Source organism: Lissotriton vulgaris, chromosome 1_1 (assembly GCF_964263255.1).
Source record: "Lissotriton vulgaris chromosome 1_1, aLisVul1.2, whole genome shotgun sequence".
Lineage (NCBI taxonomy): Eukaryota > Metazoa > Chordata > Amphibia > Caudata > Salamandridae > Lissotriton > Lissotriton vulgaris.
This window is the reverse complement of record NC_141685.1, coordinates 1,201,268,102-1,201,340,190: the sequence shown is the minus strand read 5'-3', so window position 1 is coordinate 1,201,340,190 and position 72,089 is coordinate 1,201,268,102.

The following is a 72,089-nucleotide window of genomic DNA, read 5'->3' as shown; positions in this document are numbered from 1 at the left end:
TATAACACTACTTTTTCATAAGTGAGATGGTGCATTTCAGTCTCAAAGGCAGCAATTTCCTCGAATAGAACATTGCTTGCACCAGGATCTAAAGAAGGTTTTAGTAGAGTTTGAGCCAGTCAGTCTTTTATTAACTATCATGACCAACATAATGTGATCCATATTACTTCCATCTTGACAGAAATTATATTCAGGCAAAGGCTCCAACTATAAAGTAGTGAGGACATTCCGATGCGATTAACATCTTTTTAATGCCTTAACGAATGATTGGGAGTTTTACTTACCACATAAATTGGTAAAATTATGCAGTATGCAGGAAGACTTCCTTTTTTGTTTTTGCTTCAGTCGCGGCAATTCAGAGAAACTCTGCTGTGAAACACTGCCACTGCTGGTCATTCAGTATAATCTGCAGATGGAAAAGTCCACTGTTAGTACATTTAGTATAAGCAATACAAAAAGTTGTGATTTTTATAAAGGGTAACCAAATAAATACTATGGAGTCTGTTTTATTGTGAAAATCAACTGTTAGTACAATTGGTATAAGCAATACAAAAGGTTTTGATTTTTATAAAGGGTAACCAGATCAATACTATGGAGTCTGTTTTATTGTGAAAATCAACAGCTCAAAAAAAAAAATCTAATCTCAATTTGTGTTTATACCTATCAAACTTCTCTGCATTCCTTGCCTCATTTGCTAACACTCTCTAAATAATTGCAGCACGTACATTGGGATATAGATCTTTTTGCCAGCCAAGTGGCAGCGCACCCTTCTCACTTCCTTTGTTTTAGGATATGGTACACCAGTAGCAATTAAGCCAGCTGGTAAGATGAGAGAGGAAGGGTTATGCTACAGTTAACAGGAATAATAGAAACTATGAATAGCATAATTTCCATCTTCTCTTTAGCAAAGTCCTACCAATTCAGCAACAGTGAATTTGAGACTCTTATGCTCAAACCTCCGTTCATACAAATGTGTATGTCTAAATAAAGTCCTAATTTCTTTCTTCTTACCATCTCATCTTTTGGTTGGGCATCCTGTCTACCCTGCAACTCATATCATTACCAAGATAAATGTATCCTACTCCTTGTTAGGCAACAGAGTGGTTCTCATGTCAGACAACATCTTCCTTTACCTTCATGATGTCAGCTGCTACGCAACAGAGTGGCCCTCTAGAAAGAAAACAGATCAATTCTATGGAGTCTGTATTATTGTGAAAATCAATAGCAAGTTAGAAAATCAAAGCTCAATTTGCGTTTTTAACCTACCATACTACTCTGAATCCCACTTCATTAGTTTTAGGATATGGTACACCAGTAGCAATTAAGCCAGCTGATAAGTTGAGCGAGGAAGGGTTATGCTACAGTTAATGGGAATATTAAAAGCCATGAATAGCATGTTCACCATCATCGTTTTAGGCAATTCCTACCAGTTTAGCAATAGTGAAGTTGAGACATTTATGCTCAAACTTATCTTCATACAAATTAGGAAGTCTCAAAAAATGCCCTAATTTCTTTAATCTTACCATCTTAGATTTCATTTGGGCATCATGTCTACCCTACTACTTATTTTATTACCAAGATGAATGTATCCTGCTGCTTGCTAGGCAACAGAGTGGCCCTCACATCAGACAACATCTTGCTTTAGCTTGATGATGTCGGCTTTCTAGGCAACAGATTGGCCCTCATGTCAGACAAAATCTTGCTTTAGCTTTGTGATGTCAGAGCGCCTCTGGTCCAATTGCCCTTGTGGAAGCGAACCACACAGGAAGATGAGATATCAGAAGTTATGCAGTAGGTTACTATCTGCATTCATGACTGCCAGCCACGTAGGAGGGGGAATGGTATAGGAATCTGAACCAGTCAAAGCACGGTGTCCTTTTTGAGAGTGGGATTGAGGTACAAAGGCAGATTATCCTTAACAACAATCCATCTTGAGGATCAGAGTCCAACATACAGAGTGCAGGAGAAGAGGTTAGATGAGCTTCCTTCCTTGAGTATGTAACACTATTTTTCATAAGTGAGATGGTGCATTTCAGTCTCAAAGGCAGCAATTTCCTCGAATAGAACATTGCTTGCACCAGGATCTAAAGCAGGTTTTAGTAGAGTTTTAGTCAGTCAGTCTTTTATTAACTATCATGACCAACATAATGGTATCCATATTACTTCCATCTTGACAGAAATTATATTCAGGCAAAGGCTCCCACTATAAAGTAGTGAGGACATTCCGATGCTATTAACATCTTTTTAATGCCTTAACCCCTTCGGTGCTGCGGTAATTTTTGCCGTGTGCGGCAATTTTCAAAATACCGCGTTACATGACGAGCTCAGCTCGTCATCAGCACACGACACCCGTGGGTGATGACGAGCTGAGCTCGTCATCAGCATCGAAAGGGTTAAAGAATGATTGGGAGTTTTACTTACCACATAAATTGGTAAAATGATGCAGTATGCAGGAAGACTTCCTTTTTTGTTTTTGCTTCAGTCGCGGCAATTCAGAGAAACTCTGCTGTGAAACACTGCCACTGCTGGTCATTCAGTATAATCTGCAGATGGAAAAGTACACTGTTAGTACATTTAGTATAAGCAATACAAAAAGTTTTGATTTTTATAAAAGGGTAACCAAATCAATACTATGGAGTCTGTTTTATTGTGAAAATCAACTGTTAGTACAATTGGTATAAGCAATACGAAAGGTTTTGATTTTTATAAAGGGTAACCAGATCAATACTATGGAGTCTGTTTTATTGTGAAAATCAACAGCTCAATAAAAAAATAAAATCTCAATTTGTGTTTATAACCTCCCATACTTCTCTGCATTCCCTTGCCTCATTTGCTAACACTCTCTAAACAATTGTAGCATGTACATTGGGATATACATCTTTTTGCCAGCCAAGTGGCAGCGCACCCTTCTCACTTCCTTGGTTTTAGGATATGGTACACCAGTAGCAATAAAGGCAGCTGGTAAGTTGAGAGAGGAAGGGTTATGCTACAGTTAACAGGAATAATAGAAACTATGAATAGCATCATTTGCATCTTCTTTTTAGCCAAATCCAACCAGTTCAGCAACAGTGAATTTGAGACTCCTTTGCTCAAACTTCGGTTCATACAAATGTGTATGTCTAAATAAAGTCCTAACTTCTTTCTTCTTACCATCTCATCTTTTCGTTGGGCATCCTGTCTACCCTGCAACTCATCTCATCACTAGGATAAATGTATCCTACTCCTTGTTAGGCAACAGTGTGGCTCTCATGTCAGACAACATCTTCCTTAACCTTCATGATGCCTGCTGCTATGCAACAGAGTGGGCCTCTAGTCAGAAAACATCTTGCTTTAGCTTTATGATATCTGACTGCTAGGCACCAGAATGGCACCTCATGTCAGATAACTTCTTGCTTCAGCTTTATGATGTCAGACACCCCTGGACCAATTGCCCTTGTGGAAGCTAACCACACAGGAAGATGAGATATCAGAAGTTATGCAGTAGGTTACTATCTGCATTTATGACTGCCAGCCACGTAGGAGGGGGAATGGTAAAGGAATCTGAACCAGTCAAAGCACTGTGTCCTTTTTGAGAGTGGGATTGAGGTACAAAGGCAGATTATCCTTAACAATCCATCTTGAGGATCAGAGTCCAACATACAGAGTGCAGGAGAAGAAGTTAGATGAGCTTCCTTCCTTGAGTATGTAACACTAGTTTTCATAAGTGAGATGGTGCATTTCAGTCTCAAAGGCAGCAATTTCCTTGAATAGAACATTGCTTGCACCAGGATCTAAAGCAGGTTTTAGTAGAGTTTTAGTCAGTCAGTCTTTTATTAACTATCATGACCAACATAATGTGATCCATATTACTTCCATCTTGACAGAAATTATATTCAGGCAAAGGCTCCCACTATAAAGTAGTGAGGACATTCCGATGCTATTAACATCTTTTTAATGCCTTAACCCCTTCGGTGCTGCGGTAATTTTTGCCGTGTGCGGCAATTTTCAAAATACCGCGTTACATGACGAGCTCAGCTCGTCATCAGCACACGACACCCGTGGGTGATGACGAGCTGAGCTCGTCATCAGCATCGAAAGGGTTAAAGAATGATTGGGAGTTTTACTTACCACATAAATTGGTAAAATGATGCAGTATGCAGGAAGACTTCCTTTTTTGTTTTTGCTTCAGTCGTGGCAATTCAGAGAAACTCTGCTGTGAAACACTGCCACTGCTGGTCATTCATTCAGTGTAATCTGCAGATGGAAAAGTCCATTGTTAGTACATTTAGTATAAGCAATACAAAAAGTTTAGATTTTTATAAAGGGTAACCAGATCAATACTATGGAGTCTGTTTTATTGTGAAAATCAACTGTTAGTACAATTGGTATAAGCAATACAAAAGGTTTTGATTTTTATAAAGGGTAACCAGATCAATACTATGGAGCCTGTTTTATTGTGAAAATCAACAGCTCAATAAAAAAATAAAATCTCAATTTGTGTTTATAACCTCCCATACTTCTCTGCATTCCCTTGCCTCATTTGCTAACACTCTCTAAACAATTGTAGCATGTACATTGGGATATACATCTTTTTGCCAGCCAAGTGGCAGCGCACCCTTCTCACTTCCTTGGTTTTAGGATATGGTACACCAGTAGCAATAAAGGCAGCTGGTAAGTTGAGAGAGGAAGGGTTATGCTACAGTTAACAGGAATAATAGAAACTATGAATAGCATCATTTGCATCTTCTCTTTAGCCAAATCCAACCAGTTCAGCAACAGTGAATTTGAGACTCCTTTGCTCAAACTTCGGTTCATACAAATGTGTATGTCTAAATAAAGTCCTAATTTCTTTCTTATTACCATCTCATCTTTTCGTTGGGCATCCTGTCTATCCTGCAACTCATACCATTACCAAGATAAATGTATCCTACTCCTTGTTAGGCAACAGAGTGGCTCTCATGTCAGACAACATCTTCCTTTACCTTCATGATGCCAGCTGCTATGCAACAGAGTGGCCCTCTAGTCAGAAAACATCTTGCTTTAGCTTTATGATGTCGGACTGCTAGGCAACAGAATGGCACCTCATGTCAGACAACTTCTTTCTTCAGCTTTTTGATGTCAGACACCCCTGGACCAATTGCCCTTGTGGAAGCTAACCACACAGGAAGATGAGATATCAGAAGTTATGCAGTAGGTTACTATCTGCATTCATGACTGCCAGCCACGTAGGAGGGGGAATGGTAAAGGAATCTGAACCAGTCAAAGCACTGTGTCCTTTTTGAGAGTGGGATTGAGGTACAAAGGCAGATTATCCTTAACAACAATCCATCTTGAGGATCAGAGTCCAACATACAGAGTGCAGGAGAAGAAGTTAGATGAGCTTCCTTCCTTGAGTATGTAACACTATTTTTCATAAGTGAGATGGTGCATTTCAGTCTCAAAGGCAGCAATTTCCTCGAATAGAACATTGCTTGCACCAGGATCTAAAGCAGGTTTTAGTAGAGTTTTAGTCAGTCAGTCTTTTATTAACTATCATGACCAACATAATGTGATCCATATTACTTCCATCTTGACAGAAATTATATTCAGGCAAAGGCTCCCACTATAAAGTAGTGAGGACATTCCGATGCTATTAACATCTTTTTAATGCCTTAAAGAATGATTGGGAGTTTTACTTACCACATAAATTGGTAAAATGATGCAGTATGCTGGAAGACTTTCTTTTTTGTTTTTGCTTCAGTCGCGGCAATTCAGAGAAACTCTGCTGTGAAAAACTGCCACTGCTGGTCATTCAGTATAATCTGCAGATGGAAAAGTCCACTGTTTGTACATTTAGTATAAGCAATACAAAAAGTTTTGATTTTTATAAAGGGTAACCAGATCAATACTATGGAGTCTGTTTTATTGTGAAAATCAACTGTTAGTACAATTGGTATAAGCAATACAAAAGGTTTTGATTTTTATAAAGGGTAACCAGATCAATACTATGGAGTCTGTTTTATTGTGAAAATCAACAGCTCAATAAAAAAATAAAATCTCAATTTGTGTTTATAACCTCCCATACTTCTCTGCATTCCCTTGCCTCATTTGCTAACACTCTCTAAACAATTGTAGCACGTACATTGGGATATAGATCTTTTTGCCAGCCAAGTGGCAGCCCACCCTTCTCACTTCCTTTGTTTTAGGATATGGTACACCAGTAGCAATTAAGGCAGCTGGTAAGTTGAGAGAGGAAGGGTTATGCTACAGTCAACAGGAATAATAGAAACTATGAATAGCATCATTTGCATCTTCTCTTTAGCCAAATCCTACCAGTTCAGCAACAGTGAATTTGAGACTCCTTTGCTCAAACTTCCGTTCATACAAATGTGTATGTCTAAATAAAGTCCTAATTTCTTTCTTATTACCATCTCATCTTTTCGTTGGGCATCCTGTCTATCCTGCAACTCATACCATTACCAAGATAAATGTATCCTACTCCTTGTTAGGCAACAGAGTGGCTCTCATGTCGGACAACATCTTCCTTTACCTTCATGATGCCAGCTGCTATGCAACAGAGTGGCCCTCTAGTCAGAAAACATCTTGCTTTAGCTTTATGATGTTGGACTGCTAGGCAACAGAATGGCACCTCATGTCAGACAACTTCTTGCTTCAGCTTTATGATGTCAGACACCCCTGGACCAATTGTCCTTGTGGAAGCTAACCACACAGGAAGACGAGATATCAGAAGTTATGCAGTAGGTTACTATCTGTATTCATGACTGCCAGCCACGTAGGAGGGCGAATGGTAAAGGAATCTGAACCAGTCAAAGCACTGTGTCCTTTTTGAGAGTGGGATTGAGGTACAAAGGCAGATTATCCTTAACAATCCATCTTGAGGATCAGAGTCCAACATACAGAGTGCAGGAGAAGAAGTTAGATGAGCTTCCTTCCTTGAGTATGTAACACTATTTTTCATAAGTGAGATGGTGCATTTCAGTCTCAAAGGCAGCAATTTCCTCGAATAGAACATTGCTTGCACCAGGATCTAAAGCAGGTTTTAGTAGAGTTTTAGTCAGTCAGTCTTTTATTAACTATCATGACCAACATAATGTGATCCATATTACTTCCATCTTGACAGAAATTATATTCAGGCAAAGGCTCCCACTATAAAGTAGTGAGGACATTCCGATGCTATTAACATCTTTTTATTGCCTTAAAGAATGATTGGGAGTTTTACTTACCACATAAATTGGTAAAATGATGCAGTATGCAGGAAGACTTCCTTTTTTGTTTTTGCTTCAGTTGCGGCAATTCAGAGTAACTCTGCTGTGAAACACTGCCACTGCTGGTCATTCAGTATAATCTGCAGATGGAAAAGTCCACTGTTAGTACATTTAGTATAAGCAATACAAAAGGTTTTGATTTTTATAAAGGGTAACCAGATCAATACTATGGAGTCTGTTTTGTTGTGAAAATCAACAGCTCAATAAAAAAATCTAATCTCAATTTGTGTTTATAACCTATCAAACTTCTCTGCATTCCTTGCCTCATTTGCTAACACTCTCTAAATAATTGCAGCACGTACATTGGGATATAGATCTTTTTGCCAGCCAAGTGGCAGCGCACCCTTCTCACTTCCTTTGTTTTAGGATATGGTACACCAGTAGCAATTAAGCCAGCTGGTAAGATGAGAGAGGAAGGGTTATGCTACAGTTAACAGGAATAATAGAAACTATGAATAGCATAATTTCCATCTTCTCTTTAGCAAAGTCCTACCAATTCAGCAACAGTGAATTTGAGACTCTTATGCTCAAACCTCCGTTCATACAAATGTGTATGTCTAAATAAAGTCCTAATTTCTTTCTTCTTACCATATCATCTTTTGGTTGGGCATCCTGTCTACCCTGCAACTCATATCATTACCAAGATAAATGTATCCTACTCCTTGTTAGGCAACAGAGTGGTTCTCATGTCAGACAACATCTTCCTTTACCTTCATGATGTCAGCTGCTACGCAACAGAGTGGCCCTCTAGAAAGAAAACAGATCAATTCTATGGAGTCTGTATTATTGTGAAAATCAATAGCACGTTAGAAAATCAAAGCTCAATTTGCGTTTTTAACCTACCATACTACTCTGAATCCCACTTCATTAGTTTTAGGATATGGTACACCAGTAGCAATTAAGCCAGCTGATAAGTTGAGCGAGGAAGGGTTATGCTACAGTTAATGGGAATATTAAAAGCCATTAATAGCATGTTCACCATCATCGTTTTAGGCAATTCCTACCAGTTTAGCAATAGTGAAGTTGAGACATTTATGCTCAAACTTATCTTCATACAAATTAGGAAGTCTCAAAAATTGCCCTAATTTCTTTAATCTTACCATCTTAGATTTCATTTGGGCATCATGTCTACCCTACTACTTATTTTATTACCAAGATGAATGTATCCTGCTGCTTGCTAGGCAACAGAGTGGCCCTCACATCAGACAACATCTTGCTTTAGCTTGATGATGTCGGCTTTCTAGGCAACAGATTGGCCCTCATGTCAGACAAAATCTTGCTTTAGCTTTGTGATGTCAGAGCGCCTCTGGTCCAATTGTCCTTGTGGAAGCGGACCACACAGGAGGATGAGATATCAGAAGTTATGTAGTAGGTTACCATCTGTATTCCTGACTGCAAGGCATGCAGGAGGGGTAATGATAAAGGACTCTGAACCACTCCACGCACTGGGGCCTTTTTGAAAGTGGTAGTGGGATACAAGAACAGAGATTATCCTTACTAACAATCCATCTTAAGTATCAGAGTCCAACATACTGAGTGCAGGGGAAGACGTTAAATGAGCTTCCTTCTTTGAGAATGTAACACTATTGTTCTAAAGTGAGATAGTGCATTTCAGCCACAAAGGCAGCAATTTCCTTGAATGGAACATTGCTAGCATTGGGATCTAAATCAGGCTTTAGTAGCCTTGGAAGCAGTCTGCCTTTTCTTAACTATCATGATCAACACAATGTGATCCATATTACTTCTATCTTGACAGAAATTATATTCAAGCACAGGCCTCCACTGGAAGGTAGTGAGGACATTCAAATGCTGTGAAAGTCTTTTTAATGCCTTAAGGAATGATTGTGAGATTTACCTACCATATAAATTGGTCAAATGATGCTATATGCCGGAAGACTGCCTTTTTTTTTCTTCACTCTCGGCAATGCAGAGAAATTCAGTTGTGAAACATTGCCCCTGATGGTCATTCAGTATAATCTGCAGATGGAAAAGTCCACTGTTAGCATTTTCACTATAAACAGTACAGAAAATCTTGATTTTTATAAAGGGTAAACAGAACAATTCTATGGAGTCTGTATTATTTTGAAAATCAACAACACGTTAGAAAATCAAATCTCAATGTGTGTTTTTAACCTCCCATACTACTCTGAATTCCATGCCTCATTTGCTAACACTCTCTAAACAAATGTAGCATGTACATTAGGACATAGATAGAGATATTTTTCCCAGCCAAGTGGCAGCGTACCCATCTCACTGAATTACTTTTAGGATTTGGTACACCAGTAGCAATTAAGCCAGCTGATAAGTTGAGCGAGGAAGAGTTATGCTACAGTACATGGGAATAATACAAGCTATGAATAGCATGTTCACCATCATCATTTTAGGCAATTCCTACCAGTTCAGCAATAGTAAAGTTGATACTCTTATGCTCAAACTTACCTTCATACAAATTTAGAAGTCTCAAAAAAATGCCCTAATTTATTTAATCTTACCATCTTAGTTTTCATTTGGGCATCCTGTCTACCCTACTACTTTTTTCATTACCAAGATGAGTGTATCCTACTGCTTGCTAGGCAACAGAGTGGCCCTCACATCAGACAACATCTTGCTTTAGCTTTATGATGTCGGCTTGCTAGGCAACAGATTGGCCCTCATGTCAGACAAAATCTTGCTTTAGCTTTATGATGTCAGAGAGCCTCAGGTCCAATTGTCCTTGTGGAAGCTGACCACACAGGAGGATGGAATATAAGAAGTTATGCAGCAGGTTACTATCTGTATTCATGACTGCAAGGCAAGCAGGAGGAGGAATGGTAAAGGACTCTGAACCACTCCAAGCACTGGGGCCTTTTTGAAAGTGGGACAGAAAGATAAAAACAGCGATTATCCTTACCCACAATCCAGCTTAAGTATCCAAGTCCAACATACAGAGTACAGGGGAAGACGTTAAATGAGCTTCCTTCCATGAGAATGTAACACTATCACTCTAAAGTTAGATAATGCATTTCAGCCGCAAAGGCAGCAATTTCCTTGAATGGAACATTGCTAGCACCAGGATCTAAAGCAGGGGTCAGTAGAGTTTGAGTCAGTCAGTCTTTTATTAACTATCATGACCAACACAATATGAGCCATATTACTTCCATCTTGGCAGAAATTATATAGAAGCACAGGCCCCCACTGAAAGTTAGTGAGGAAATTCAGATGCTGTGAAAGTCTTTTTAATACCTAAAGGAATGATTTTGAGATTTACTTACCATATAAATTGCTCAAATGATGCTGTATGCCGTAAGAATGCCTTTTTTATTTCTTCAGGCTCGGCAATGCAGAGACATTCTGTTGTGAAACTCTGCCACTGCTGGGGATGTATGATGCAACACTGCAAACGTTTTCATCGCAAACAATCACATCGCCGTCTTTACATCGCACACACATTCACAACGCACACTGACACAACGCAACCCATTACTTTGCTCCACCATTGCAATGCATATAAAACACAATCACTACGCACACAAACACTGCGCATGCTTTAACATCGTAATTTTTTTTCTCCGAAATAACAAATATGCGACGTGAAAAGCAAGTATGCGGTTTAATACAGCGCTTTTACTATTTTGTAGTGTTTTCACCGGTTAACGTTGTGGGGGTAAAAATGTCGACTCACTAGTACCAGTGTAACACCGACTCAGCTACTGTTAGGCGCCTGTTACTGCAAGGGCAGGGGCAATTGCGGTGCATTAACAAGTGCAGCAGCGGCTTAGCAAGTACTGATCCACTTGAGGGACGACCTGTTCTTTGTAAAATCTGCAAATTATGCACAATGTGATGCAAAAATGTAAAGAGTTGTAAGTTCCTAATTAGCCGAAAAACCCGGCAGAATCAGATAAGTCCCGCAGGAACACTAAAAATGAAAACTAAATTATTCCAGACTGCCACACCAGCCATCTTTCACCCCCTGCTGCTGCTGCTGTCCTGGGCGAGCACTGCGGTGCATTCAGGTTATGGGAAATGTGCACGCGCAGGGCATCAAGCCGATTTCTATTCCATAACCATGGATATTCCACTTTGTAGATGTCCTTCCCCATTCCTGCTCCATTAGTGCAAGTGTTATTTTGTTTATGAATATCAACAAAGTTCCATCTTTTTGCCTCTTACAAACCTTCTAGGAGGCCCCCAGTGCACATCTCATCCCCTGGAGGCCCACACTGCACCTCCCATCCCCTGGAGGTCCCCACTGCATCTCCCCCAGGCCCACACTGCATCCCAGAGGTCCCCACTGCCTCTAATCCCCTAGAGGCCCCCACTGCATCCTCCCCCAAGGCCCCCAGTGCACCTCCCATCCCCTGGAGGCCCCCACTGCACCCCAAATTCCCTTTAGGCTCCCACTGCACCTTCCCTCCCCTGGAGGCCCCTACTGTATCTCCCCCAGGCCCCCACTGCATCCGCCCGAGGCCCCCACTGTACCTCTAATCCCCTGGAGGCCCCCACAGCATCCTACCCCGAGGCCCCCACTGCATTCCCCCCTCAATGCCCCCACTGCACCTCCCATCCCCTGGAGGCCCCCACTGCACCTCCCATCCTCTGGAGGCCCCCAACGCATTGCAACCCTCGAGGCCCCCACTGCATCCCCAAGAGGCCTCCACTGCACCTCCCATCCCCTGGAGGCCCCCACTGCATTCCCCTAGGCCCCCACTGCACCTCCCATCCCCCCTAGGCCCCCACTGCAACTCCCGTCCCCTGGAGGCCCTGACTGCACCTCCCATCCCCTAGAGACCCTCACTGCATCCCCCCCCCCCCCCAAGTCCCCCACTGCACCTCCCCCCAAGGACCCCACTGTACCCCCCAAGGCCCCCAGTGCACCTCCCATCCCCTGGAGCCCTCTACTGCACCTCCAATCCCCTGGAGGCCCCCACTGCATCTCCCCCAGGCCCCCAATGCATCCCCCCCCGAGGCCCCCACTTTACCTCTAATCCCCTGGAGGCCCCACTGCACCTCCCCTGAGGACCCCAATGCACCCCCGAGGCCCCCACTGCACCTTCCATCTCCTAGAGGCTCCCATTGCATCTCCCCCTGAGGCCCCCACTGCATCCCCCCAAGGCCCCCACTGCACCAAGGCCCCCAGTGCATCCCCCCCAGGCACGCACTGCACCTCCCATCCCCTGGAGGTCCCCACTGCTCCTCCCCCCCCAGGCCCACACTGCATCCCAGAGGTCCCCACTGTATCCTCCCCCAAGGCCCCCAGTGCACCTCCCATCCCCTGGAGGCCCCCACTGCACCTCAAATTCCATTTAGGCCCCCACTGCACCTCCCATCCCCTGGAGGCCCCCACTGCATCTCCGCCCAGGCCCCCACTGCATCCCCCCCGAGGCCCCCACTGTACCTCTAATCCCCTAGATGCCCCCACTGCATCCTCCCCCAAGGCCCCCAGTGCACCTCCCATCCCCTGGATGCCCCCACTGCATCCTTCTCGAGGCTCCCACTGCATTCCCCACCCTCAATGCCCCCACTGCACCTCCCATCCCCTGGAGGCCCCCACTGCACCTCCCATCCTCTGGAGGCCCCCAATGCATTGCAACCCTTGAGGCCCCCACTGTATCCCGAGGCCCCCACTGCACCTCCCAACCCCTGGAGGTGGCCCCCACTGTACCTCCCCTAGGCCCCCACTGCACCTCCCATCCCCCTTAGGCCCCCACTGCACCTCCCGTCCCCTGGAGGCCCCGACTGCACCTCCCATCCCCTGGAGACCCTCACTGCACCCCCTCCAAGGCCCCCGCTGCACCTCCACCCAAGCAAGGCCCCCACTGTACCCCCCCCCCCCAAGGCCCCCAGTGCACCTCCCATCCCCTGGAGGCCTCCACTGCACCTCAAATTCCCTGGAGGCACCCACTGCACCTCCCATCCCCTGGAGGCCCCCACTGCATCTCCAGAGGCACCCACTTCACACCCCCAAGGCCCCCACTGTACCCCCCCCAGGCCCCCAGTGCACCTCCCATCCCCTGGAGGCCCCCACTGTACCTCTCATCCCCTGGAAGCCCCCACTGCATCTCCCACCCCCTGCTCCCATCACTTTCAAAAACTAACAACCATGTAGCGCCTGCCTCCGATTTAATAGCTCATTGACCACAATGATATTTATTCTGTTAAAGCGGTTTTGGGACCTGCCCACATTCGCCATCTGCAGTGTACATCTGAAACTGGTGACAAGAACCCATCCTGAGAATCCTGATATTGTGCTCACAAAGAATAGAAGGAGGTGTTTGCACAGCTTATATATATCCAAGGTTGACCCATATGACGATCTGTGGCGTGCTGCCAGGGATAACGCTGTCTGTGCCGGTCAGCGTTGACACTGAAAGACTACTACAAGGCTTCCCTTCATGGGGGTGTGCGGTCACTAACGGGAGCTTAAACATCTCGGGTTGACATCATGGTTAACTTTGCAAGTACACATTCTCGTCTACGCCTGTCACATCTAGGGGTGTTATGGACTTTGCATATCCGGGTTTCTGGTTGCTATTTACGGCTTACTTTTCACTCCCCGCTATAGCGTTTTTTCCTGCTTGCTGACACACATGTTTCCGTTTATTAATTCATCTATTTTCGTTGTCACTGGGCTATCTATTATCTTTTTGGGTACTTTGGTTCTTATGTTCTCATCCACATTGTCCATCTTTCATGATATCACCATTGAGTTTCCAGTATTATTTTCTTGATATTGTGGCATATGTACTATTTTAGCCTTATTTCGTTATTTTCCTTTGGTTTGTAGAGCTGTCCCCTGAGGAAGGGCTTGACATCAGCCCGAAATGCATTGGGATTATTGATGATTGGATTACACTTACGTGGATTATGTTTACCTCATACGTTTTGAAACATTGATGAACCATACATGAAATACAATGAATATGGATTAAATGTGAAAAACGACGTGATTTTGTGGATTTAACTTTGAATGAACTTCACTTAAAACTTTAGACGTCAGAGTCTCCTTTGAGCAGTGCACCGGGGAGTCTTCCTCCTATTGGGGGAAGCCTTGTAGTAATCCTGATATTGTCCCTACACTTTTCTATAAGGATGAATGAGTGAATGTGCCTGGCATTCATTTTCTTGAGACTCAGCCCTGAATCTCTGTACTGTGGCAGAACAGAGCATCCTCCTTTGAAGTGAAGTCTCTTCTAGCGACCCCCGACCTGACCCTTAACCCGAAATTACAAATTCCACAACAATTACAGCACATGAGTTTTAAAAGCACACGTTCAACAATTACAGAACTGCCCCTCCCAGAGGCCCCCACTGCACCTCCCACCCCCTGGAGTTGCCCACTGCATCTTGTCTTCCTGCTCCCATCACGTTCAAAAACTAACAACCATGTAGCGCCTGCCTCAGATTGGATAGCTCACTCACCACAATGATGTTTATTCTGATAAAGCGGTTTTGGGACCTGCCCGCATTATCCTTCTGCAGTGTACAGCTGAAACTGGTGACAAGAACCCATCCTGAGAATCCTGATATTGTCCCTACAATTTTCTATAAGGATGAATGAGTGAATGTGCCTGCCATTAATTTTCTTGAGACGAGGCCCTGAATCTCCGTAGTGTGGCAGAACAGAGCATCCTCCTTTGAAGTGAAGTCTCTTCTAATCACCCCTGACCCAACCCTTAACCCGACATCAGAAGTACCACAACAATTACAGCACATGCATTTTAAAAGCACATGTTCTACAACAATTACAGTGTAGGAGAGTAGGGTCTGCTATCCTATGGTCACCCCAATTTTTGCTATTTGCTTCACTGGTTTTCGACTTAATGTGGCTGTGGGCCTGCTAATCAGACCCACAGCCTGCTGTTCTCTCTCTAAATTGCTATCCATGTACTATAGGTACATCACCAATTTGGTACTGGACACCTTATCAGCCCCTGTACCATGCACTATACGTGCCCAGGGCATAGGTGCATCCAAGGACTGCAGCATATCTTTTGCCACCCCTGGCTGGCCATTCAAATCGACACAACTGGCTGATCACTCAGCTGGGGCAAGGTGGTGTAATCACCCCTTGCTTAGATATAGTATATCTGTGTCTAAACCTTTATCTGGACACATATATACCTATCAGTCACTCCTATGGCAGGACTTAATCCTGGAAGCAGAGTGCTTGGTTTTATGTGTGATGGTGCTCTAGCAGGAGGTGAGCCGGTCTGCAGATGTCAGAACCATTTCCTTACTGCTGTTCCAGGATATTGCCATACCATATACTCTTAAGTGCATTATAATCTGCGCGGTTATTGCTAATTTTGTTTTGGCTTTATCAAAACATGTCGTGTAAGGTGTCATACACTTTGGAATACTACCCCCTCACCAGTTCTGGCGACGGAGGTAGCATTCCACCCTTCTAGAGGGAGAAGACATGTTACTTTACTTAAAACGCGGTTAATCCTAAATGAGCCTCAGCATCACAAAATGGATGCTGCTGCCCCGACACAAGTCTGACCTCCTGCTGCTGACCGAAACTTGGCAGGGGAGGCCTGGACAAAAGGTTTCCTGTCACAGGGAGGTGCCACACCACCCCAGACAGGAGATAGTGGATTGGAGCAGGGAGGGTTGAAAGAAACTAGACACTGCCTGGGGTACACAAGGTGTCCTATGCAAAAACCAGTCAAACCGGTTCTGGGGCACTCCAGCCCCAGCTCTGGTGCGAAACTGGACAAAGTGAAAGGGGTGTAACCACCCCCTTCCTGGGTCCCACCCATAGGAGGGACCTAGCAGGTAATCCAGCCCCTTGATTTAGAATAAAGGTAGGAGCTGTGCCAATTCACATCAGATTATCCTGACTGAAACTTATGAAATGAAACTCTGGACCCTTCGTAATCCCACTCGACGTGGAAGACTGAAGAATCTCCCTTGTGGTCAAGGAGTGACCACCCTGTGCAAACAGGCACCATCCAGCGCATCAAGATTTGCTTTGTTGCAGTTCCCGCCAGAACTCGGGCAACAGAGATCGACAAGACCCAGCGTTCCTGTCTTCCAACAGCCCGATCCACAGTCCCCGCGAATCGGAGACCTGTGGAGGGGACCTGAAGCGTGGGGCTGGCCATATTGAAAAGACCACGAAGTGCTGACCGTGCAGCTCCCGAAGCTCCTTCGAAGCTCTGCATTGGGATTTGAGAAGCCCCAGCCCTGAGCATCCTTTGCACCAAAGCTCTATCCTCCACACTCACCGAGTGCTGCGTGGGGCCCTTTTGCATTTTCCTGATCAACGCATTGGTCCGGTCGCTTGTCCGTTGGCTAGCGGCCCCAATACTGACGAACCTTTGAATTTACACTGCTAGTCTGGTTGGTCCAGACTGGCCCTCGCTCCCCTGAGAAGGAGCAACCTCTCTGACCTTGCAGGTCTGAGTAAGAAGCGATCTTCTAATCCTGCGTGGATTGCCTTTGCCTCAAGCTTGTTAACTCCGATCCAGAAGCCGACACCGCCAACAGCGAGAGCCTTTAGGGGACAGCTCGTTTTCCACAACCTGGACGTCCTCGATGCCCCAGAGTCCACGTGGCAGCAGAGACAAGCTTCTCGACAACCACCTGATTGCGCCAGACATTGCCTGCTTCCTTCCTGGTTCCAACCTGGTCACTGCTGAGTGACCCAGACTCTGTCCCCTCTGCTTTCAGGTACTCTACATCTTCGATCCACCCTTGAATCCAACCGGACTCCTCTCCTGGCCGCCTGCAGCATCTTCATCTCCAGGCACCATAGAACTACACAACGAAATCCGACACACTTTGGCACCTATGCCCCCGCTTCCTGTGGGTGAGGTAACTCATGAACGCCTGCAAATTCGGATACTAATAGGCTATAGAGTGCTCCACAATGATTATCAGGGTATATTTACTAGAAATGTCAAAAAGTGGTGCCTCTAGAGGGAGGGTGTATCCAACACCCTCAACTTCTGTTGATACAGAAACAAAATTATATACCACCCCCTGAGCACACAAATATTAGTGTTATCTTATATCCTCCTCTCTTATCTCGCAAACAAGTCTATGGCAAGCGTCACTGTATATATATCAGAATAAGCAAAGTCTACTCCTTCTGCAGTTAAGGTCTCTTCAAATCTTCAAAATGTATTCCATTCAGGCTTTTCTGTATAGGTGGTACATCAGCCAACACGTGTTTCGTCGTGCATTAATACATCACATTGACTTCCTCAGGGCTGCAACCAAAAAAACATTGCCCAAAATTACAATAAATACTCTATATGGCATATAAGGAAGGGAAAATATAGTACCCTTCACCCCCAATATTGTGCTCATTCCATTAAGTGTGTAGACACATCCCGTGAGAAAAAAGAAAATTAATACCTCTATTAGTATTCCAAAGTTGCACTCCAAATTATGTGAGTACCTTATAGCCCAGTACAGATAAACGTGGAGTTAGTAGGGTATATTCACCTCAAAATTCCTCAATTTATCCAAGATAATAACTTCCACGTATTGCTACCAGGACTTCAATCTAAATAACAAAATGAGTGCAAACAGAGTCACCAAACTCAACTAATACACACTAACTCTCGTAATATCACATTAACCTTCCGGGTTCCTCCCAGGTGTCCTCACCACTAGAAATTCATTCCCCACCTCATAGTTTTATAAATTTCGCTGTTGTGTCTCATATTACATATACTCTTCAATAACTCTTTAATGTACAATTCTATATTCACAATATTATCATGAATACCCTAGCTATTACCAGACCGCAATAGTACGTATACACTCCACCAACGACTGTCATGTATTGGGTTCGATAGCACTCACCCTTTATATCAAATCACATAGGCTCTATGATATTCTTCACTCAAAATCCGGTGCCTCTTAGGTCCTTCCTACAGAGACAGAAAATTGTATATTTCCCTATACCCTGAATTCACTTCACCTGCTTGCTCACCTCATCTCAATGTTCCTTATGGGTTTATTCTCCTTTTATCGCGATTAGTTTCTGGCATCATCATTCTTGCAAATCCCGATCAGTTAACCTATAGAGAACCTGAGAATATAATGATCACCGACAGTTTCAAACAAATGAATAAGTCTCAAATAATGCCTGTGTTTCTTTCAGCTAAACCATCTTTGCCTTCATCTGGGAGTCCTGTCTATCCTGCTACCCATTTCAATACCATGATAAATGTATCCTATTGCTTACCCTCATATCAGATGACATCCTGCTGTAGCATTATGATGTCAGGGCACCTCTTGACCAAACCCCATTGTTGACAATTACACAGAATAATGAGGCATTAGGAATTGCGCACTAGGTAACAATTTGTAATTATGACTGCAAGCAAAGTAGCAGGTGTAATGGAAAAGGACTCTGCAACATTGAAAGCATTGGGCTCCCCTTTTGAAAGGGGACTGGGGGTACAAGAACAGAGATTATCCTAAAGAGCAATCCTTCTTGAGAATAAGAGTTCCACATTCAGTGTGAAGGGAGGAAGGTTAAATTAGCTTCCCTCCATGAGAGAGTATGTCAATTGCTCTAATATAAGACAACTCATTCCAGCCTCAAAGACACTAATAACCTTTGATGACATATTGCTAGCACAAGTATTTTAAGTAGGATTGTCAGCCTTGTAGACAGTTAACGTCTTTGAAAAGCTATCATGATGCCCATAGCTCCATCCATATGGCTTCAGTCTTGACAAATATTATTCATGCTGAAGACCACACTAAAAAGAGCTGAGAGCCTGCAGATGCTATGAACTTCTTTTAAGGAGGTGCAAAATGATACATTGAGAATTTGACTCACCATGTAAATTGGTAAATCAAGCCGAATGCTGCTTAACTTTATTTTGGGGGGGTGGGAATCTCAGCAACTCCGAGAAATGTTCTTCTGCAATACTGGCTCTGCTGGTCATTCAACAAATCCTGCAAATGGAAAAGTCCACTGTTAGTCAATTAAAACGAACTTTAATATTTCCAAACTAATGCAACACAACAAATATATTTTGATAAAGGGTTATTATCAGTACTGTGACGTCTATAATATTGTGAAAATCCACAGCTCAAATAGAATTCAAATCTCAATTTTATTTTCAACCTAGCATATCTGTCAATCCTAAGCTGGTAGCGCATGTACCATATGCAATACAACAAAACCTGATTTTTATAAAGCAGGAGCAGATCAGTACTATGGGGCCTGTAATACTGTGAAAATACACAACTTATTACAAGTTCAAATCTCAATTTGTGTTTTCAACCTAGCATACTTCTCTAAATCCCATGCCTCATTTGCTACCACGCTCTAAACAACTGTAGCACCTATAACAGGACCTAGATAACAAAATCTTATTGCCAAGCAAATGGCAGCGTATCCTTCTCACTGCATTTCTTTTAGGTTTTGGTATACCAGTAGCAATAAAGTTGACTATTAAATTGACTGTGGAAGGACTATGATACAGCTAGTGAGAATAATACAAATTATAAATAAATAAATAAATAACAAATGTTAACATCTTCACTTCAGCCAATTTCTACCACTTAAGCAATAGGAATGGCAAGACTATTATGGTCAACCACCACACATTCATACAAATGTATACATTTAAAACCATGCCCAAATGTCTGTCGGCTTTTCATCCTAGTTTTCAGGTGGGCATCCTGTCTACTATGCTACTCATTTCAATCCCTGGCTAAATCTATTATATTTCTTGCTGGGCAATTGACTGGCCCTCATGTCAGCTGACATCCTGCTGTAGCTTAATGATGTCAGGGCACCAATGGACCAGTTGTCCTGGTGAAGATGACACACAGAAGGAGGAGATATCAGAAATTATGCACTTGGTTACTATCTGTAATTATGACTGCAAGGCAAGTAGGAAGTGGAAAAGTAAAGCACTCTGAACTATTTAAAGCATTGGGGCCTTTTTGAAAGTGGGATGGAGTTACAAAAACACAGTTTATCCTCAACAACAATCAATCTTGAGTATCTGGGTCCCACAAACAGAGTACAGGGGTACAGGTTAAATGCAATTACTTTCCTGAGAATGGAAGACTATCGCTCTAACATAGGATAATACATTCTAACCTCAAAAGGCAGGAAATTATTCAAATGGAATGTTGCTAGTACCGGTATCTAAAGCAGACTTTTGTACCCTTTGAGGCAGTCATGCTCTGTCATTATATCTATCATGACGACCACAATGTAATTCAAAGTAAAAAAAAAGTGCGGCGTATCTCCGGCAGAGCGGGGGCATTTGCTGGTGATTCCTGGTGATTTTGGACACATTTCTTACCTGTTTGATGACTCTCCTGGGGGCTCCTGTCATCTGTCTCCCCCACCGCTGCAGCTTCAAACATCACGCGGCCGCCGAGCGGGGAGACTAGATCCCCCAGGACACCTTGCTGGTCATCCCGCCCACTTCCGCCTACCACCGCGCCCTAAGGCGCTCAAGAGTGCGGTGTATCTCCCGGGTCGCGGGACGCGTGCTGGTTAAGTCCAGAAAAAGGGCAGGACCGTCTGTGGCTGTCCGGGGCTGGCCAAGGCTGGGCTTGGCCACCCCCCATTGACCCCACGATTAACGAAGTAAGACAATAAGTACCAACTATAAGGCATCACATTGTTATTTTCTTTACCTATGTGATAAAGATAACCATTGATAAAATATGAATAACATCCAGAACCTAGGAAGAAAATCATCAATGGGAGGCTCTGTGAGAGGGACTCTAGATGCCTTTATTACAAGGGCTGCTTCTGTTTTAGAAAAATAAATAGCGCTAACTGAGAGACGTATTTCCTCAGAATGGCAGATCAAACGCTCATCCTTGGGGGCTATCCAAACAGCAAGAACACCCACACTTAAAAGTATTAGTAAGGAACAGCCAGAAGACATAGGCATTCCCCCACAGCTTCAAGACTTCCCAGCCCGCTTAGCGACCCAGGAGAATTCAATCATTTCTGACACCAGTTCAGATTGTCAATTAGAACTGTCCTTGGAAATATCACTACTCACCGCTTCCCTTAACTCTACTCCTGAGCAGATTACCAACACTAAAGTACCAGGGGCATGTATTTCAGTAAAAAGAAAGAGGGGTGGTGCGATACAAAAGGGTAATCGGGCAAAAGGTCGCAAGGCTGTTACGAGTCCAAAAATTAAATCTAAAGGTCCCCAAGCTAGTGGGGTTAATCATAGTTACTCCACTACATTTCTTGCAAAAACCAATGAAAAACATTGAGCATTTGATTACTTCCTTGTTACTACCTATAGTCGAGAGAGTCAAGCGAATAAATGATCAACTAGAGTCCATTAAAAATATTGGAACTAATAACTCCAATTTACTAAATGAAGCGTTACCTAAGAAGCCTCCTTTAATCAATCCAGAGATAAGGACAGAGCCCATACCAATTAATAACGAATCTAGTAGCAAGTTGACACCAACAACCTATAACAACTTAATAGGTACACAGTCTCAGAATATAGTTATTGACTCTACTACACCAAAAGATCCACTAGAAAATAGGCAACCAAAAGAGAGGGCTCAGGGCAAACAGGCCATTCCACAAAGGACTCCCAATAAAGATAAACAGGTCATGGGCCCCGCAAAACACATTGATCTTCCACCAGAAGCAGAACCCCTTGTTATTGTATTAACAGGGGTGCCTGAGTTGCCATTAGGGAAATTTGAAAATTACCAGACGCTCATGAACAAAGCCATGTACTGGCCGAGAACAAATAGACCTTTACCCACACATCTAGACGGAGTAATTATAAATGTTAGAAGGTTAGATTGGATCGGGAAAAGACCAAAGGATATCCCAGGAGATGTAATTATTATAAATTTTAGAGATCGAAGAGTGACAAATCACATACGAGACTGGTTCCCTGACGGTCATGAGGGAGGTATTACCCCTAGAGATCCAAGTTACTTCTACCCGAAAACCTTAATTGAAAATCCTTGGACACTTGGGAACTTTAGAACTCGCCCGTTTCTACCCCCCATGTTTAACATCCCCATTTCAAATCGCTTTTCTTCTCTTATGGGGCTTGAGGGAGTTGATTGACTGCAATCTAGAAAATATAATCCCAAAAGAGTTCACGAACCCACTCACCACAAGTTCAGAGGGAAGATAGCAAAGAAAAAAGCGATATGGATATATCTAATATAGGTGGGGCAGACAACTTTGAGACGAAACAAACGGTTGGAACCCAGGTCTATCACCCTTCATTAGCCCCGGATATAAAATCAATCCCACATTTAAATGTGGAAATACCGAGAACTGATTCTTCCTGTCCTGGCCAGTACAATAATGGTCAAGACTTAAATATTATTTCCTGGAATATCGCAGGATTAAAAAGAAATCTTCCGGATCCCACTTGGCACGCATTTATTGGTTTCTACGATATTATATTTTTCCAAGAAACCTGGATGTTAGAATGTGCCCATAGAGTAGGCTATAAATCGTACTGGGTGGGGGCGTCTCCATCTGTCAAAGGAAGACCATCGGGGGGACTGATTATATGGGTCCGTGTTTCCCTACAAGTTACGATCACTCCACTAGATATTCCTTCTCTAGATATATTGGGCTTAAAATTAAAAGCAAAAGATGACAAAGTTACATTTATTTTAATGTATATAATAGGCCATCTCTTACAAAAGGTCCATCACCAGTCATTGATTTGCTGGATAGTCCCCTTAAAACATTAGCCCATAGCACAGGTGTACTCATAGCTGGTGATTTTAACTGTAACTACGAGCCAGTATTAGGCTTTGGTGATTTGATGGAGTCCCAAGACCAAGCATACAACATACCATCATTGGTTAGTGAAAAATAAGTAAAGTGTACGACTGCTGTGACTCAGCTATTAAGTCTAACCTTGACATACAGTATGAGATCATGCAATGGGCGTCTTCCATCCGATAGACCTAAAGCCCATACGTTTCGAAGAAACACCTCACAAAGCCATATAGATTATATAATGGCGTCAATAAGTTGCTGGAGTTTTCTGAGCGACTTTAAAATAATCTCCAGAACAGAGAGTGACCACTTACCTCTGTGTTTGAGGGCTTCAAAAGAATTTCTTACAACACCAGAATTTACAAAAAAGTGAATTATGACCCTTTAGACAAACAGATCATATTGAAAAGAAATGATCGAGCAGTGAAATGGCCACAAATTCTGGAGGATAAAAAGGCAATGACTAATATCTATTTAACTTTTACAGATATTTCATCCTTGTATAATGAAAGTATTGTCCCGCCATTTACATTCACCGAGATCCATGGTAGACTGGTAGAAGCTCTAGGTCCTATACTAAGTAAAACAATACAAAGAAAGATGGGAGAATCAACAGAAAGGGTTAACCATGGTTTAATAAGGATTGTCTAACTGCAAAATCGGAATTAATAAAAGCAATAAAGAGTAAAGTTATAGATAAAACTAGGGAAAAAAGGCGCGCCTATAGTTTAATAATAGTTGATGCTAAGAGAGCCTGGGATGAGGAGATATGGGCAGGTCTAATAAATGCCGCCAAGATAAAGGATCAAGCAGGATTCTGGAATCTATACTCAAAAGGTAATAGGACAGGTACCAAACAGAGATCTTTATTTGGATGAAGACACCTGGGTTAATCATTTCTCTGGGCTCTTTTCTGAATCCAATACTGAACCTAACACCAATGGTCCTGTATTGACGTGCGAAATGATTAAGCTAGCAAAGACAGCCAATCTACGTTTTTCCATAAAAGAAACTAACTACGTACTACAAACAATAAGACCAAATAAAGCCCCAGGCTAGGATAGAATTCCTGGTGACTTACTAAAACATGATCTGTCAGTTTGGGCTCCTTAAATGAATGTTTTATGCAATGCTATAGCAAACCTTGAACCAATTCCAAGTACATGGAAGGGGGCCGAAATTACCACGATTTTTAAAAAGGGGGACAGACTTGATCCGGCAAATTATCGCCCGATCAGTCCGATAGACATTCCACAGAAAATATTTGCTAGACACATATTGATATATTAACAAAATTCCAAGCAGGGTTCAGAAAAAAGATTAGCACTACTGATCAAGTCTTTAGATTTCAATGTTTATGTTGGAAGTATATCACAATCAGACAGGGAACATTGTACGTAGCATTTATGGATCTTAGAGCCGCTTTTGACTTGGTCCCCAGAACTAGCCTTTGGACCCATATGAATAAAACTTGGGGTACCCAATGAATTACTAGTTCAAATCATCAGGATGCACAAAACAACTATGCAAAAGTAAGATGGGGACCAAGGGGAGAACTTCCGAGAGAAATTCCAGTGAAGCGTGGTCTTCGACAGGGTTGTCTGTTGGCACCAACCTTGTTTTCTCTATACGTAAATGACATCCCCTCCTTCCTTGAGGGAAGTAAGAGTGACTCAAGGCGGTTAGGAGGGGATGTGATTCCCGCATTACTCTTCGCTGACGACACCATTTTAATTTCTCAGACTCCGGCGGGCTGCAAAAACTTAATCAATACCTTCCATCTATACTGTATTAAAAAAGGACTTGAAATTAACCCTAGCAAAACAAAATATATGTATATTAACCCAAGTAAAACCTTCAGGAAAAATTTGGAATTACAAGGGGAAAGATTAGAATATGTGAACCATTTTAATTATTTAGGTATCACGCTGGATTCCAAAATGTTATGGAAACCCCAATTGATAAAAACAAAATTAGTGATGCTCCAAAATTCTATGCCTATTTTAAAGAAACATAGAGATAGTACTTCTAAGGCCGTAACACCTGCTATTGAGGTCTTTAAATTCAAGGCCCAATCAGCAGCCCTTTATAGAGCAGAACTTTGGGGTCCACATTTTAAGTGTAATTTTGAAGTAGACGAAAACAACTTTGTACGAAGATTATTATCCTTACCTAATAGAACTCCGATGACACCGGTTCTTTTGGATATTAATCTAAAACGTACAGATAATCTTGCTGCGTTACGCCCACTTATGTATTGGATAAGAATTTGGACAACAGAAGAGCTTATTCACTACAGAACGGGACTACAAGAGATAATGCCCTTTGGCATCCAGAAAAACATCTTATGGTTTAAACACATTGCCTCTTGGTTTAAAAAAGAGTAGGACTGTTAAACTACTGGGGAAAACCTCAAGAGTTAAAAAAAAACCTGTAAAAAAAATAGTAAAACGTTCATTTTGGAATAATTTAAGTAACATATTGCTACAAGATTCCAAATTAGGTTCGTGGACTATAAGGTTTCTTCAATTTAAAGACACCCCCAAATTTGAGATACTCTTGGATGAGATTAACCCCTCGGTAGCAAAATCTATATATATCTTAAATTCAGATACGGGGTCCTGCAGACTAACGATAAGAAATCTAAATGGGGCAGTAATTTACATGATAAAGATTCGGACAAATGTGATTTCTGTAAAAATGTCACATCTGTCATAGAAAACGATATGCACATTTTATTTTTCTGCCCGGCTTATCGGTATTCAAGAGAAATATGGATTAAACCTTTATGTAACATTCTTAATTTGAGACACTGTAGACAGGCAGAATGGATTTTACGCTCCGATACAACTCGTCTGATAGTATTCTGTGTGTCTAGGTTTCTTATGAGCGTAATGTTTCTCAGAGCCAAAAGAGGTTTAAAGTTGTAATAGCAGCAGTACTTTATCTAAACTGTTACAAGAAAGAAAATTAATTTCTATTTTATAATGTTTTTCGTCATTCTCGGTTTTTTTACACTGAAGAATTTCAATAGTGAATAATTGCTCGTATATTAATATTCTAATGGAATGTAAGTTTTTAACCTTAATACCCCTGTTTCTTTTTTAATTTATTTAAATAATGTATTGTATTTTTTTTAAATATAACCGATTTTATATCTAATTTATTGATGAAATATGGAATTAACCCCCCCCATCCCTGTTACATGGTATACTCACTAGGATTGCTAATCTTTTGTAAATTTGCTTTAATGACTTTTTTTTTAAATCAATGTACTGTATTCCTACTTTTTCTGCACTTTTATGGTCCAAAGCAGACCGAAATAAAGTATTGAATTGAATTGAATAGAAGATAACTGTCAAGTTTAACACCTTCAGCCAGTTCAAGTTTTTTTAAGGACTCTCATGCTCCAGGATCCTATGGGATTTTCGCTAAAAAGACAAAATCGGTTGAGGCGGTCACTCAAGATTAGTGAACACTAGGCAATTATGTATCTTACAGGGGCAGGATGGGGGAGAATGTCCAACAAACAATACAGTACAACCTGACAAAGCGAGTCCGACATGTATCACCACAGTAAACACAACGACATCTAAAGTGCTATAGAAATGAGAAGTTTGACATCTGCATCCAGCGAATTTAATCTAGTGCTTTGATTTTTCTTTTGCACTGGTAGGACATGCAAACAGACAGAAGAGATAACATGCACTACGCAAACACTATACTCACAAATCTGGCATGAAACACTTGCAAGGCTGGCCACCAAGTCTTGGACTACAGAGAAGCAAGGAAAACAAAAAATAACCAGAATATTCCTACCTGTATTTAGTTACCTTCTATCCAATCTGTGTATCGTTAAGTTTACCATGTGAAATCATCCCAAAAGTGGCACATAGTTTAGATATTTGAACTTGTACAAAAAAATAAGAATAAGCTGACCTCAAATTGCTTGAACAGTATGGACTTCTCAGGGCCGATACAACACACTAGTGGGCAAGCAGTCATGTCGAGCGCACTCAGCCTCAAGGTAGAGGGGTCCTGTGGGATAGTGACTGAGTGCAGGTCCACAATGCTGTGCAAGACCTGATCTCCTCTGGCAGCTGAACCCAGCTCTGGGACGGCCCAGGTAGTTACCTAGGTGAGAGATGCCTGTAGGCCGGATACCAAAGAATATGAGGGGCTTGGGAGAGGTCCAGCACTTCTAAACAGCAACTAATACACAGGAATAGTAAGTATCTGTGTTTCAGAATTTCTATTTAAAGCATTTACCCACTTTGCCTGCAGGTGCACTTTATTTTAGGAAATGTGCTCCAAGAAGACGTATGGTGGCAATGAACAGAGGCAGTATGTTGTGTAGTCATCCTTCGCTCACAGCTCCAGATATTATTTTGCTAGTATTTTAACACTTCAATCTCCAGTGCGTGAGTGCTGCCCTCAATCACCGTTCATGTCAGGCAAGCCCTCAAGCAGGAGCAGTCAGTTTTGAGAGGAAAGGGGACTTTCTTCTTCATGCTTGGTAACTTACTTGTTACCATGCTTTAATCTCCATTCTTTGAAAATATCTGACAAGCCGTGCCCGCGGATGACACGCTGATCTAAGTGCAAGTGACGATTTGAAATGGCCGGGAGAGGGGGGCGCAAGGGGGGGCTTATAATCAATTTCCACGTCTTCACACTGTCATTGATTGCCCTACTTGATTGATAGACCTTATGCTGAGGCAGGACCCATGCACATGCAGTTTCTGGCGCAGTGTGCCCAAGATATGGTGGGAGGTTTATTCCTTTTAAATTGAACTTTACATGCTGCTATGATCGTTCATGTATAGTAACAATATTTTTTGCACCTAACTTTCGGGATACTAAATACTTTCCGCACATCACCACCACCCATGAACAGTGCACTTCTTTTTTACCCCCCATTCAGTATCAGAACTTCTCCATGGCCACGGAGAGCACCGCTACTAGCAGCAGCATATCGGGATTTGGAACGAAATGGTGATCATTTGAGCATACACAGCATTTTTACTCAGCTGCGCAAGCTCACATGATTACCATATCACACTGTCAGTGGCAGAGCACATAGCTGCCACGGTTTAAGATTGCCATGCATAACATTTTCTTAATTTCAGTGTAATTATGAGTGACATTTCAACGACTATGAGTGACACTTTCTTGCAAGCAATGACATATAAAAATCAGAAATTACACCTATTTGAGCAACAAGAAACTCTAAGAAGTCATTGAATTAAAGTGCGCTAATAGGGCATGCAAACTGCACCAGCGAGCTACTCTGCTAACCAATTCGGCCCATGCTGAGTGATGGCCTGAGTAAAACAACCATGATTACTAAATAAACAAAACATAAGCAAACGCTCGATTTGAGATATGTGTAGAGATAAGATCCAGTGTGGAAACCATCATATTTACCACAAATCGGTGGTTTAGTCGCCCATTACCCCACCCCTAAAACAAGCAAAGTTATCATCCAAGCAAACTGATAGTCAGCAAACTGGTCTTAAAGAACACAGGTGGAACTAATCCTTTTAAACATATGGCAGAGTTACTCTACAAACATAGGACTGCAAGCTGAGCCAAAAAATTAAAGAAGACATACGTGATGACCCTCTGCAGTGAATCACACTGCGCTTATTCACGGTGCTTACTACGTGAAAATTATGCCAAGCACTCCTCGGATAATGTAAATGAAAAGAGATAATCACAACAATTGTAAAGAGCACAAAAATGCAGTTGTTGCTGCCTAAATTATCATTAAACACGGACCTAAACACGATGATGCCGATCTCTCACAGTCTCAATTCAAACTATAAATGATGAATAGTGCCTTGGAGACAAATGTTTACTTACACCCTTTCATTGAAAACAAAAACAAAAAAGAATTAAACAATGCTCCATGAATAATTATTCGCAATGTGCTTTTGTATAAAGACGACTTCTGCTTAAGCACAGAATACAACTCGCTTTTTCCAGGAGGCCTCTCCGACGTGGTTTAATTTGTAACTGCTATTTCAAACTCTCCGGGTTCAATGTGATCAGGCGGGACAGAATAAGAACAAAGAATTGCTTCTGAATTATGTTCGAATGCACTCAATTTCCTTCAACCCTTTTTTAGATGCTGGAAAGTAAGAGTTCCAGGGGCGGGACCCCAGAGTAACCTCTCGCGTGACTAGACAAATGTGCCGGTCCCCCTAACCCGAGATTTTAACAAATGAGCAGATGATTGACGTTCATGAATGAGCGGGGGCTGGACAAATGTGCCCCTCTGCCACAACATGTGAAGGTCTGGGCAGGTGAATGTTGCAAGTGTGGGTGGGCCTTACACGCTTCTGAAATTCGAACTAAAACCTGCCTCTTACCTGACAGCTTTGTACAAAACAAGTCTGAGTGCAACTCTAGCTCTCATGTTGAGAAAAGGCGGTGCTCTGTCAGAGACGCACACGCTAGGAAAACAAGCATTGGCATGGGCAATAGGTCTCGCCTTTGGGACCAATATAGTTTTTAGCCATGCAACACTTTATCCTGGGTAATACAACATCTACTGTTACTTCATGTGCCACTGGTGAACGGCCACGCACACCTAAGTTTGGGCTTTATTGCTAGTTGATGAACACTGTTAATGTAATTCATGACGAAAAAGGGCAAGCCTGCAACCTAAAAGAAATTAAATGATGAATAAAAATAATGTTTTGGAAATAATGTCTTTACTGGCTGCACCAGTCAGTGATGCAATGAAAAAACCTAGATTGATTAATGGCAAGAATGACATGATGTATGTTACTTGATTATTTTTGCAGCTTCTTTCGGGAATGTGAAAGGCAATGAGGGATGAATTTGTCTTATTTTTATAGTTTTACCATTCTTACTGTAATTTCGCATTGTAGTTAATAGTCGTCAGTGACCAGGGTTCACAATGTGGAGAAAATTAGCTCTATTGAAGTGACTAATACCTATTTTTAACTCCATTGTTATAGGCTTGAATATAGGCATGAGCAGCACAACTTTCACCCTTCTGAAGCAAATACAGTCAGTAGCACTGAATATGGTAATGATAATGATTAATCTGCAGGACAAATCCTTACATTTTCAACGGTTAGAGGACTCGCAGACCTATGAGGCATGTGCTCAAACCACTAAGCTATCTCACAAGATCTATTTTCAGGAAAATGTTGGTTTACATTTCCTGTAGAAGCTGGTGTTCATAACTCCAATAAACTAGATTTGTTTTTATAAGAGAGTGAAATTGGCAGCTTGTTTCCTAATGAGGTGGAAGTAAAATGCAAACATCATTACCTTTTTTATGTACAAGTTCCCTGACATCCCCACAACACATGATTGGCATAGCCAACAGGTTATTCCTCTGGGACCTATTGGCTGTGGCAATTGATTTTGGTGGGAACGGGCAGTATTGGGACACACACTGGGCAGCATCTTTACTCAGATGAAAAGCGTCTAAAGTTCATTTGTTTCGGAGAGAACCTAAATAATTTATTACTGACGATCTCACTTAATGCAAATGTTTTTTTAAATAAATAATACAAGCATTTAGAAACATTCAGTCAGTTACAGGTGATAAAGTAATGAACAAGTGAGCGTACGTGCAGAGGCAAACCTACATTTACTGCATACGGTGCAATGGCCCCGGGTACCAGGAGTCTGAACTCCAGTTATGGTTTTACTTTGATAGCTCACTAGCAGAGCGGGTGCTTGCTCCAGGGTTCCTTGCACCCTCAGTGCCCTACCAACAACTACCTGCAATGAAATACAACGTTTTGAATGCTGCTGAAATGGACAGCAAGAAAAGTGTCTGCTTTTAAAATGGCATACTGAAAATGATTTACTAAGTTGTACGAGAAATGATACCTCTTCATTAAGGTGCTTTAATGTAAAATACGCTGGTGCTCATGTAAAGCGCTCTAATGCCCTTGGGACAAGATTGCAATGTATAAAACTGCAAAAATAAATGTATCATGATGATATGGATCATCAAAAGTCACCTGGCATGGAGAAGCCAGTTTCTCTTTTTACTGGATGCTAGGTTCTGTGCAGCAAGACGGGAGGGCGGCACATAGTACAGATTGATAGGAACAAAGGTGACGGGTTCAATTTGCACCCTGAGCCATTATAGGCAGACTACAAGGTCAAGTACTCTTATCTAACCAATGACTCTGGGGCCACCAACAGGCTTCCCTGCAGCTAAGCCCTTACGTTTGCCAGAAATGGACACTATGGATCAACATTATATTAGATGCATTCGTAGCCAGACAATAATTTTTTATGCAAAGGCATGATAAGATGTACCAGGCAAGCCCACAATTGTAACAGTGTTTATGTGACGCTGTCCAGAGGGCTATATGCTGTGTGTTGGACAAAGGTCCAGTCCCTGTCATAATACTTGTCAGCCCTTTCATCAGCCTTTGTTGCTCCTGTAAAAGCAACTGTGAATGCGTGTTAAAGCAGCAGTTTGAGTCTGAAATCCCAGCGCCAGAGGAAGAAATACAATTTCACATGGAGTCCTGGGTGCAAGATTGTAGGAGGTGAGCTGAATTGCTTCCCTCTATTTACAGTTGCCTTTACAGAAGCTCAAGGAGACAGTATTGTGCCCGCAGAAACCAGAGGCGACCGCGGGTGCCAGCAGGACCTTGGAGTGGAAGAAAAGCTTTTTTAGGCTGCTCACATTTTTAGTTTATGGAAGCAAAAGGAAATACAAAAATATGCGCCAAAGACCGCACAGTGTCTGCAGCGCTTTCAAGCAACATATTGTAGGATGCGGAGAAGCGGTAAGCCGCTAAAAGGGCGGCAAGCAACATCATGTACTTTTATGGAGTGCTGCAAAATGCAAATATTATAAAAGAATTTCCAAAAGTGTGTAGCCAGTTACAATTTGGGGGACCTCTATCAGACATGAACACATCGGGTGTCCTCCGACACCAGGATCTGAGACTCAAACTGCAGCTTTTCTAAACATTCACAGTTACTTCTACTGGAGCGCACTAGTACACATGGTGTCTGGGGCAAAAATGTAGGAGTAAAGCTGAATAGTTTCAATATAATTTCAGTTGCCTTTACCGAAACTAAAGGAGCGACACAAACGTGCCCAAGACAACAAGGGAAGACAGTGAGTGACCTTGGAGTGAAAGTACATTTTTTGAAGCTGCTTGCATTATAATTAAAGAAAGCGCAAGGAAATATTGAAATGTACGCCCACGACCACACGGTGTGTCTGCATCGCTTTCAAACAACACAACGTGGGAGGGACGGGAAGCAATTACAGGTTACGCATCTTTATCTTGAAGGTAGCCTTACACTTAAAAAGCCTCACGGTTCACATACACTCTGTCATACGTTTGCATTCATATTTTCTTCAGTTAAAAAGTTGCCCTTTCATCTGAAATGCTTCAAACGACTCTTCATGTTGTTGATGAAAACAGAGAAGCCAGAGGTTAGATACATCCAGCCATGGGCAAAAGATCCAACGGTTCATACAAAACCCCACGGAGCTCGCATGAGCATGACAAATGTAACCCTGAGTGGTTCCGAAACACATGCAGACATCACGCACTTACTCTGCACAATGTGTAACGTGAGAAAAATAACTTTGATTATGCAATAACATCAAGTTGTCATTTAGCGGAATGTATTTAAAATGAAATAAAAATAAATTTACAAACGCGCACACACGGTACTTTGTTGAAAACATACAGGTAACTGACGGAAAAAAAGTTACAGCACTTGTGAACATGTGTGGTTTGTTTGCTTTCAATTAAAATGTCACAGGCCAAGAGAATCTTCAATGAAATAAATGGTTTGTGGGGGCTTGGATCCGCATGCTGCAGTTGGGGGAGCCTGCTTATAGAGAGAGTAGGTGGGGAGAGGTTCCTCAGATGTAACAGTGGTTGCAGCAGCGCCCTTCGCCCATGCCTACACAGGGCTTGGATCGCCTCCAGCAGCGCTAGCACCAGAAAAGACAAGCGTGTGTAGGGTTACCAACTGGCATGGGTGCAAATTCAGTACGGACAGTGTAAAAATTCAGGACAAAGGGTCAAAATTCAGGACAAAAATTCAGGACAGAAGGTCAAAATTCAGGAATATAACATACGTTTTACAGACATATCAGAGGAGGTGGCACAATGACATATAAGTAAATGAACAACCAAAATAAATACAAGTCTAAATAAGTTTATATAAAGTTGAGCCAATCGTGCACTTCACAGTTTTTCAGTCTGCGCGCAGCTTTGCAAAGCGACATCGGGCCCTTTCTGCAATCAAGATTTGTGCTAGTAACAATAAACATTAATAAATAGTACTTTTTATTTGTTTGTTGAAATCAGTCTTTTAAATGTACAGTTATTTTATTTTCTCCAACATGGCGCCAAGACAAAATCAGAATGCTTTGAACTAGTTCCATGCAGGAGAAGGCACACCACATGCTGTCACTACAATTGGGCCCATTGTCATTCTAAAGTGCTAATCAACTGCAGTCTCAGAATGACAATGGGCCAGTCCACAGTCTGCATAAGGTAAGGGAGGGACGGCTACAGGCAGCCTCTACAGATTAAAAGATACAAGCGAGATGCCTGAGTGAAATCTGTTAAACTCACGGGGCCTCTCGCATGGGAAACAGCATTCCTTACTGAAATTTCCTATTTCAATTTTAGTATGATGTCTGTAGGCGTCCGTAATTTGAGATCCCCCAATTACGGACGCCTTACAGACATCATACTAAAATGACGGACAGTCCGTGAAATTTACGGACGGTTGGTCACCCTAAGCGCGTGCCTTGCGCTGATGAGAAGAGGAGGAGGCAGCAGAGGATGGGGAGAGGAGGGGGCCAGCGGCTGTTTCCCTTGTGTGAGCCAGCTGTGAAACCATGTTAATTACTAACAGATGGTTTTAAAGCTCATTCTCGCACGGGGATAGCCAAACATGCACGCATTGCCATTAAAAGCAACGCATCACGTGCACGTTTTTTCTTGAAAAAGGCAATCCATGGCTGAGGTCTTTTTCTGCTAGGCCAGACCTAAAAACAGCTGCCGCCCGAGGCGAATGGCCTGGCTCGCAGCATAGGAGGCCAATCCCCCTGCAAGCCGTGATCACAGGGGGACACCTTGCTAGAAAACAACAGTGACCTGCAAAATACATCTCCTACGTGGTATTGATTTGCCAGGCTGCGCAGCTCATAACTGCCAAAGTTAGATTGCTATGCATGACATTTTCATAATTTCAGGGTAATTAGGAGTGGCACTTAAAAGACTACGAGTGACAGTTTCTCACGATCAAAAATTAAGCAATTAAACATATAGGAAAACACAAATATCAGTAAGGATCCCTATTTGAGCACCGAGAAACTCTAAAAAGTCATTGAACTAAAGTGCGCTAACAGCACTGTTCGAGCAGCGCCAGCGAGCTACTCTGCTAATCAATTTAGCCCATGCTGAGTGCTGGCCTGAGCAAAAGCAACCATGAACACTAAAAACAAACCAAACCGGAGCAAAATCTCGATTTATGGTATGTGTAGAGACAAGATGCGGCGTGGAAACCAGCATAATCTCGCCATTGGCGGCTTAGACGCCCATGACGCCTTCCCTAAAACAAAGTTATCCTCCATGCAAACTAATAGTCAGAAAACTCGCCGTAAACAACACAGGTGGAAACACTCGTTTTAAACACGAGGCGGAATTAATCTACAACCATGTAACCGCAAACTGAGACAAGAAATACCTGACCCTGGTCGGTGATTCATTCATTCTGTGCTTTTTCACCATGCTTACTACGTGAAAATGATCCAAGCACTCCTCAGACAATGCAAATAAAAGGTGATAAACACAACAATTGTAAGAAGCACAACATTCAGTGATCGCTGCCTTATTTACAAGAAACTAAAACCAAAACACGCTGATGCAGAACCTTCAATCTCAATTCAAGCTATAAATGATAAACAGACTTTGGTAGTGCGTCAGACACAAATGGGGGGGGGGTGTTTGCCCCTCTACGCCAACGTGTGAAGGTAGGTCTTGGCAGGTGAATGCTGCGAGTGTTATTGGGTCACGCAGGACTCTTAAATTAAAACTAAAACCCACCTACACAGTCTTCTTGTCCGACACAACTCAGATTGCGTCTCCATCTAGCTGGTGGGGGAAAATAGCCGCTATGCGAGAGACGCGCGCGCGCTAGGAAAAACACAGCTGCCTGCAGTCCGCCGCCTGAATGGCCTGGCTCGCAGCCTAGGAGGCCAATCCACCTGCAAGCAGTGATCACGGGAAGGGCGCCTTCATTGAAAACAACAACGACGACGAGTTGCAAAACACATCTCGGATGTGGTGCTGATTGTTGATTCTTCAGTCTGCGCTGGCTTTTCGCTAAAGTAAAAAGACAAAACCAGTTGAGGCTTAGGCTCAAGATAAGCGGCCACTTGGCAATTATGTTTCATGCTGTTCCCCGGCCATACCAACCTTGCAGAGGCAGGTTCGGGGACAAGGTCAACAAACAATATAGTACAACCTGACAAAGCAAGTCAGACATGTATTACCACAGTAAACACACAGACATCGAAAATGCTACAGAAATTATAACGAGTTCGACCTCTACATTTCCAGCTAATTTCATCGGGTGTTTTGATTTCTCTTTTGCACTGGTAGGACACACACACAGACAAAAGAGATAACATGCACTACTCTAAAGTCGTGATCACAAATCCATAGCTGCCAAGATTTTGGATCGCTATGTGTGACATTTTCATAATTTTAGTGTAATTATGAGTGACATTTCAGTGACAATGAGTGACACTTTCTCGCTAGCAAAATGAAGCAATGAAGACGAGGGAAACATATAAATATCAGAAATGATGCCCATTTGAGCAACAAGAAAGTCCAAGATCTTAAAACTGCTCCAAAGTACCAGAAATGGAGGTACTATTCTAGTGCCCTTGTAACCTAAGAGGCGACCACCCAACAACATCATCCATGAACAGTGAGTTACATCATAAATGCTGGTCTGCTTAGTGAGCACCCACTCTGAAACGCAGCTGCCTGATCGCGCCACTCTGCCATTATTGCGTCTGACACACATCCAGGGTGGCCCCTACTTACTTGTTCAACACTTTGCAGCAGGCGCCATGACTGTGTCTGCAACTGCCCTCCTAATATTACCAAATGTTTGTCCCTGATGTAGCTCGATTGGTCAGTGTGTATTATTTAAGTAAGGAACAATGTAAGTCTATCAGCCAGGAATTTCACATATATTTTGATGTCATGGTATAATAATGTTATTTGTCTGTTAGATCATCTTTTCATAGGAGATCTCTATCTGGCTAATGCAGGACTGTAATATCTGGACCATACATGGTTTGAGTCACTATTCCCATATTGGCATGTTTTAAAAAACCTGTGACTGGTAATGTATAAAATGATTCAACATGGTGTCAAAGTCGATGCCTCTCGATATGGCAACACACAGTCCACATAAACCTATGTGAGAAGAAGGAGTTAAAATTTAAAATATTAGTAACATTACTTTGGCTAGGGAAAAGACTGCATTCTTAAAAATGAAATGTAACGTAGTAGATATTGTTATGCATGTTCTGCAGTTCGTGAAACAAAAAAACAATGACCGTAATATGCATTTTTTCCTAGGAAGCACAGCTCTATAAAATATACAGGATCTAAGTTTTTCATACCATAAAACTTGTATTCAATTCAATTCAAAATAGCTTTATTCGATTTTGAGAACAGAATCATAAAAGCACAAAAAAATTACATTTCAATTAAAAACAATGAATAAAAAGCCTTTTTAAAAATTCATTAATACAGTAGTTAAAATATCATATGTGTCCTTTCACCAGTTCGTTTGAGAAGTAGGAACGTAGTTACAAAAATTCAGGGGGCGTTACATCGACTTTCTAAGGGCTAAGATAGTCTTCAGATAGGATGCCACAGCCTTTATCTCGAAGGCAGTCTCTAGTTGCTTGAGTTTGTAATAGGCATCGTGGCATCCTCTGATGCCCCATTTAGTAAATATAGGTTTTAAAAACTGTTTCCTGGGGGCCAGGTAAAAAAGACAGAACACGGTAGAATGGATATTTGTTTGCTTTGAGACTCCGTCGCAGGGACATTCTTCCAACTGTTTGCCCCAGTCATTACATTTAGGAAATGTTATCAAGCGGAAGAATGTGTCGGCTCGAAACCTAGTCAATAGCATTCTTGAATACGGACTGCTCTCCATGATTAGATAAAGTTTCATTCCTACTGGTTGAATAGATGCGCCTATTGAGTTGTTGGTGTATTTTCCTTTCTCACTCGACCACCTTTGGATGGCCAGGTGATCCATTATGGACTTTTAAAAAAAACGCTTAGAGATAGTTTCCAGGCGCAGAGGGTCATTAAAAAATTCTTCATGGGCAATATTTATGTACATGTGTCTCACGTAGTTCAGCCATTTGATGTTTCGTGCCCCCTCTAGGTTTAAGCAGTCCAAAACAATATCCCTGTTTAATGAGGTTTCCGGGGTAGTCCAGATTTTATGCCACCGAAGGAGCGGGCTAGCTTTGATCGTGTCCACTACAAAGGGAAGCCCCAATTCATTGGGGTAACAAGCAGATATCGTAAAAACTTGTTTTCAGTCAATTGTATTTGCTTAGGGTTTGTAAAGCCCCAAATTCCGGCGCCATATGTACCAGTTGAGAGGCATCTGGCCTTATAAATTTGTAAGAGTTCTTTGGCCGGGCGACCACCAAGTTTCCTCGAAAAGTTGATTAGGGCTCCGGTTGCTCTGCTGAAGGCCAAGTTTCATCACCACCCCCTTTTCTGAATCGTTTTTGGCCACTATAGGTGTGGCAGGGTATACTCAGACATGAGCCCCTTTCTCACTGCACCATCAGGATTCAAGCAAGCCGGGCCGAAGACGGCTGAAATGCCAGAAACCGGTCCCCGGTAGCTTGTCTCCTTTCTGGTGAAGAATTGGCTTGGTAGTTTAGTCTGCCCTGTTCCCATGATGCACTGGGCCAGGGACAGACTGATTTGCATATAGCCAGGTTCTGAGCTGGGATGGTGCAGTGAGATAAATAACGGTGATGGATCAAGCCCTGATCTTTGGACTGGGTAAGAGTGGTCTGCTTAATTCAGACACTCTGTTCATCACCACCCCCTTTTCTGAATCGAAGGCCAAGTTTCTGGCATGGACCGCCTTAGTTTAGTTTCCTTTGTAGTCGAAGTTTATTCCTAGATAGCAAAAAGTAGCGGTGTTAAGGATCTTTTTCTGGTTTAAAAAGATTGATTTAGAGATTTTTCTTAAGGGACCAGATCTCATGGAATAAGTCTTTGTTACATTAATAGTTAGCCCACGAGTGTCCATGTAATTTGAAAATTCCACCACCGCCCTCTGCATACCGATTGGAGTCCGTGATAGTATGGCGGAATCGTCCGCATATAAGAGGATTGGTATGGAGGTCCCTCCCACTGAGGGATAGTCAAACTGAAACATTCTGGTGTGCTCCACCACTGTGTTTATGTACAATATGAAGAGGAAGGGTGCGAGAATGCACCCTTGCCGCACACCTCTGTTGATGGGAAACTTATCTGAACATTGACCTTCTCTGCCATATCCCACTCTAGCCCCTGCGTTTCTATATAGTTCCCTTATAAAAACGATGATTCTGTTGTCTATGCCTAAGCATTTCAGCATGTCCCAGAGCTTAGTGTGGTCCATGCAATCGAAGGCAGAGGTCAAATCGACAAATGTTATATATAGGCTTTCATGTTTTGCCTTTGTGTATTTGGCAACGAGCAGGGCCAGATTTAAACTCTGCTCTATAGTGCTGTTCCCTTGGCGGAAGCCATATTGAAGGGGGGTTATGGTGCTGTTCTCTTCTGACCAGATTTGAAGTCTATTTAGAATGATCCTGCCTGCTGCCTTCATCAATGCGTCCAAAGGTGAAATTGGACGGTAGCAGGCAGGATCATTTCTATTGCCCTTTTTGAAAATTGGGACCACGATTGCCTCAGGCCACGTGGGTATAAAACCCACGGTGTTGATGCTGTTCAGAACGTTTGTTAAAAGGGGAGCCCAGAGTTTAATTCTACTTTTATATATATCAATGGGGACCCCATCGGGTCCGGGTGCCTTACCCAATGCACTGTCAGTTGTGGCCTTTGTAACTTCCCTATAATCAAAGATGATTCCCAGCAGAAACTTAGCAGGAAGCTCCTTAGTTGATATTGGGGTTGTACGTCCACTTTGATTAGGATTATTATACAGGTGCGTAAAATATTCAACCCACACCTCCCTCGACACTGCGATTTCTATTGCGTCATTGTCTCTGTTTTTAAAAAAAGGCGCATTTACTGCCTTCCAAAAGGCAATATTGTCATTTTTCTGGCAAGCTAAGTGTAAGTTTTCCCATAAGTCTCTTTTTAATTCCTTCCTCCTGATGTCTAATGTTATGTTATGTTATTGGTTTTTGTAACGCGCACAGCTGCCCCAGCAAAGGGGCGTCCTGGCGCCAGGAGAGGTAAACACAACATCACAGAACGCAGCAAAGTCAGGAAAAATTAGTTAAAAAGAAAAGTTTTGATGGCACGTCTGAATAGCAGTAAATCCTCCATAGCTCGGATTTCACTGGGAAGAGAGTTCCACAATTTGGCCGCCACTACCCGGAAGGAGCGGCCACCCATCCTGCTCAGCAGAAAGCGTGGAACAACAGACAAATTCTGACCCATCGATCTCAGGGATCGAGAAGGAACATATGGGGTCAGTAAATTCATCAAATTAGGTGGAGCCATACCTTTCAAAATTTTAAAAGCTAGGCAGAGCACCTTAAACTCGATCCGGCGAGCGACAGGCAGCCAGTGGAGCGATTGCAATGCTCTAGACGCCGAGCAACGACGGGGCAATCCTAGTACCGCTCTTGCGGCGGCATTCTGCACTCGTTGCAGCCACATGAGTTCTGCCTTGTTCGTACCTGCTAGTAAGACACTGGCATAATCTATCCTGGATAGGATCGAGGCCTGGACTACAAGCTGTCTAGTGGGGGCATCGAAGAATTTAAGCACCGGCCTGTTCTGTAAAGCTTGCGCGCCTCTCCAACGTGGGTCACGGATCTTGGGGTCTCGTGCAAAACTGCTATTAGGTGTGAATGCGCTCTAGAGCATTCCTTATTAAACCAGCCCTTTTTTTTGCTATCGTGTTTTTTGGATGGCTTCACTAAGAGGTTATTTATCTCCTTAATAGTCTTTCTAAAAGAGTCTAAAAAATGTTCTGGTCGTTCAAGATCACTGAAGCAGATTAATACATAATCGAGAACTCTGGACAATAAGGTTATAAGGAATTTTTCGGGGTCCACCTTTTCCCACTTAAGTGAATACCCATTAAGTTTCCCCAGGGTTATGGGTATCGGGTACTCTTTGTTGTAGCTTGCGGTCGGTCCCTTTGCTTGCAGCTCCATGGAGATCGGGTAATGGTCCCCAAAAGCGAGTTTTAGTGTCTCCCAGGAGAGGGCCAACCCTCGGTGACGGTGTGATAGGAGAGAAAAATCGATTATCGAATTAACACCCCTTCCAATAAAGGTTGGCTCAAAGCCCTTCCTTGTTACACAGATTTCATTTATAAAACCCAGGTCTAGCTCATAGATCACCTCATTCATTTTGTTCCCTATACCACAATGAATGAAATGGGACGAGTCACCAAACTCATTTCCCTTCAGTGGACAAATGCCCAGATCACTGTTAGTACAGATAGTACAGTTAAAATCCCCTACCCAAAGGAGTGCCATGTCTCCTGTCCCTACCTTTTCTAGTGCTCCTAAGCATTTCCTTAGCCTGAGAAAGATGTTGTCCCATTCACTACAGGTGGCGTTGTTATAGAAATTAACTATAGCGAGTTTGTTCACTCCTGGCCAGCTGACCAATAGGACTTGGAAAAAGTCATCTGAAATATTTCTGACGACTTTCATACCAGCAGTGTTAGAAATGAAGGTGCATAATCCGCCCCTATTTCATCCCCGGTTGCTTGGCCTCCTGGGGTGTTAAACGTTTGGTATCCCAGTAGGTGGATTTCATTGGTCAGCCATGTTTCCTGTATAAACAATATACTATATTTATTAATAATTTTTAGCCAATCAGGGTTATTCGCTTTGCTCTTTAAGCCAGCCAAGTTCCATGATAGTACAAATTGGCTGGATTTATTATTTGCCTCACTAGGTGGTTCATCTCTTCTAGTTTTACTCTCTCGGGCCTTACTGGTACCCTTTGCTTGCATGTTTGTTGGTCTGGGCTCTACGCTTTTTGAAGCCAGTTCCTATGCTGGAGCAGTGCCCTGTGTCTACCCTATGTCTCCCTCATTGTTCGGTTCTCCGCCCTCCCCGTGTTTTTGTGCCTGAGTTGCCTTAGTGTTCTTTCTGATAACATGTAGTGGTGACATTAAGGCGTTACCCACCACTAAAGGGTCAGTCTCTTTAGGGTGGGGAAGTCAGTCGACCCCCTCCAGACCCATGAATGGGGCAAAGTGGTTTGTAGTTGGTATGTTGAAGACTAAGGGCATACCTGGTCTATGATACCGTTTAGAAATCCCGGAAAGGTCCCCCACCAAGGCTTTCGGGTAAAAATAGCTGACTTCTCTAACCCTTATGCTACCCTCATATCCACCCGTGTACCAGTCTTTGATGAAGCTAACTGTCCTATGATCTCTGAAGTTTATGATGACTATGTCACCAGGGGTTGTTTTGGGTCCCTTCCTCAACCATCCTGCTCGTCGGACATGGAGAATTTCTCCATTTAGATTAGCAGGTAGTGGCCTGTGAGTTCCCAGCCAATGCATAGTCTTATTCTTTAGGATTTGATGGTTTTCAAACCTTCAGTCAGATATTTCAGGGACCCCTGTTAATACTATGACGTAAGGCTCGGCCTCGGGGGGAAGATTAATTTACCTACATCTATCTGTGTTGTGTCTTGTCACTGATGATGGAGGAATGGAGCGGTCATCAGGTGGTTGGGTATTAGGTGCGGCCCTTTTGTCACATTTCCTCTCACAGGGTTTTGACTTTCCGCCGCCCTGGGCCTCTCTCGCTGTTGTTTTAGCGTGTTCCCCTGATGGTTTTGAGAGTTGAGGTCTCGAAGGGTTATGGTTACGCTGGGTAGAGGGTTTTAATGCTTTCTGGGCCGTGGCTGTAGGAGACGGTATGGGCATTATTGCAGGAGTTGATTGGTCTTTGGGTGCAAGTTTGTTCTCTGCTAATGTCTGCTCTATAGTACCCAGTTGTATTGCTATTTTCTTGAGTCTCTCAACTACAGGGAGTAACAGAGATTTGATTAATTGTTCCAGTGTACCCGTTATGTCAGCGTTAATTAGGTCATTAGTTGGAAGAGTGGGGGGAATTACTATATCAGGAGTTGTAGGTATATGAGGGGGCAGGGCTTTTTTTCTTCCCAAAATTGAGATGAGTGTTCCTGGTCTTGTTGGTCTGAATAGGCTGAATACTTGACCCCTTTCTCCTCCGCTTTTTTGGTGGCTGGCCTTGGGTTCGGGGGGCATTTAAAGTTGGTTTTGGCTTTTGGGCAGACTCTACTTGAAGTACTGATATTTCTAGTAGTGCATCTAATAAGGAGTTATGGGTGCTGTCTGCTTGCGGAGGTGAGGTGTCCTGCAGAATCTGTACGTCAGAGTTAGGATTACAGTTACCCGAGGGTGTTAAGGCACTTATAGTTCTATCGTTAATATCGACCCATGTGGAGGTTATGTCCTGAAAGAGCAGTGGGATGCTATGGTTGAGGGGCGCGTCATGTCCCTGATACTCATGGATCGTGGCTGGAGGGGGTGAGGCAGCGTGTTGTATACCTCCGAGGGATGATCGCTTAGTTTTGATTAATTCTATAGAGCGGCGTCTCTCAGAGCGTCGCTCAGAGAGAGGAAGTTCCCGATCAGCTGCTGATGTAGAGCGAATAACATAATTATCAAGCGTACCTCGTTTTTCACCTCCAGACGTAGATGTTTTATCCTTGATGGGTGACATCCTCGATGTCTGTGCGTTGATGAAAGGGGGGCGGCCTAGCCCAGGTTCCTCAGGCCTCTGAGGGCCACAGAGGGCTCTCCCTTTGCCCGGGCTTCGCCCGGCGTCCCGCGAGGCGGGGCTTGCAGGACTTTTATGCGCCTCCTGGCGCAGCTGGGTGATGCAGGGACCGCAAAGGTTACCGGGAGATGTAGTCCCCGGCCCAGCCTCCACTCGGCGGTCGCGCCGGCCAGATGGTAGCACCAGCGGGATGGCAGGAGGCAGGCAGGGGGACCGGGACTCCGCAGAGGAAAAGAATGCCAAAGGTTAGTGGTCGCTCGCCGGGCTGCAGATTCTGGAAATTACCCTGCTTGTCAGGGGCTTGCTGGACTTTTATGCGCCTCCTGGCGCAGCTGGGTGATGCAGGGACCGCAAAGGTTGCCGGGAGATGTAGTCCCCGGCCCAGCCTCCACTCGGCGGTCGTGCCAGCCAGATGGTAGCACCAGCGGGACGGCGGGAGGCAGGCAGGGGGACCGGGACTCCGCAGAGGAAAAGAATGCCAAAGGTTAGTGGTCGCTCGCCGGGCTGCAGATTCTGGAAATTACCCCGCTCGTCCGGGGCTTGCTGGACTTTTATGCACCTCCTGGCGCAGCTGGGTGATGCAGGGACCGCAAAGGTTGACGGGAGATGTACTCCCCTGCCCAGCCTCCACTCCGCGGTCGCGCCGGCCAGATGGTAGCACCGGCGGGACGGCGGGAGGCAGGCAGGGGGACCGGCACTCCGCAGAGGAAAAGAATGCCAAAGGTTTGTGGTCGCTTGCCGGGATGCAGATTCTGGAAATTACCCCGCTCGTCAGGGGCTTGCTGGACTTTTATGCGCCTCCTGGCGCAGCTGGGTGATGCAGGGACCTCAAAGGTTGCCGGGAGATGTAGTCCCCGGCCCAGCCTCCACTCGGCGGTTGCCCCGGCCAGATGGTAGCACCAGCGGGACGGTGAGAGGCAGGCAGGGGGACCGGGACTCCGCAGAGGAAAAGAATGCCAAAGGTTAGTGGTCGCTCGCCGGGCTGCAGATTCTGGAAATTCGATTCCGAATAACTTAACCAGGTACTCCAGTAAAAAATCAGCTCCAGTTCCCCAAATCAGCTTTCCGTTTCTTGCAGCTGGCACACATTTTACTTACAAAGTGTACACTTGTTACTTACCATGTGTAGGAAGGTGGCTACCTGACTACCCCAGATTTTTTTGCTTTTTGTTTAGCTGGTTTTCGATTTAGTTGGCCTGGCTCCCTGCTAATCAGGGCCCCAGGCTATCTGCTCTCTCTTTAAAATGGATTTCATGTACCCTAGGTGCATAACTAAATTTGCTTGGGTCACCTTATCAGCCCGATTGAGAGCATTGAGGAGGCAGAGAAATCTCCCTCCCACCAGACTTTAGGAAAGGATCAGCCTCCTCAGGGAACTGATCTTACCACTGATGAAGGAACTTCCCCAGAGGTGGTTAGGCCTAGCCTGACAGAGCCTCTGATGCCAGTAGACCCTTCTCAAGTGGGACCCAGTCTGGAGCAGGTAACCTGCCCCTCTCTACCTTGCCTTAGCCAGCCCAGGGCTACAGAGGACAAGAAGGACAGTGAGCCCCAAAGTGCCCCCTGTCAAAAAAAGCACCCCCATCAGCAGATTAGGGGCACCAAAGCTAGCAGCCCTAGCCAGGTGAAAACTTTAAAAACTCCTGAGGGACCCCCCTTAAAAGTAGTTAGGGACCTCCCCCAGATGGAGTCTGTTGGGCACAGCCGAACCTGGGACCCAAAGGGCCCAAACCTGAACTGTCCCTCCAGTAAGCCAACAAAAGGGACCCAGCCTCCAGCTTTAGGTAGCCAGAGGTTGACCCTGAGAGCACAATGCAACTCAGTTGATGAAAGAAAGGCACACATGGTGAAAGATAATTGGAGAAAGCTGATCCCTAATTTAGTGGAGCCTCACTTCAGTACTCCATATCAACACCAGCCTTTTACTTTGCATAAACACACCCAAGGTAGTGGTTCCCTATGGTGGAGACCCTCTAATACCCCAAGGGTGAGGAATTGCTTAGTGGACCATGAGACAGGGGGTAACCATGCTAGTGCAGGTACTTCCTTATATGGCCACTCAGGCAATATAGGCTTCCCTGGCCAAGGATAGCCTTATCTCCTTTCGTTGGGGGGGGGGGGGGTTGTGTAGGAAGGTGGCTACCTGACTATGGTTACCACAGATTTTTTTGCCTTGTGTTTAGCTGGTTTTCGAATTAGTTGGCCAGGCTCCCTGCTAATCAAGGCCCCAGGCTATCTGCTCTCTCTTTAAAATGGATTCCAGGTACCCTAGGTGCATAACTAAATTGGCATGGGTCACCTTATCAGCCCCTGTACAGTGCACTATAGTTGCCCAGGGCATAGGTGCATCCAAGGCCTACCAGGGGCTGCAGCATATCTTTTGCCACCCCTGGCTGGCTATCCAAAATTGACACAACTGGCTGATCACTCAACTGGGGCAAGGTGGTGAAATCACCCCTTTCTTAGATATAGTATACCTATATCTAAACCTATCTGGACACTTATATACATATAAGTCACTCCTATGGCAGGCCTTAACAATCCTGGAGGCAGAGTGCTTGGTTTTATGTGAGATGGTGCTCTAGCATGATCTGAGCCTGTCTGCAGCTGTCGGGACCAACTCCCTTAGCTGTTCCGGGATATTGCCATACATATACTCTTAAGTGCATTATAATCCATCGCGGTTATATGATAACTTTGGTTTGGCTTTATCAAAACATGTCGTGTAAGGTGTCATACAATTTGGAATACTACCCCCTCGCTGTTCCTGGAAACAGGGGTAGCATTCCACCCTTCTAGAGGGATAAGACATGTTACTTTGCTAAAACGAGGTTGATTTTAAAAGAGCGTCAGTATCACGAAATGGACGCTTCTGCCACAGACACAAGTCTGGCCTCCTACTGCTGACCGAAACTTGGCAAGGGAGGCCTCGACAAAGGGTTTCCTGTCACAGGGAGGTGTCACACCACCCCAGACAGGAGATAGTGGATTGTAGCAGGGAGGTTTGAAAGAAACCAGACACTGCCTGGGGAGCACAAGGCTTCCCCTTGCATAATCCGGTCAAACAGGTTCTGGGGCACTCCAGCCCGAGTCCCTGCGCGACCCTGGACAAAGGGAAAGTGGTGTAACCACCCCCTTCCTGGGTCCCACCCATAGGAGGGACCGAGCAGGTAATCCAGCTCACTAGATTGGTATAAGCTTGGGAGCAGTGCCAACGCACATCATATTATCCTGACTGAAACGTATGAAATGAAACTCTGGACCCTTTGACATCCTACTCGATGTAGAAGACTGAAGAATCTCCCTTGTGGTCAAGGAGTGACCACCCTGTGCAAACAGGCACCATCCAGCACCTCGATGTTTGCTTTGTTGCAGTTCCTGCCAGAACTCGAGAAACAGAGAACAACAAGACCCAGCATGCTTGCCTTCTAACAGCCTGATCCACAGTCCCGGCAGAGCTGAGACCCGTGGAGGCGACCTGAAGCGTGGGGCCGGCCATCTTGAAAAGACCACAAGGCGCTGACCGTGCAGTATCCGAGGCTCCCTCGAAGCTGTGCATTGGGGTTTGATAAGCCCCAGCCCTGAGCCACTCTTGCACCAAAGCTCACCCCTCTTCACTCACCAAGTGCTGCGTGGGGCCCTACTGCATCTTTTGGCTCAATGCGTTGGTCTGGTCGCTTGCCCGTTGGATAGCGGCCCCAGTACCAAGGAACCTTTAAATCTAACTTGTAAATCTGGTTGCTCCAGACTTACCATCGCTCCCCTGAAAAGGAGCACCCGCTCTGACCCTCCTGGTCCGAGTAAGAAGCGATCTTTGAATCCTGCATGGGTTGCGCTTGCCAAGGGTTGTTTTCTCCAATCTGGAAGCCGACACCGCTGACAGCAAGAACCTTTGTGGGACAGTTAGTGATCCACTCCTGGACATCCTCGGTGCCCCAGAGTCCACGTGGCAGTGGAGACAACCTTCACGACTTCGACCTGATTGCGCCCGACATTGCCTGGTTCCTTCCTGGTTCCACCCTGGTCACTGCTGAGTGACCCAGACTCTGTCCCCTCTGCTTTCAGGTCATCTAAATCTTCAATCCACCCTTGGATCACACCGGACACTTCTCTTCTCGACGCCTGCAGCATCTTCATCTTCAGGCACTATCGAACTGCGTGCCGAAACCCGACACTATTTTGCACCTGTGCACCCGCTTCCTGTGGGTGAGGTAACTCAGCAACGCCAGTGCTCCTGCACTGGTACACACCTTTAGTGTATATGTCTAAAGTTTCGTCCTTCTAGGTCAGTCGGAAGGTTCCTTTAACAGTAACTTTGTAACTTTTACGCACCATTGACTTTGCATTGTTGCATGTGTGTGCTTTAAGCACTGCACCCGAATCCCGGGGGTTTTTCACGACTTCAGCATTGCTAGTCCCGACTGCTCCCAGTGATTCCCCAGGCCCTAGGCCTGACCACTGTTCGATTAGTGATACTTATACCACTTTTTTAATATATGGTTTGCGTGGCCCCTGGTCCTCATCCATAATTGTGCAACTTTTATATGTTTAACTGTGCTTTTGTTTAAACGCTTGTGCCTCTGCACTCATAAAGAGTACAGAGGATTATTCTAGTAATAAATACATATATTCTTATAATATATAACTTGGGTGGTGTCCTTTCATTTGATATTACAGGATTGTGATTGGTAAAACAGCTTGCTTAACACGACCTCTTTAGTTAAGCCTTTAAGGCTGCTTAGTCCATGCTATCCTTAGGATAGCTTGTCTATAAGGTTGACTTACAACCAGACACCATAAGGGATTGTTTGGACTGATACAAGGTGCCCCCAGAACTGGAGACATCATATATCAGGCCAACTTCTCACACAATGTCAGGCTTGGTTTCCTTCTCAGATATAACCATTCAAGGCAGGAGCCAGGCTCCTCAGGCCCCGAGCAACTGACCACCGTGGGCAACAATCCTTTCTGTTTGACGCCCACCTCCTAAGTCCACTGCAGGATAGTCCGCTCTCGGTTGGCGGCCTGGTCAGTGTGACAAGTCTGTCCAGTGCTGGCTTCCCCCGGCTGCTGCACAGCTGGGTGACGCTCAGGGACAGAGTGCGCAAGAGAGAGAAACTCGGACCCCAGGCTCGGCAATTTCGGATTTGCAGCAGGCGGCGGCCATATGACGGGGCCACAGAGCGGGCGGCCAGGTTGATCATGCAAGCAGCAGCAGCACTGCTTAGAGAGAGCCATGATGGGGCCACAGTGCGGGCGCCAAGTTGATGCTAGCATCAGCGCTGCTTAAAGAGAGCCATGATTAGGATTGTGGCCTGGTTTGTGCGCAAACCCATCAGCTCAAAATCTAGTCTGCAGCAGGACATGACGTCACCCCGCAGTGACAAGGCCGTGCGGCCCACATTAATACAACCTGACTGGCAATGGCGCCGGGGATTAAGATATATTGTAGCAGAGCAGTGAGCTGCCTGCCAGCGGCCCGTAACTTAACTGCGGGCACACCAAGCCTGCACGAGCTGTGTGTGCAGGCCAGGGGTGACGTGCTGATAGCTGCCACACACTTCAGTTTAAGGCAGAACTTCAGCAGACACATAATGTGTTATGCATCATATGCGTGACAACGCATTTCAGTGCGGTGATGCGGACCACCACACTGAAATGGGTTGGTGTCACACCTGATGCGTGATACTTGGCAGGAAAGCAAATCTGGCTTGAGACACTTGTAAGGGCGGCCCTCGATTCTTGGGACTACAGAGAAGCAAGGAAACCAACAAATAACCAGAGTACTCCTATCTGTATTTCGTTATCTTCTGTCCAATCTGTGTATCTTTATGTTTACCAGGTGAAATGGCCCTGAAGAAAAAAACAATCAATCAATCAGCAGCCCTTTTGTCTTGTATAACCGACAAAGACGATTTAAGGGCAAAAAAACATCTTTGGACAATAGCAAACTCTTTTACTAACCTGTATCCCCAGCCTTACCTGCAATTTTATTTAAAACCTTATATCAAAAATACATTTATGCTGTTACGGTTTGAGAGATACCAACCAAAGATGGAATCCCAAAATGGGAAAAAAATTGGCCCTCTAATGTCTGTAGATTATGTGGTAAGAATGAAGAAACTCTACAGCATATTGTAACTTCGTGCCCAAAACTGCTTGTTGAACGAAAGATGTTTTTAAAACCGTTTTATAAGGAAATGGGAGTAAGAACGTGCAGAACTGCAATCATTGTATGTCTAAGAGGTATTACAGCTAGATTAATTCATCAGTTTGTCAAGTATATCTTATAGCGGAAACATAATTATGTAAGGAAGACACTGCAACCGATGAAATCCATGTAATGAATGCTATCTAAAATGTCAATGACTCTACAATAGTAAATGCTTTTAGGGATCACGGGGGAATTTTATAGAAATTTTTCAATTTCATTGTTATAAATGTATCACCTCATTTTATAGATAATATTTGCTGCTATCATATGATTTTTTAATTTGTTGCCACAAAGTACATCAAATCAGTTTGGGAGATAGTATATTACGTTTATTTTAAGTTTAAAATGCTTTTATCAGAATTCTTTGCTTCCCATCCAAAGTATTCGATTTGGAACTAGAGCGCACATTCCACTTTATTTAACTTTTTGCTGCTAAATTGTTCATTGTCAACTCGTTGCACTTTACTTAACTTCTGCTGCTTAATTGCTCATTGTCAATTCGTCCTACTACAGTTGAATTAAGTATTTATATGAGTGTTGGCTAGTCTCTTTTCCACACTGGTTCTGTGTTTTTATCGTTTTTCTTAAATCAGGTTGTAAACTGAATTTTCTCTCTGCTGTTTGTAATGGTTTTAATTAATCAACAAAATAAACTTTACTTTACCCTTTGACCCTGAAGTGGCCCAGAGTTTACATATTTGAACTTGAACAAAACAAAATAAAATAAAAATTTAGGCAAACAGCCCAATTTCCGTCCGCTGCAGAGTTACATGAACCGCCTGAAATCTTCGCCCCCCACCGCTGGGGAGCTAGCCAATAGTCCTGTCCGCCGTGATCCAGCGGGTTACCAACCTCCGAAACTCTATTACCATATATTAATCTGGGCCCATATACACACTTACTGATACAGGCTGGTTATCGCTGCTGGGGGTCAATTTTTATAAATGCATTAATAAGGATCAGTTACCTTTATCATCTCACTAATGTTTTCACTGATCATAAGGCCTTTTCCTTTTAGTCAATGGACCTATTTAGTTGGAATTAGTTGATTGTGATATGAAATAGGTTCATTTATTCTCTATTTTATTATATAACCACAGACTCTGGAACAGTTTAAACGTTTTATCTAGTTAAAATCATATGAGCCAAACAAATGACAGTACTTACTCCATCTCTCCGAAGAAGTTAGATCCGTTTACCCAATTTTAGTACTCTATTTCAATGACATCTTCACAACAGTACCTCAGGAAAAAGAGGATAGAGAGAGTAGCGCATTGACACAATACACAGAAATATATTTACCTAGGATAGTGTGGAAATCAGACCCCTCTGGCCAAAGGATTAATGGGTCCCCTGGGAAAGATCAGGTGACAGGGACTTCAGGACAGGATAGATGACCTCTCTGGATTCGATGCCTGCATCTCACCCCTCTCTGACACTAACTTCCTCCTCGATTTTTCTGCAATCTTCTAATTAGATTACCTCCTCGATTCTTCAGCGATCTTCTTCTAATTATTTGACTTCAAAATTCTACGTCTCCCTCTTCAAATATTCGATCAGCATTCGGACAGCAATCCCGTCTCTCAGCATTTCTTTTGCTGTGACTGCGCACTGTTCTAACTAAACTACCTCAATTATACCTTTCTGAAGGCCTGTACCACCCTAAATGTTTCAACTTTATGAAACTCCTACTTCTGATTGGAAGCTAAGGGGATGATCATCACACCATGCTAAGTTTAATCATTTTCTTTAGTTCTTTGTTTTATGTTCCTGCCCAATATTTGTTTTCCCAAGCTTTATATCCCATCCGTATTCACAACTTTATCAACAACAATGTATACATTTTACTGTTGTCCATGCAATTTTCAGGATGTTCAGCTGGTTCCCAGGACATGTACCTAGAACGACCTTGGACGGGTTTCAAGATTTGACATCACTGTGTCTGGCTTGTCATCATTGCGCCTGCGTAAGGAGTCATGTGCAGTGTAAACTTTAGCATAGTTCAGAGGCCCAAATATGAACTAATAGAGAGGTCAGAAGAAAAAGTATTAATTTCGAAATAAAATGATTTCACTGTATACCACCTATCTCTACTCTAATCCCATTTGCTTATAAAGACTTTCCTGCATTAGCATTTAGTATATAACTCATTTTAATTTCAGTAAAGCAGATGCTTAGCATGTGAGTTTCCAAGCGGTCATTTTAGATGCATTTGTGCAGAAGCAGAATTTTCCCTCCAAGCGTAAAGATGTCATTCTGCGTAGATGCAGTTGACACATGCGCAGTACAGTTTCCCTCATTAGCAGCCATTTTAAGTTCCACTCGGATTATTTGATAGTAAAGTACATATGCAAGCTTCATCTAGCTAAAAAATATATATAATGCAGTGCATTTTAGTATCACAATACATTATTAATACTATGTTACAGGATTATATGAGAAGATTGCGTCCGAGCAAGTATCTTTTATATGAGTCCTTGCTCCATGAATCCCCTCTCTGATGGCATTTATGCCATCATAAACTACCCGTACCCAACTAGATGCCAAGTTAACCGTATCTCAATTCCCTTTCCTGTATTTTCATTTTCCACTTCATCTTTATCTTTCACATTTTTCATTTTCTTGTACAATGCTCCTTTCATTTCTTCAAGCTTAATTTCTTCATATTTTCTTTTCTTTCCCTGTTTATTTACTTCATACCTTCTTCTCATTCTACAACATTTGCACCATATCATTTTTACTAAAGCTAATATCGTTATTCCAAGTATAGGTAGTATTATTTGGGCAACAACCCATTTACCTATATTAGCAAACCAAGGCCCCTTCGATGTTATGCTATTTGTTAATTTTTTCCATACATTATCAACTTCCAGTGGTTTCAGATCTTCCTCCAGTTTTGTGATATTTTTAATGTGCCCTGCAATTTCTACAATTTTATCTGGAATATAAGTGCATCAATGTTGCGCTTTCAGCATTTTACAGACTCCACCTTCTTTTGCCAATAATATATCAAGAGCAAGTCGATTTTGTATAACCATTGATCTAATCGCAACCATTTCTGTAATGATCATAAGAAAACCTCCAGCAGTATCAGTTGATAAGCTATCAACTACTGTAGATAATTGACAAATTCTACGTGAATTCAGAATTACTCCCACTGAAGGTATCAATGCACTAAATATGTCAACTACTATTTCAGTAGAACTAACTCTTTTATTACCGATTATTCTTTATTGTTGTCATTGCTTCCAGTGATTCTTTTCACATGATAAACTTTAGGGAATACTATTCCAAAAAGCAACTCCCATACCATTTTGCGGGTAGCTTAAAATAAGCCTTATTCCCACATATATAATAAATTCCAGGAAATACTGGATCAGTTCTCCCTTTTAATCCCCATCCTCCAAGAATCAAAAAGTTATGTTCCCATTTACTGGAACCAATAAATGCGTTGTTACAGTCAGTCTTAAATCAATGGAGACAGATCTTGCCTTTCTTTTTTATATCTAGGGACATCGTAGCATGAGTCTTGCCAGCTGTATACATTTCTTCCTTCTCATCCCATGGTGGAATATGGCTTTAATGTTCAGTGGCTTTTTTCTGAAAATCCTGTCTCCTTTCTTCTACTAAATTCCAAAATATATTTTCTTCTTCTTTTAGTGAGCAAGTTAAATTATTCTTATGGGCTTCTGCTATATCTATTGCCTTTTGTATAAGGAAAAATTCACCCATGAACTGTGCAGCTTGATTACTAAGTACTGGATTCATATTCTTTGGAATAGGAACCTCTGAAAATATCACATCTAAATTTGAATATTATATTGTAGCTTTCCTGTTCTATAAAATAGACTTGTTAATACACTACATGAAATGCCATATGTTAGTGGTAAATGGTGATATGTGACACCTTCTGCTACTGAAGCCAGTAATTTCATATATATATAACAATCACTAATTTCCATGATGTCTACATATTGAAACAATAACTTGGTGAATACATTTAAAGAAGTGTAATTATCTGTCACTGTGTGATGTATTTCTAAATCATCTGGTGCTTCTAATTCTATTTTATCTCCTTTTATATCAGCTAACTTTCCATTTGTGTCAGTATTATTTTTCTTTCCTCCATTCATTAAATAAGGAACTGTTATTGTTAAAAATAACCAAATTACAATCACTAACAAAATGCTACATATACATATTCTACAACATTTCTTTAAGCAATTTCGTTTGGTCTTCCAGCAACTCTATTCTCAGCCATTTTAGTCTAAGAGGATTTCTATTCTTTCTTTTACTTTATTTTCACAATTTTCTTTTCTGTTATTAGTTCAAGGAGGTCTCACTTCTCCTTCATTCTGTTCTGCTATTATTTATTCATCACTTTCTTCATTTATATCTAAATTCAAAAGTTCTTCAAGAATCACATAGGTCAATTCAGGGCCTTTGAATTTATTATGCAATATTTTTAGGCTCTGACTTCTTCATCTGGGTTTCTCAATTAATTGTCCTGACTGACTAGTGACTTCATTCACTTGTTCTGGTTCCTCACTTATTCTCTTTAGGTGATAGTTTAATCTTTTGACACAACTTGGCCAATTATCACCTTTTCTAACCCTTTTACCTTGCACTAAACTTTCACTTTCCTCGTCTCTTTCAAAGGTTCTTTTTAGGTCTCGGCCTGCCAATGCGCTTCCACATTGCTGACGGAGATTATAGTAAGGGCAAAAGAACAGTCTACCATCGGCGGATTCATTTATATCTAAATTCTAAAGTTCTTCAAGAATCACATAGGTCAATTCAGGGCCTTTGAATTTATTATTCAATATTTTTAGTCTCTGACTTCTTCATCTGGGTTTCTCAATTAATTGTCCTGACTGACTAGTGACTTCATTCACTTGTTCTGGTTCCTCACTTATTCTCTTTAGGTGATATTTTAATCTTTTAACACAACGTGGCCAGTTATCACCTTTTCTAATCCTTTTACCTTGCACTAAACTTTCACTTTCCTCGTCTCTTTCAAAGGTTCTTTTTAGGTCTCGGCCTGCCAATCCGCTTGCACATTGCTGGCAGAGATCATAGTAAGGTCAAAAGAACAGTCTACCAACAACGGATTAGCCACAGTTCATGTGATCTATGCCCGTGCACAAACCAGCCACATCACAAACCACCATTTGTCTGTGCTCACATCACACTTCAAAGGCTGCCGCTACCTGCGTCCCCACACCAGCACTCTCCTACTTCCCCTCCCACCTCCAACCACTTGCCGCTCTTCCCATTCACACGCTCAGCAGGTCACCATTTGCCAGCATGCTGAGACTTCAAGCTGTAGCCATAATCAAGCTCCTCTGCTTGCGGTAACCCCTCCCTTTCCCCCCTCCCTCCTGGTCAGCCTCGCTCTCCCAAGCACCTCACTTAGGCACATACATACACCACTCACGTGCATCCCCCCTCCCCCGATCACTTTCGCTTTCACATCCATCCATCTCCCTAGATATAGAACGATAACATGTAAAACAGAAAATGTATAGTTCAGCTGTTGATCTCCCACCTCAAGGCTGTATGTGCGACATCAAAGAGGTTAAATACCTATATTGCAAGAGAAGTGCTTGGTCTTGAAGACCCGCGTTAAGAAAATAACTCTAAAAGGATTGTATTTGCTTAGGGGTAAATCACAACTGCGATCAGAGACCTTTGTTGAGAACCCCTAAAAGGCTATGTGTTTTAGGAGATTCATGTTTCTACTTAGTCTCACAACTTGTCTCCACCAGCACGGACCGCAACTGCCCCTGGACGCTTCCTCTCATGTGCTGCCATTTCGACTTCTCGCTCTGTTGGTTGTACACTTGTTCCCTCAGCATGTTTCAATAAGCCCAGTATGCCTGTCACGCTCTACTCTCCATGTTACGGAATACACCAGCCCAAATTTGATTGGTGTATTCAGTAACACGCTGCCCGCCACACACTGCTGCACGCTTTACACTGCTGCATGCTGCAGGCCACACACTGCTGCACGCCACACACTGCTGCACGCCACACACTGCTGCACGCCATACACTGCTGCACGCCTCACACTGCTGCACGCTGCACACTGCTGCATGCTGCACACTGCTGCATGCGTCACACTGCTGCATGCTGCAGGCCACACACTGCTGCATGCCACACACTGCTTCACACCACACACTGCTGCACACCTCACACTGCTGCATGCTGCAGGCCACACACTGCTGCACGACAAACTGCTGCACACCTCACACTGCTGCACACTGCTGCACTCCTCACACTGCTGCACGCTGCAGGCCACACACTGCTGCACGCCACACACTACTGCAAGCCCCACACTGCTGCACGCCTCACACTGCTGCTTGCTACAGGCCGAACACTGCTGCACACCACACACTGCTGCACGCCACACGCTGCTGCACACCGCACACTGCTGCACGCCACACTGCTGCATGCCACACACTGCTGCACGCCACCCTGCTGCCCGCCTCACACTGCTGCACACTGCAGGCCACACACTGCTGCACGCCAAACACTGCTGCAGGCCACACACTGCTGTGCGCCACACACTGCAGCCCACACACTGCTGCACGCCTCACACTGCTGCATGCTGCAGGCCACACACTGCTGCATGACACACACTGCTGCACACCACACACTGCTGCACACCTCACACTGCTGCACGCTGCAGGCCACGCAATGCTGCATGCCACACACTGCTGCACGCCTCACACTGCTGCATGCCTCACACTGCTGCACGCTGTAGGCCACACACTGCTGCACACCTCACACCGCTGCAGACCACACACTGCTGCACGCCACACACTGCTGCACGACACACTGCTGCACACCTCACACTGCTGCACGACACACTGCTGCACGCCTCACACTGCTGCATGCCTCACACTGCTGCACGCTGCAGGCCACACACTGTTGCACACCACACACTGCTGCACGATGCACACTGCTGCACGCCACACACTGCTGCACGCCACACACTGCTGCACACCTCACACTGCTGCACGCCTCACACTGCTGCATGCCTCACACAGCTGCATGCATCACACAGCTGCACGCAACACAGCGCTGCACACTGCTGCATGCCTCACACAGCTGCACGCCACACACTGCTGCACGCCACTCACTGCTGCACACCGCACACTGCTGCACAACACACACTGCTGTACACCACACTGCTGCACACCTCACACTGCTGCATGCCTCACACAGCTGCATGCCTCACTCAGCTGCACGCCACACACTGCTGCACGCCACTCACTGCTGCACGCCACACACTGCTGCACGACTCACACTGCTGCACGCTGTAGGCCACACACTGCTGCACACCTCACACCGCTGCAGACCACACACTGCTGCTCGCCACACACTTCTGCACATCACACACTGCTGTACGCCGCACACTGCTGCACACCTCACACTGCTGCACGCTGCAGGCCACACTGGTTAGAGGCGGCAGGCCGGAGAGCAGAAGTCGGCCCGGGACCAGTGTTCAATTCTCGACGCGGCAGGGTCGTGGACCTTGGTCAGCGGACTCGATAATTCTCGCTTCGGTGCTTACTTTAATCAGGGGTTCCACTCTGCAACTCTGGGCATTAGCTTGCCTAATCTCCACAACGGCCCCAACAATTCTGGGGATGCCAGGCTCCACCTTGGGGACTCCCAGCAGGGGACCATCCCACAGGGAAAGCTAGGACGGGATCCCCAGAGTTATACAGCGCCAGGAGACCTATGGACGGGTAGCAGTGCACTTTACAAGTTCAAAAACATTTACATTTACACACTGCTGCACGCCTCACACTGCTGCACGCCTCACACAGCTACACACCACACACTGCTGCACGCCTCACACTGCTGTGCACTGCAGGCCACACGCTGCTGCACGCCACACACTGCTTCACCCCTCACACTGCTGCACGCCTCACACTGCTGCACTCTGCTCTGCAAACTGCTGCACTGCTGCACGCCACACACTGCTGCATGCCACACACTGCTGCACACCAGAGACTGCTGCATGCCTCACTGTTGGACTTGGCCCTCTGGCAGGTTCACCCCTAAACTTTTTGCTTTTTGAATGTGAATTGGTGGTAGTGTTTTTCGGTTTCTGCGCACTTTCACTGTGTCTCAGTGGAAAGTGCGTGCACACTCTGAGTGCGTGGAGTAAGGTTGGCCTGCCCCCCCATAGGAATGCATGGGGAATGTCTGTGTCCCTGGTAGTTCCTGATGCGTGAGGTGTGCAGGCTGGATTTTGGTATGTGCGGACTTGTGTGATTGAATGCTGCGCAATGATGTGTGCGGCCTGAATGTGTCTAGTGTGGTAGTGCCACTTCTAGACATGAGTGTGCTGGCATGTGATTGGCTGGAGCTGGCTGGTGAGCCTGGCTCCACGAGTCTGGATGGGTCTGCCCCGGTGGTGAATGGAGAGACAAGCATGCTGATGTGAGGGAGGGGTGCATCTGGGTCCTGAATACGGCTGGGCTTTCCCCACACAATGCTGGGTCTGCCCCCTGTGGTGCGTCTAATGTTCCTAGCCCTGCCAGGGGCTGAGCACATCAAGAGTGCTCACAAACCAGCTGCGACTGGTTTAACCCCTCACCCTCAAGCCAGACAAAGGAATACTGTGTATAAAAAGGGGCTGTGTCCCCTTACAATCTGTTCTCTTCTTGATCCTATCTAGAGGGGGGCTGCTCCTGTGGCTGGGTGCCAGGAGGACCACCACTGGGAATTGCCTCCCTGCCTAGGAGGAACCTGTGAGCTGGCTCTGGGCACAGCCTTGCCCCCCCCCACCTCCTGAAGGACTCTGTGCTGGACTTTGGAGGCACTAGTGCTTTATTTGTCCCTGCAGCTCCGAGTTGCCCTTCTCTGCCTTGAGGGATTCCCCGGCGTGGGGATCCCCTTTGTGCTTATTTGCGAAGCAGGTGTCCATCCAGCTCATTTGCCGCCATTTGCCCCATTTTATTATTTATTTAACGGGTGCCACCCCGTTTTATTATTTGATTATTGGGAGCCTACCCTGGATTACCCAGTGAGCCGCTCTTCTCCCCCTCCTCCAGGCCGCCGCGCTGCCTGCGACGACCCGGAAGTATTGCACCAAACCGGAAGTCCCGCCCTGGGAGCCACGGCGCAGGAAGCAGAGTGGCTGCAGGTGCAGGCGGGGCTCCGGTGTCTGAAGGAGAGCCCTGCGCTGCTTGAGCAAGGAGACCGTGAGGTCCCGAAGTGCTGAAAGCCCCGCCCACAGCCAGTGAGGAGCCCAGCAGCAGGACCGGGTAATTGAGAAAGCCCTGCAGCCCCAAAAGAGGAGCCGCCGCCTGGAGGAGCAGGCGGGGCTCCAGTGGCAGGAGCAGAGAACCCCCGCATGCTGCCGCCGCCCCAGGAGCAGACCGGTGAGTGCGGGGGCATTCTTTACTTAGAAAATACAAGGAATATCCTGCAGTCGACAACTATAAAGACAGTTGACAATAGATGATCTATTCTTGTTAATGGACGATTATCTTTTGAAACCCGTCCTTGCACTATTTTTAATGTTTGTTCGGATCAGACAAGAATAAAATTACAGTCTGATTCCGTTTCAATTTTAGATTCACATCACGTATTCATGCACTGCACTTATTTCCTATACACTCCTTTCATCATACTTGCTCACATCTGTAGTGAAAACAAATATTGAAAAACATCCTTGGGCTCCTCCATCACTAGGGTGGAGTAGTAGCCCTAAAAAGGAGACAAAGATGATGAAGCATGTCACCCGGTTCGGTGAGTGATGGGAATCCGTACACATTTTGTGTATTTTTGGTTAATTAGTCTATGGAGTTGTACGGTCATACTTTGTCTTTATAGCTGTCGACTGCAGGATATTCCTTGTATTTTCTGATGTTAGTTTGGGGCTGTATATCCTGTCGAGTCATTGAGCTTAGGCCTCTGACCCTCCTTCCATTTTTGATGTGCTGCATTGTTTACTTAGTCCACGAGGGTTCCGGGGGCCATCATTGTTCGAGGGGGGGGCGTCGGGGCACATTGCCGGTGACCGCCCCCCGCTCCGGCTAAAGTGGTACCTGAGTTGATTTAGAGCCCTGAGAGCGCTCTGGGATACATTCTCTTTTGAGTCCCCCGCGAAGGACTCCAGCATTAGGGCCGCCATTCTGTTTTAGAGCCCCAGAGGCTCAAGGGGGCATTGGTTCCGGTCCCGAGCCCAAAAGAGGCTCCAACGTGGGGGGCATATTTGTTCTTGAGTCCCCAAGCGGGACTCCAACGACCCCGGGGCAGTTTGCTTACTTCGAGTCCCCAGAGGGGGGACTCCAACGAAGGGGGCCATTTTGTTCGAGCCCATGAGGGCCCGGGGCCATATTTGACCTGGGGGTTAAAGCCTGCCAGGCTCCCCCCACATCGAGCATTCCTCTTCAGGGCCCCGAGGCTCCCCACCCGCATTGGTTGTGTTACGAGCCCCGAGAGGCTCTGGGGTGCCACATTTGCTTGAGCCCAGAGAGGCTCAAAGGGCCATAATTGTTTTACGAGCCCTGAGAGGCTCTGGAGTGCATTTTGTTAGTTAGAGCCCACAAGGCTCCATCACTTCGGGGGCATATTTCTTCAGAGCCTGCGAGGCTCAAACAGGGCACATTGTTTACGAGCCCTGAGAGGCTCAGGGGGACATTCTATTTGTTTAGGGCCAAGAGGCTCCAGCATTGGCCCCAGTGTCTCTACAGCTGCCCAGCACTTAGTGGGCTGCTGCTCCGTTTAGGCCCCTGACATTTGGGACAGTCACTGGTTGTGGCCTAATGTGATTTCTGCGCAATTGTTCCTTGCTGCACAGCTGAAGGTATATTTCTGCCTCGTGTGTTTTTCTCCTACACCTCTGAATGTTGTGATACATCATGTGTAATGTGTTCTTGCTTATGCCCCTACATGTATAGTGATACTTAGGTGGTTGTTCTTTCTAGTACAGGTGTGCTAGTGAAGCCCCGGTTCCCTGCGTAATATTCTCCTAAGGTGGTTAGGGTTGCGTAGGTGGTACTTATCTGGTACCAGTGATTACTGGTTGTGTGCTAAAGTGATTATTATTCTATGATCCATAAAGTGCTATTTCTAACAGTTTTTCTACTTCTAAAAGGGCTTATTCCTGACAGTGGTCCAGGTGGCCCTGTCTTGTACATATCCCCTGTAAATTCTGCCTGTGCCTGTTGGCACATTGTAAAGTGTGTGTTTTTATCTACTGGGTTTTGGTGTAATACAAAGGCTATTATTATACATAACCTTGTGTGGAGTTTCCTTTGTGGTGGGCCTTGGGTGTTGTTGCTGGGGGTGCGTGCGCAAACACTTAACTCACATAGCCTCCGAGTTTAGCCTTAGTGCTCGTGTCACGTTAACAAGGGGGTGAGCAGGGGTTATCTTGGCGTGTAACACCCTTGCCCTGACGTGGAAATGGTGGTCTCTGACTGACTTTGTCGCAAACCTTGGCCAGCCAGAGATCCAATTTCTAAAATTGGCTGGCAGCGGAAGGGATCCGGATTTGTGTTTGCGCTGTACCACAGTAGCAGCTGGCTGCACCACAAAACTCTGCATTTTAGATAAATCACATTTTTGGGATCATTGTTTTTTTTAAAGTTCCATTATTTCTTCTCCTAAGGGTATCATTGTGTAATTGTGTCCAGTACATTTGTTCCCCGCCCAGAGTTGATACCTGTTTCACGGGTGGTCAGGTTGAGGAATCAGGGGTAGTAGAAACTGCCTTACCAGTCCAAGGGGAGGGTTGTGTGTGGATGAATGGTGTGTTGCACTGGACAAGTGCGTGTGAGTTCTCTGGGACAGGGGACTTGCTGAATACGTTTGTGAATTGTGTACTCCTGTGTTAAGCTCAGACCCCTAGGTTCTCTGTGTAATCTTTTCTCAAGAACTTCCACCAAAATGGAGCCCGCTTTTTATTTCAATGATCTAGGTACATACAGTATGTGGGAGCTTGTAAGGTTCTTTGAAGAGAGAGACCTAGGAAGGGGTGAGTCAAACGGTCACGTATTTAAGGACCTCCTGGTCCAATGGCAAAAGGATCAATGGGATCTTGAGCACAGTGAGGAAAGGGCCTGGGCCTCACACCATGAGGGTGGTGGGGCTGTGGGGAGCCAGAAGATTCAGAAGAGGAGGGAGAAGATGACAGTACATGGGCGCCAGTAGAGAGCGAGGACCCCATTGATAGGGAGTCCCTTGCTGGGTCCAGTGTAGGGGGCAGAGCCCCATCCCTTTCCCGGTCCCGGTCCCTGTCCCCAGAGGAGTTGGAAGATAAAAGGGAAGAGAGGGAGCACCAGCTGGCTTTGGAGAAGCTCAGTTTAGAGCATGCGCAGATAGCGCAGATAGCGCAGCTGGGTGTGCAGGAGAGGATGGCGGAGGCTGAGAGGGCCTTTGCCAGAGAGAGATTAGCTCAGGAGGGTAGATTGTCCCCTGAGCGCAGTTTTAATTTTCTGGACTCCCCAGGGAGGGTTGAGTCCAGTGGTGGAAGCTATATAGGCATTAGTGCAAGACGTCCCACTCCCAGTTCCCAGAATATGGTACCTGTTTCCCTAGAAGAGGAGTATAGGTTGAAGTTCAGGGACAGTAGGAAACTGTCTCACCAGTCTTGGGAGGAGTTTGCAGGGGACTGTCAGTGTGCATTGATTGAGTGGTTAGAGGTTCCCACGGGACCTAATTTTGGCAAATTGTTTGATCTTATTCTCAAGGAGCATGTGCTCAGTCGTTGTTGGCCGGAGTTGCGGAAACACATGTTGAGGTTGGAGACCTATGATCCTTGGGAGCGTCCAAGGGAAGCAGACAGATTGGAAAGTGCTAGAGGTTCTCTAGAGTCATTGGTGAGTGATTCCAAAAGTAGTGGTTCAGGTGTCCTCCAGCCCAGCGTGGTGAAGGAGGCTCAGTGTAGCCCAGCTAGATCCCAGGATAGCGAGGAGGGTGTAGGGGCTTACTGCCTGGCTCAGTGGAGCAGGAGTAAGTGGGTGACTGAGGGTCCCCAGACGCATGAAGCCCTGCCTCAGGACTTGGATGGTTTCTTTAGGGAACACCAGGTTGGGGAACTAGGCTGTCCTGTAAGTCCATTTGAGGAAGATCTCCTAGTGAGTAGAGGACCTGGATCGTCTGTAAACAGAGCTCCTGTGGTTCTAGAGTCTTGCAGTACCGCTCCGGTAGGGAGGGTACAGGAGTCCAGCGTGAGGAGTGATTGGGGGATGAGTTCCCCTGTGGAAGAACCAGTGGGTCAGGGACTACCCAGTTGGTGGGGTTCCCATGTAGTGACCATGGTGACACCACTTCTGTTCTGGGGGATATTCGCACACTGTCAGGTAGACAGGGGACCGGAGATCAGCGCCAGACAGACAGTCACACAACATATGTGTCACTTGTTAGCCTCAAGGGGATGGTCTGTAAATCCCCAGAAGTCCTGGAGGGCCAGGCAATTATTCCATCAAAGGCTCTAGACCAGAGGTTAAAAGGCCACGTTCAGGTTCTGCCTGACCTGGAGGGAAGGACAACTGTAATCAGTGTCCTGACAGGTTCTTCTTCCAGAGGTACCGCCCCAGTTGGTAGGGAGCAGGACTCTGGAAGGGGGTGCAGAGGGTGGGAGAGCCCACCTCTAACCCCGGTGCAACCTGAGGGGTTAAACCCTTGGTTGGAATGGCGTTCTAGGTGTACCCCTCGCCGGAGGAGGAGGAACCCTAGGTGAAGAGGTAGGGGGAGGAGAGCTTCCCCTGAGACTCCTGGTCCGCCTGAGGTTGTAGACCCTAGGCTGGAGAACCAGTGGCAGTCTAGTCCTGTCCTGCATACAGGAAGAGTGGAAAATGGCAACTATGTGTCAGGGGTTCCTACCCCCCACTCTGCGATTAGGCACGGACCGGTGGCACCTGGGTGGCCCAGGGCCTGGTCCTGGCCGCGGACAGCTTGGGAGTACCAGTGGGGCAGCCCAGGTGGTCAAGATAGTGGTTTTAGAAGGAATCCGATGGGTTCACCGTGGCATTAACCAGAGGGTGTCCCTGCAGTTGCGGGCCCGCGTCCGTGTTCTATCGCCCCAAGCAGGGAAGCCCATCACGGTGGTGATTGGTCTGCCCTGCGTTTTGGCTGGAAGGGGGTTGAGTTGGACTTGACCCTTCTGGCTGGTTCACCCCTAAACTATTTGCTGTGAATTGGTGGTAGTGATTTTTGGTTTCTGCGCACTTTCACTGTGTCCCAGCAGAAAGTGCGTGCGCACTCTGAGTGCATGGAGTAAGGTTGGCCTGCCCTCCCATAGGAATGCATAGGGAATGTCTGTGTCCTTGGTAGTTCCTGATGCGTGAGGTGTGCAGGCTTGAGTTTGGTATGTGCGGACTCGTGTGATTGAATGCTGCGCAATGATGTGTGCGGCGTGATTGTGTCTAGTGTGGAAGTGCCACTTCTAAACATGGGTGTGCCTGTGCAGTGAGTGTGCTGGCGTGTGATTGGCTGGAGCTGGCTGGTGAGCCTGGCTCCAGGAGTCTGGATGGGTCTGCCCCGGTGGTGACTGGAGAGATTAGCATGCTGATGTGAGGGAGGGGTGCACCTGGGTCCTAAATAGGGCTGGGCTTTCCCCACACAATGCTGACTCTGCTCCCTGTGGTGCGTCTAACGTCCCTAGCCCTGCCAGTGAATAGAGTGAGGGGCTGAGCACATCAAGAGTGCTCACAAACCAGCTGCGACTGGTTTATCCCCTCACCCTGAAGCCAAACAAAGGAATACTGTGTATAAAAAGGGTCTGTGTCCCCTTACAATCTGTTCTCTTCTTGATCCTATCTAGGGGGGGGCTGCTGCTGTGGCTGGGCGCCAGGAGGACCGCCACTGGGGATTGCCTCCCTGCCTAGGAGGTCCCTGGGAGCTGGCTCTGGGCCCAGCCTTGCCCCCCACCTCCTGAAGCACTCTGTGCTGGACTTTGGGGGCATTAGCGCTTTATTTGTCCCTGCAGCTCCGAGTTGCCCTTCTCTGCCTTGAGGGATTCCCCGGCGTGGGGATCCCCTTTGTGCTTATTTGCGAAGCAGGTGCCCACCCTGCTCATTTGCCGCCATTTGCCCCATTTTATTATTTATTCAACGGGTGCCACCCATTTTATTATTTGATTATCAGGAGCCTACCCCGGATTACCCAGTGAGCCGCTCTTCTCCCCCTCCTCCGGGCCGCCGCGCTGCCTGCTATGACCTGGAAGTACTGCACCAAAACGGAAGTCCCGCCCTGGGAGCCGCGGCACAAGAAGCAGAGTGGCTGCAGGTGCAGGCGGGGCTCCGGTGTCTGAAGGAGAGCCCTGCGCTGCTTGAGCTGTAGTGTAGTTCCTATATTCCCAATAGACTCTGCGCATTGGAATAACATAAACAATAGTTTAGACGTAGGACTGAGGTCGACTAGGTCTTTATTGAATATGTTAGACTTAATTATGAATGCCAGCTAGCTCAGAGGTCACTAGAAACTTTCTCGAGTGAACAGGAAGGTGTTAACTATCCTGAATAGACAAGAAGGGATTAGTTTCTGACAACCGCATAAACATGACAACTTTGCTCCCTGAAATATTTTGGAAATGGAAAAATAATTTTGCTTACAGGGGAAAAAAAATAGTTCCAATGTTTTCAGTAGTGTTGTTTATCAAAAACTGAAAGACAAATTCAGAGTTCAGAGAACGCTGTGTGCTCGCTGTTTCAAAAGCTACTCTCGTTGTTAGGAGAGAACATTAAATCAGACAGGCTGGTGAAAAATTTGTCAACAACAGTAGGTGAAAGTGTGACCAAGTTTGAAAAAGCTGAAATAGGGCATATGTGAAATTCATTGCCATCATCGATGTCAAGATCAGCAATGTTCACAGAAAGTTGTACCTGTGTGGTGCTGCTTTCATCTCGTACTTCACCGTCACCTAAGTCTCAACGAATGCCATCATCAGAATAGGTAGCCGCTGGGGACAACACGTTGCATGAGCCGTTACCGAACCAAGCAAAGTATCGATATCCATAGGTACTTCTGATGGTAGTGTAAGACAGAGGTCCAACACGCATTCTTCTACGCATAGCAGACATCGTAGCACAGGTAAGATGCAATCTTGCCAGATTGGTCTGAATGAAAGAAACCAGGTAGTACTCAGATCTCTTAGCCGGGCAAAGCCGAGGACATTAGTTATTCGTTCTCGGTATCGTATGGCCAGGATCGTTTCTTCCATTGTAGCCTGAGTTTTGACTGTGACTTGACTTGCCATATCAGAGCAGAAGGAACAAAAATAAAATTCCTGCTATGAGTCCCAATATGAGAGGCAGGCCGCCAAACACAGAATGCACGAAATTCGGGAAGATGCCCAGAACTGTTTCAAATGGTGCTAACAGTCCCGAAAAAATTGTCTTAAATACATGTGCGATGCCACTGGTACCAGACATGTTTAAGATTTGGCTTAACATTTCTACAAAATGCACGGGGCAATTTGTAGATATTAGGGTATGTATCTCTGCCGCTGTCCTTGCAACTTGCAGATCATACGTCTCTTTGGACGAGGTTAAAGGCACAGTTGTCTGTAAAAGAATAGACTTCATTCTGCTTAAAGTATCAATTCGAATAGAAGAGATATTCCCAGAAGGCCATATTGCTGCCTCCTTGTCTGGTTTGCTGTTTGGATACAATATTTGCATTCAGCAAATGACCCTGGAAGTAACGCTCACGAGATAGGCTTTTCCTGGCACCATGCCACAACAGCTGTGGTCACTTATTATAACGTAGCTGCCGTTGGAAAGTTGTCTGAAAAAAGGCTCTATCTGTGCTGCAGGGGTGCCGTGGAGGTGACATGAAAGGCTACTTGATGAACCTTCGCAGGCTCCATGCAAGTTAATACCTTGACACTGAAGTGTACCGCTTAGTGAATCTTTGCAGTTGTTACCACTAAGAAATACCTCTTTTTTCCCTTCACTATAACATCTATGTGTATAAGGTAAATTCCAGGTTGACTTGATGTATCCTTTACCCAACCTTTCATACAGGCCTGCTGGTATATACTTTTGGCAATATTGAAACTGAAAAGTTGTTATCGGAATTGTAATTGAACCATGTATTATCCATTCAATGACAGGTCTTTCTGACATTGTCAATCTTAATCTCTCTAGTTTTTCAATGTTCAGCACCATATAGTCTGCTCCTTTTTGTCCAAAGAGATTTGTTTATCTGTAAGGTTAAAGATAGAAAATAATGACGTTGTGTTGATTAGACGCCATGGCACGTAGCCTGAATGCAGGTTTTGCAACGTCCAGCCTAGCTGTACAATAGAACGCTTTTGGGACTGGGCATGTTGTAACATTAGCAAGTCCTGCTCTATTATATCAATGCCAGATGATGTGCTACTCTGAACCCAGCCACGTTACTACCCCTTCCTTCGGAAGAAAAGGACAATAATTCCCATGATTGCTTATTTCGGACTGAGGAAGAAACTAAAGGACGGGTAGACCTGACTGATGTTCCCATATCTGACCCCCTAGGGTAACTTTATGTTGATGGCTCTTGTTTCAAACTACCAGATGGTACCACCACTGCAGCCTATGCAATCACAATGTTACACACTGTAGTTTAGACATCCTGTATCCCACACCAATCGGCCCAAGCTGCAGAGTTGGTTGCCCTCCTCAGGGCTTGTGAGTTGAGTGAGGGACTGGCTGTTAATTTCTACACCGACAGCCAGTACCCCTTTGGGGTGGCCCAAAATTTTAGGCGCCTCTGGGCGGGGAGAGGGTTCTTGACTTCACAGAGATTGCGAATACAGAATGGCCCGATAGTACATAGATTGCTGTCTACATTGACACTTCCTGATAAGTTGGCAATAGTGAAATGTGCCGCTCGCAAGCCATGGACTTCGAGGAGGATCCTGCTGTGTGTTTCCGTGGGATTCTGAACCCACCTGGAGTATTTGGGACCAGTTTGTCCAGCTTACTACGGCTCGCGGCTCCCGCTACGCGGGTGCCGCTCGCTAGCCGTGTCTTGGAGGAGGAACTTGCCCTGTGCTTCCCTGGGGCTTTGAACTCACCTGGAACATTTGAGACCTGTTTGTAGAGAGAGAGGACGGGTGCGGGACTGCGAGGCCAAGCATCCTGAGCGGCCTGCCACTCGCCGCAGCTGGAGCATCTTCCCGCCCCGCCTCCCAGCAGCTTATTACGGCTTGCGGCCACCGCTCCGCGGGTGCCGCTCGCAAGCCGTGGACTTCGAGGAGGTTCCTGCCCTGTGTTTCCCTGGGATTCTGAACCCACCGGGAGTATTTGGGACCAGTTTGTGCAGCTTACTACGGCTCGCGGCTCCCGCTACGCGGGTGCCGCTCGCTAGCCGTGTCTTGGAGGAGGAACTTGCCCTGTGCTTCCCAGGGGCTTTGAACTCACCTGGAACATTTGAGACCTGTTTGTAGAGAGAGAGGACGGGTGCGGGACTGCGAGGCCAAGCATCCTGAGCGGCCTGCCACTCGCCGCAGCTGGAGCATCTTCCCGCCCCGCCTCCCAGCAGCTTATTACGGCTTGCGGCCACCGCTCCGCGGGTGCCGCTCGCAAGCCGTGGACTTCAAGGAGGTTCCTGCCCTGTGTTTCCCTGGGATTCTGAACCCACCGGGAGTATTTGGGACCAGTTTGTGCAGCTTACTACGGCTCGCGGCTCCCGCTTGGCGGGTGCCGCTCGCTAGCTGTGTCTTGGAGGAAGAACTTGCCCTGTGCTTCCCTGGGGCTTTGAACTCACCTGGAACATTTGGGACCTGTTTGTAGAGAGAGAGGATGGGTGCGGGACTGTGAGCCCCAGCATCCTGAGCGGCCTGCCACTCACCGCAGCTGGAGCCTCTTCCCGCCCACGCCTTCTCCTACTTAGCCCCACCCACTACAGCGCACGCCCGGGCCAGGGGTGGGCCCGTTGAAGCTCGTTAGAGACCGTGCAGGACCGGACCGGGCCATCCCTCTTGGCCCCGATTTCCGCGATTTTAACGAGGGATTCATCTTTGATTCGCAAACGAGGATTGGCGTGTTTATAAATCATGGCGGGTCGAGAGACAAGGAGCAAGACTATTGCTTCTAGTACTTTGATTGCAGGTACATTGAACAGTTTTTTGTCTAGAGCGAACTCGATTCTTTCCAAAGAGATTGCTGTGGTTGAGAGTCGCCTGTCAAAAGGCATTGACAGTCTAAAGAGATCTTCCCTAGGTCTAATAGCTAGTGCTAAAACGCCTGAAGGGGGGGGCTTCTCCCACACCCCTATTGGACAGTATTGATCAAACTATTACGGCTGTCTTACACGATCTGGGAAATAGCCCAGGAGCCACTAGGGCACCTTTACCAATCTCCCCTGAAGTGATAATTGTACCACCATCTGTAGCTATTACCAACACAGGGACATCAGAGGGCGGGCTGACAGCCATACACAGTCAGTTAAAGGGAATGAGGGAAGGGGCCGTCCCCAAGAGGAAACGCGGCTCCCAGGTGAGGGGTGGGAAAAAGGCAAAACTTGACAAGGGCTCCGAACCAAATCACACGTTGACTCCAGCCGGAAGTAGGGAAGTCCACCCCTTAACCACTGCTGACACTAATGTATTCCCTCAGGATCTGGTGCCAACCCAGCCCACTGCATTCATATTTGGGGATAAAGCGCAGGCAGGGACTGATAAACTGATCCCTGCGCTGTGCTCCACCTTGAAATCTTTGCATAACCCTCTAGTGGACAGATTAAATTCTTTCGAGAGCAGACTCCTAACTATCGAACTGGCCACTGGGGAGATAACTTAAACAAGTTCCAACCATACAGCAGGGCCAGGATGGTGGTGGGGGAGGGCTAGCTCTAGCCCCTGTGTCTGCTTCCAACTAAAACGCGCCCCCAGCAGCAAATCCTGTGACAACCCAGGCGCCCTCGGGCGCGACTAGCACTAACTTACCTAGCTCTACAGGTCTGGATCGCACGGAGGCTGAGCGCCCCAAAGCAGACGGTGGTCATTTTAGGCGGAGTAAGGTAGTTAACCTGCCCCCAGAAGTGGCCCCCCTGGTAGTCATACTAACTGGTATTCCTGAGCTTGGCGGCACTACCCCGAAACATTCTTATCCCTAAAAAATAAGGTGGCCAGCTGGCTGAATACTCACAGACCGGCCCCACCACAACAGGCAACCAAAATTGTTATGGTCAGAAGGGTTCCATGGGTGGGCCCATTAAACAAACATGTACAGGGGGACTGTGTCCTGGTTAATTTTAGGCATCCAGGTATAGTCTCATACATTTGCAACTGGGTGGGCGACACAGCTGGTAGCACAATTCAGGCCCGCCCACTGTCCTTCTTCTATCCACCACCAAGCAATCCAGTCCCAAGCTGGGGGAAAGAGGGGTGGACCAGGGTGGGCAATAGGAGCTTTACCGGAGGGCACAGGTCCAATCACTTTTCTACACCCATGTACCCTAACTACTTCCATGTCAACAGGTTCAGCTTTCTGGACCAGGTGGACTGTCTCAGTTCGGGAACAAGTCTGGATAGAGGAGTCGGCCTAGTAAGTCAAAAAAACTCCCAGACAGGAATTGGCTGAACACTGCTCAGGGGGAACCGCAGGTGGAACTGGGCGGGCTGGCCCCTGTATCTTCAGAAAGGGGGTACGGTACGAACAACCCGGTGCTCTTAATAAACGGGGGGACGGACCCCACTATGTCATCTACTAAGGCTATGGCTGGGAAATTATCTCTAAAAATCATATCATGGAACATTGCAGGGCTTCATAGCAAATTGGCTTGACCAGTGTGGGGCACCTTTATTGATTCAAGTGATGTTGTTTCTTCCAGGTAACTTCGGCAAGAGGGGAGCCACTCAGGAGCGGCTTTGCTTCCTTCTCTATACCCACAAAATGGGGGGAAGGGAAAGGCCCTCGGAGGGCTGACAATTTGGGTGAAAGCTCATTTGGGGTGCAGTGCCAGGATTCTAGATACAACATCGGAGGATGTGCAAAGCATCCTTCTGGCCTGGCCTGACACCTCCAAACTGGCTCTGGTGAATGTCTACTCCAGACCTGTTAGCCCCACAGCAGAGTCTAAAATCATCGAGGAACTTTCTGTGTTCCTAACCAGGATCTTAACTCCCACCATCTTATGGATGGCGTTATTTCAGAAGAGGATAACTACTGGAAAATCCCACCGGCGGTGGGTCCTCCGCCTAAGACTTGGGCACCGCTGGCAGTCCAAATTCTAACCTTAACATTAAACCACTCAATTAGGGCATGCAATGGCCATGCTGGCACGGATATACCAGCAAAATACACTTTTAACAAACTTGGACAAGAGGCCCGACTGGATTATATATTCGTTGAAGCCTGTGCTTGGCACAAAGTCATTGACTTTAAGGTGGTACTCAGGGCCGAAAGTGACCACAACCCTCTGATTCTAAATTTCCTCTGCCCTGGTCACTCTAAAGGCAGCCCAAAGGGTCGGAGAGAACCTGATAACCGGGAACTCCTCTCCAGTAATAGACATAGAATCAGATGGGATAGGGCAGTAACTCGTCCCGAGTTAGTGGCTAATATATACTTAGAAGTAGCTTCATCACTGGAAACTGTGATTGCCTTGACCCCGGAACTTATTTCTGATCCAGCATTTGCTAAACTTGGTGTTGCCCACCAGGCTTTGACCAAAATTGTTGCCGAGATCCTGAACCCTGCTGGAAATGGGAAAAAATCAGTTAAAATACACACCTGGTTTAATCCAGCATGCAGAAGGGCGAAATTGGAGCTCATCAAAGCACTGAAATCAAACCACAATAGTGCTTTGATCAAAGAAAAAAGGGCTGTCTATAGGAATCTAATTTGCCACGCCAAAGCAGAATGGGAGGTGGATCACTGGGCCAACCTAACATCGAGTCTCGCCGGAAGAAATGGCCGGCAATTTTGGCAAATTGTTAATACCGGGTCAATAGAACAAGCTGAGGCTGTGGCCCCCAATGTAGCCGCCGAGGTGTGGGAAGCGCACTTTCGAACTCTTTACCGGGCGACGCCCATGCGGGCGCACCAAACTTGCCTAGCCCAGCACCTAATATCCAGAGTGAAACATTAGAGTATCAGTTTAGTGTGGGGGAGGTGGAGTCTGATATTCTTAACCTTCCCTTAGGCATAGCTCCGGGCTTGGATAAGATACCAGGCGACCTTTTAAAGCACGCACCGGTGGTATGGGCTCCCTATCTGATGGCCATTTTTAATGCTATTTGGGGGGGCATGGAGGTCCCGAGTACTTGGCTGGGGGCAGAGATTGTCCCTATCTTCAAGAAGGGTTCACCTCTGCTCCCAGCCAACTACAGGCCGATCAGTTTGATCGATGTGCCCCAAAAACGTTTTGCACGTCTGATCTTAAACGGTCTTTTAGACTGGATCGAGGAGTATTCTATCTTAAGGCTGGGTTTAGGAAAAAGGTTTCCACTATGGACCAGATCTTCCGTTTATACATGCTTTATTGGAAAACTGTTAAGATCGGGGGCGGGTCACTGTACACCATCTTCGTAGATCTACACGCGGCATTTGATATGGTCCCGTGCCAGAAGCTGTGGACTGTACTCCGGGATATTGGAATTCCACCCCCACTCCTGAATATGTTAATACGACTACACCGCCCAGAACTTTGCACAGGTCCGGTGTGGTAACTCTAGTTCACTGACGGCACGATTCCCCGTTGACAGAGGGGTAAGGCAGGGGTGTGTTTTGCCACCTACCCTGTTTTGCCTCTATGTCAATGAGGTAATCGCACACCTGGACGCGGTACAGTACAGTGATGCCCCAAAGCTCGCAGGGTCCAGGATTGCAGTGATCATGTTTGCGGATGACACGTTACTCCTTTCCAAAACCCCTATGGGTATTC